This window comes from Larimichthys crocea, chromosome III (assembly GCF_000972845.2).
Source record: "Larimichthys crocea isolate SSNF chromosome III, L_crocea_2.0, whole genome shotgun sequence".
NCBI classification, from domain to species: Eukaryota; Metazoa; Chordata; class Actinopteri; family Sciaenidae; genus Larimichthys; species Larimichthys crocea.
The window spans coordinates 40,329,597-40,401,353 of NC_040013.1; the positions used below are offsets into that span (position 1 = coordinate 40,329,597).

At 39.1% G+C, this 71,757-nt stretch overlaps 4 protein-coding genes across 6 annotated transcripts; 3 read left to right on the forward strand and 1 right to left on the reverse strand.

Moving 5' to 3' along the window:
• Window positions 1-463: 463 nt before the first annotated feature.
• On the reverse strand, window positions 464-15,414 carry cul5b (cullin 5b). Of its 3 annotated transcripts, none has more exons than XM_019274773.2 (19): window positions 15,316-15,414; window positions 12,821-12,930; window positions 12,640-12,739; window positions 11,149-11,325; window positions 10,882-11,023; window positions 10,098-10,243; window positions 8,389-8,469; window positions 7,778-7,916; window positions 6,281-6,411; window positions 4,954-5,061; window positions 4,793-4,857; window positions 4,564-4,696; window positions 4,133-4,264; window positions 3,654-3,777; window positions 2,783-2,958; window positions 2,447-2,608; window positions 2,165-2,283; window positions 1,824-1,947; window positions 464-1,607 (listed from the first exon to the last, which is right to left on the reverse strand). In XM_019274773.2, exons 1-19 carry the CDS (start codon window positions 15,337-15,339, stop codon window positions 1,413-1,415), a joined length of 2,388 nt encoding a protein of 795 aa, XP_019130318.1. In that variant the 5' UTR covers window positions 15,340-15,414; the 3' UTR covers window positions 464-1,412. The 3 variants fall into 3 exon arrangements, with proteins under 3 accessions (XP_019130318.1, XP_027133991.1, XP_019130319.1); XM_027278190.1 differs by lacking the exon at window positions 15,316-15,414 and adding an exon at window positions 15,008-15,297; XM_019274774.2 differs by having other exon boundaries at window positions 1,413-1,607; window positions 7,823-7,916.
• A 2,855-nt stretch (window positions 15,415-18,269) lies between these two features.
• Window positions 18,270-24,704, forward strand: LOC104919179 (solute carrier family 35 member F2). The gene is made up of 9 exons (XM_010731116.3): window positions 18,270-18,468; window positions 19,086-19,191; window positions 20,276-20,448; window positions 21,414-21,541; window positions 22,129-22,288; window positions 22,674-22,830; window positions 23,072-23,124; window positions 23,255-23,409; window positions 23,940-24,704. Exons 2-9 carry the CDS (start codon window positions 19,103-19,105, stop codon window positions 24,159-24,161), a joined length of 1,137 nt encoding a protein of 378 aa, XP_010729418.2. The 5' UTR covers window positions 18,270-18,468; window positions 19,086-19,102; the 3' UTR covers window positions 24,162-24,704.
• Window positions 24,705-25,904: 1,200 nt separating this feature from the next.
• Window positions 25,905-38,411, forward strand: elmod1 (ELMO/CED-12 domain containing 1). Its single transcript, XM_010731114.3, has 11 exons — window positions 25,905-26,088; window positions 26,498-26,569; window positions 30,897-31,042; window positions 31,264-31,292; window positions 31,447-31,544; window positions 31,833-31,962; window positions 32,223-32,356; window positions 32,641-32,709; window positions 34,523-34,573; window positions 35,187-35,320; window positions 35,531-38,411. Exons 2-11 carry the CDS (start codon window positions 26,553-26,555, stop codon window positions 35,704-35,706), a joined length of 984 nt encoding a protein of 327 aa, XP_010729416.1. The 5' UTR covers window positions 25,905-26,088; window positions 26,498-26,552; the 3' UTR covers window positions 35,707-38,411.
• Window positions 38,412-69,679: 31,268 nt separating this feature from the next.
• Window positions 69,680-71,394, forward strand: LOC104919177 (uncharacterized). Its single transcript, XM_010731112.3, has 2 exons — window positions 69,680-69,810; window positions 70,593-71,394. The coding sequence occupies exons 1-2, from the start codon at window positions 69,780-69,782 to the stop codon at window positions 71,348-71,350; spliced, it is 789 nt and encodes a 262-aa protein (XP_010729414.2). The 5' UTR covers window positions 69,680-69,779; the 3' UTR covers window positions 71,351-71,394.
• The last annotated feature ends 363 nt before the right edge of the window (window positions 71,395-71,757 follow it).

The window sequence follows — 71,757 nt, forward strand, 5'->3', positions numbered from 1 at the left end:
AATATATTCAATTTCTGCCATATTCTGTAAATAGAGCCCTCTTAATCTGACACACAAGGCCCTTAAATTTAAATGATCTCCAGAGGGCTCTGAAATTGGATGAGTAAATTTCTGCAGAAACAGATGAGTGCAACCCTTCCGAGACATGTTTTAAGATTGGTCGTGATGAATAATGAATTAGAAGTTCTTTCCTGCCCCAGTTTAATTTCCTGCGAACGGTTTTTCACCGTTTCCAGTTTTTATGCTAAGCTAACCTAAGCAGCTGCTAGCTGTAACTTAATATTTACCCTCATCTTCTCACCCAATTCCAAGTTGGAGGTAAATTTCCCAAAATGTTCCCAAAACTTAACTAATTAGTCAATGTCCTCTTTAAAAATAGACTTTCATTTATATGCAGACCAAAAAAGAAAAAAGATTATGGGGAAATGTTTTCCTGAGTTAAGATTAATGACAAACCTGCATGGCGTTTTATAATAAGGTGCTGTTTATTTAATCATTTCATTATTCACATCTCATGGTACACTCTCCCATACCTTTGAATTGTAGTATTTACCACGTGTAATACTGACCTCAGCCTCTTCTCCCAGGCTTCCTGCAGAAAAGAGAGCCGTTGCAAATGAGCTAAGCTCTCGGTTTGACTCCAACACTACCTCTGTCCCTGGGTACATTTGATAGAGGGAAATGGATTCTGGATTATAGTCAATATGCTAATTCTTTCCCCACATATACTCCTTTTTATCCATGGACAGAGGATCGACAGGGTTTGGAGTCGGCTCTACGCTGCTGTCTGGTTCAGTCCTGCAAACTGTTGAAGTGCTTATCTGGCTCTTTATACACACTGAATGTCCGGATTAAGTGTTTGATCACTTTAAATACGACTGCAGAGAGAGTCACGACACCATCAGGGCCCCCTGCCGTCGAGTGAAGAGGGCAGCGTTTTGTTCAGGGTTTGACATGGATTAAAACTGGATGTGAAAATATCTGCAGTCCGAAGTTCCTCGGATTTCCCTGTCAGCATGCCTTTTAGACTTGCACAAGCATTGAGCAGGACTGTTGTAGTAGCTGCCCAGAGGACACACCATGGCATCAAAAACAGACCATTAACAATCAACAGCCTCATCTGGACAGCAAAGAAACTCCCTCCAACTACAACAGTTATAACCACTTGGCGAAGACTCCCACTGCAACTTTTGCATTTTTTTTTCTCCTTTGTACAACTTTAAGGCAGGAAGTTCCACTTTTTTTTTTAAATAGGTAGGTCTCAGTCTTAAATTCATGCCTCCCTGCACAAGATTGTATTTTTTTTTTTTTTTTTTTTTTTTTTTAAATAGAGGATGGGGGAGCCTGGAAGTATCCTAGAGTCCATCAGGCCTGATCCACTGAATGCAAAGTCAACATCCTGGTGTGCTGTGCTATGCCATGTAGATGAAGGTGTTTATATCGGTCTCATCCCGCTTTATGTACTTGTGATCTATCAGCCACTCAATCTGCTCCTTGATCATCTTCTTCTGTGGTAAAAACATGTTCTTTAGGATCTCCACCAGCTCCGTCTGCAGCTGGGCATTGTTGATACGCTTCCTCATCTTCATGATCTGGATTATGGCCTCCTGGACAGGGGAAACAGACAAAACGGTGTGAAAAACAAGTAAGACAGATGGGTAGCCTGTAGCCTGTGAGTTTATACAAACAGAACCACGGGTGTCTGATGAAACTCCATGATGGGAAATGTAAGGTGAGACTGTTTATCCACAGTAGGTGGTGTTACGTAAGAGAGAAGATACCAGCAGTATCTTCACCTGCATGCTGTGAGCTCATCTCCATACCTGCGTTCTTAGTATCCTGAGCTGGACGATGCCCTCGTTCTCCTCCTCTCTCATTCGCTCTGTGGTGAGCTGCAGCCGACCAATCAAATTAATCTTCCCCCTTTTCTGGACCTTGGAGTTTTTTCTGTTAAACGCAAATATTCAGAGTCAATGTACGATTCTGTAGCTCAAAATGTTAAAGCAACAATTTGTGAGCCAAGCTAGCTGTTTCCCCTTGTTTCCAGTCTTTATGCTAAGCTAAGCTAAGCAGCAGTTGGCTGTAGCATATTTACTGAACAGATATGAGAGTAATAATCATCTCAACTAACAGAATTAGGAAGAAGAGAGACGCATTTCCTTACATGAGAGAAAACTCCTGGTTGACGTAGAATAGTGTTCCTTCTGCAAAGTCTTTGGGTGAAGACACCACTGGGTCGTACGACAACACCTGTCGCTTGAGTTTGGGAAACGCCACCAGGGACTGGGAGAGTAAGGAAATAATAATAATCAGATGAATAAAAAAACAACGAGCTACTTCAAATATAAAACTCAGAACTGTGAACTTAAACCAGATGGAGACATATTACCAGTTTCATCTTCATCATTTGTCTTACAACATCTATCTGCCTATTGTCTCCATTTACCCAAAGAGTGCGCCGTAGCTCGGCGTCCGGCAGCTCAGTGGCCAGCTTGAGGTTTTCAAAGCTGATCCTCTCTCTGGGTCTCTGGTTCCAGGCAAACAGTACTGCCAGCTGGAAGGTGGTCACCTCCAGATCATACTGGCCCACCTCGTTCTTGAAGGTTATCTGGAGAAAGAAACAAACATTTTAAAACAACATAACCGTAAAAAATAATACACTGTAAATCTCAAAAAAAAAATGCTCACAGTAATCAAGCAAACTGAGTTTCAGGGTGGAAACAGATTATGTTATGTGCAGTATGTCTGTGTGTGCTTCTCCGTGCAGATCGGTTACACTCACAATGCCGTTGGACATGAGGTGATGCCAGTGAAGCTTCCTGCCACTGTGGTTCTTCTTATAGAAATCTTCTACCTCTGGTATCAAATCTTCCAGCTCTGTAGGCAGAGAGACAAAAACCTTTTCGCTGCTCCTCGACCATGCTCCAGCATTCAGGATCTTTATGTTGACAGAGTCGGCTGCAGGGGAACATACGAAGACATCTTAGTCACTGAATGATGACTGCTACAGTTAACAGGATTTAACACCAATATTAAAGTTTGGTCATTATTTTGCCTGTGTGGAACTATGAGCAGTGCTGAATTAAAACAGGTGGTTTGATATTTTGGAAATATGCATTTTTGCTTTCTCAGATTTTAAACAATCAATTAATGAGCTTGACAGGTGTCAGCAGCTGAATTTTAAACTTTGGGCTGAGTCAGGCTAACTGTTTCCCCCTACTTCCAGTCTTTATGCTAAGCTAGGCTAATTGCCTCCAGGCTCTAGCTTCACATTTAGCATGCATATGATATTGGAATCGATCAGTAATAACAGTAAGGCAAAATTCCCAAAATAAAAACCTGTGCCATGTATATTAAAGCTGCAGTAGGCAAAACCTGTGCAAATATACGCAACACCTACTCTTCTGCCTCATATCACACAGGCTAAGCCCCTCCCACTGAACCTGCAAGCTTAAATAGCAGCACAATGACGCGACCAGCCAGCCTATAGGAACTTGCTCTCTCTCTGAAATGACCTGTGATCGCCTTAAAGCCTGAAACCAGAGCTCAGACGAGAGGTCTAGTTTTCCCTCATACAACTTGGATTACAATATGCTGAAAGGTTTGTGTGTGTGTGTGTGTGTGTGTGAGTGAGATGCACTTCTACCTCTTACCTGGTAAAGCGAGCTTGTTATGTTTGTGCATTTCTTTGAAAGACTGGTTGAGGTCTTCTGACACCTTGATGTCTTGAAACATCCTGGCCAACTTGTTCACATAGTCAGCTGGCATCCCTACTTCCTGTTTGGATACATGACATCATAGACATGAAAGACTACCTCTAAGTCAGGGGTGTCAAACTGGTCCACAAAGGGGCCGTGTGGCTGCAGGTTTTAGTTCCAACCAACCAAGAGCACACAGTTTGACCAATCAACTCTCTGAAGACTGAGATCAGTTGATTAAATGAGTCAAGTCTGGCGTGCTGCTGTTTGGTTGGAAGGAAAACCTGCAGCCACACCGGCCCTTTGTGGACCAGTTTGACACCCCTGCTCTAAGTGATTCCATTTTGATTTTTTTGGTCACACGCAAAGTAAAGTGAACGGTAATTTTTACTTCCTCTCATACACACACACACAGCCATCCAAGCAGATCTTACCCTGAGCCACTCCACCATGTTCTCCTCGATCTCGCTGTCTGCAGAGATGTCCAGGATGAGTCGGCGGGTCAGATGGGCTTTGTGGTAGCGCATAAACACGTCTTTGTTCTGGACATACTTCAGCACTAACAGCTACAAAGAAGACACAGACGTTAAGTGCCGTCCAATATTAAACGTAGCTTTGTTTGTATTAGCAGTGGCTCTTGAAGACTGGATTCACCACTTTACACTGGTTGTTGTGAGATTCAAAGAAGGCCTAAATAATGTTTTCTGACTGGTGGTTTCAAGCTCAAACCAAACACGATCAAGTGTGATTAAAAAAACCTTTGGATCATTCTGAAAAAAACTAAAAACCTGCAGCAGATGTTGAATATTGCCAGTTCCAACACTAACCACAGAACTAATAAACACAAAGCGTCTCTGAAACGTACCACTTCCTTGAGCTTGGCCTCTATCTCCTCAGAGGTGAGCTTCTTGCTCAGTGGGGTCTTCCTCAAGAGCATGTCACAGTAGTTGGCCAGCAGCTCTGGACACTTGGACTCTGGTTGAGTTTTTAAACCTACCCTGTAAATATGAGTGAAGAAAACTAGCGCCGTCAAACATCACTGCCTTCATCATTCAAAAGCAAAAACTGAATTTCAGATAGGGAGTGTCTCTTACCCTTTCTGTTTCAAGGGAAGTTCTAATTTAAATATAGTAGCATCATTCACAACAGCTTTATATGCCTGCAAAGAAGGTTGAAAAACAGGACTGCAGTCAGTTTAAGAACATCTTCTGACAGCGTGTTGTTGAGGCACACGTCGATGAAAAGTTGAGCTCACTTTGTCTCTAGCCGTCAGGAAGCGTGGGTCGTCCTGAAAGGCCTCTTTCACCAGTCGACTGAAGCGGTTAAACAAGGTGAGCAACTGCTCCACATATTTCTCTGAGTCCTGCAATAAAGAACAGATGAGTGTGAAAGTTTATTCTAGACCCTTGAAGTCTTCAGTTCAATAACTGTGTGGAGCTTTCAACCACGTCTTCATTAGCCAGTCCATGAAGTACGGTTGCGAGCTCCACAAAAAGCTAATTTTATTGATTATTTTGTAAAATAAACGTGACTTCTGTTTTACATACTATGCATCTTTAGGTCTCAAAATATCAGTTTAATCAATTTGATGCATCAATAACTGTAGAATGTTAGGAAGTTATTTCTAGGCCACAGCAAATTGCCCCTGTCCCTCCAAATATTAAAGACACTGTAATACTAAGTTATCCAAACAAGCCAAGACACCTGTTGTTAGGATTTTGGATAAATAACAATTGCAGTTGCCAGCTTGTCTGCTGTGTTAAAAAAAGCATTATGTAAGTACATAAGTATGAGTATAAGAGTATAATTTTAAGGGGTGCAAAAACATTAAATGTATAAATTATGCAATTCATTTGTTTCTGTGAAAAAAGTCAGAAAGGAAAAAGGTACTTTTTGAAGTTTAGATTATTGTTAAAGATATACACTGAAAGGAATCTCACAGGACAAGGGCACAGTAAAGCTGTGAACAAAAACTATATTCACACTTTTTGCAGCTTCATTCCATATAAAAGTATGCTGTTAAAACAAGCAAAGAACTAATAGAAGAATGGCCAATGGTCAGGGAGAAAGAAATACTGAATTTGTAAAAAAAAAAAAAGAAAAAGAGACACCTATTAAGTGTGCATGGTTGTTAAAAAATAAAAAATACATAATACATAACACCGACAGACTAAAAATATCAGGAAAACTAATCTCTGATGCAATATTTACAGGATTTTTAAGACAAGAATAAGCTCAGAATTCATATAAAGCATTTCCTTTCCATAGTTTGGGTTAACTGTACACTATACACCATAAATATATCAGTTGGTCAGTAGAAAAGGTGTCACTTAAGGAAAAAAGGTTGGGAACCACTGATCTAAAGTATAGTTTTTTAAAAATATAAAGGTTAACTAAATGTAAATTAAATGCTGTGCATCTGACATGTTATGATATCGTGTTCCCAGACCTCAGCAAATACTTTGGTAAGTTCAATGTTATCACAACAGACTGTAATAATGACCAAAACCCTGAAAATAAGTTTTAAAAACAAGACTCATTCATCATTACTTCCAGTCAGTATATGTGTATGTGACACTCACAGAGGTGATCGTCTCTGCTGAGGCCACCATATCAGCCAGGCCGGCGCTCATGATGTGCTCCTCCAGGTCCTTCAGCATGGGCTCGATGCCGCTGGGCACTTTGTCCATAAGAGAGAACATCAGATGTAACTCTGCGGTGGAGAGAAAAGAAACATTTATCATTTTTAGAGATGAATGAGGATTTAGAGTATAGAACTAAACCTATTGTGAAACGAAAGGTGCTAAAACAAAACTGAAAGAAACTCACATGAAAATAATGTTTATTATTTTGACATTAAATAGATTCAATTCATTCAATTAAATAATGCAGATAATCATTAGCTGAAGCACTACGTGGAAACAAGTAGCAGGGGTGTCTCAAAGTGTAGCAATAATAATGTAAAGCACGACTTTATCTGACGTATAGAATACTAAGTTTTTATTTGGCAGCTGCATTATGAAACAAGCAGAAGATGGGCTTCTTTAAAATCCATTACTGTTGACACCCTTTGTCCATTTCTTCAATAAAACTGCATAAGCACAGACCTGAACACACACACTCACACACACAGATGTATTAAAGAATAATGGTGGGTGGTTTATGCAGCCCAGACATCGAGCAGACGTCTCAATTATAAAATTGTTTTTCAATATATGCTCAAACCAGATCTTTAAGATCATTTATCATACTAATTTATATGTGATTCATACATAAGGTCATTTTAAGAAGTCTGTGTGGCTTTTAGGCTGTCGCCTGCTGTCAAACTCAATATTATTCAGTTCTTATACTTTGGAACTTTGGAAAACTTTAGCTTCTTTTGTTAAATTGAAAAAAGGTTTTGCAGAAAGACTTTATATTTCTTTAAGTGTAAAGTTGGTATCTGTACTGAAATGTATCGTGACTATTAACAAAAATGTTTAAATGGACCTAATGTATCTCTGGTTAACTGTGAATTCAGTGAACAGTGAGTTTATACCCTTGAAACTTGACTAAGAATGAAGAGGACTAAACTCTAATCTTTATCAACTTTTTCAAAAACTACATTTTACAAATGAAATAATGTGGAGAGAGTTTATAAGGTGCACCTAACCCTCATAGACATGTTTCCAAACCTGCAGGTAATATAGTTATGTTCACTTATGCATGTCTACATATTTGATTTTGGGTTCACACTGAAGCAATTAGTTCAGACGAAGTTTGATTTAAAAACTATTACAGCACACAGAAGATTTTGGGTACATAAAATCTATTATTATCTAATATTTAATAGCATGTTATGTGTCTTCTTTGGAGGACTTAAGGAGACAAAACCTAAATTATTACATTAAATTGTTGTTGTTGTTTTATCTATGATTGCTGAGAAGATTCAGCCCAATTTCTGAGAGATTAGCAAAGTATCCTTAATGTATCATCCTCACACATTGATCCAAGAGGAGAGATGGTAACACACATGGATGTTCTACAGGGTTCAGATGCTGGACATGAAGGTTTGGTCAGGGCTATTTCCTGGTGCAAACCTGAGCTGGCTGAGCCTTTGGTGGGAGCAGTCCGGCCGTACTCACTCTCTGTCTCATTTCGTTTGATCATGCCTGGACACTCGGCTAAGATGGTCTCCTTGAATGATGTTACCAGCGCGTTGACGCAACACTCCATTAGCTGGAAAGATAAAGAGAAGCAAAACAACACATAAAACATACTCCGATATGTACAGTACATCAATACAAATCATTTTGGGGAATACGCTTCATTGTTTTGTTTTAATCTTGAGTCCGATTTGTTGGAAACAAACAGAAATGTGAAAATAACCGGATGCAGCCCAGTGGGGTTTTGGTATAGGTCTTTCTGTACAGACATGGTCAATACCAAACAAACAAAGTCCTTAATGAAGAGACGTCAGACTGATATCTGTTCTCTAATCACAGTCAGAAAGAGTACGCATATTTCCAGAAATGTTAAACTGTTCCTCTATTGGAAAAATAAATAGACATATATATGAATTTCACTTCCTTTTTCAACATTTCCCTTTTCTTTCTCTGTGTAACTGATTAACACCTGCAGATTTTTTTTAACTACATGCAGAACTTTCAGCAAAACAACATACTGCAACATACTGCTGTGTAATACTCACTGCTTGTACAGAGTTACAGTCGCGCCTTGTTTCCAGGTATCGCAGCGCACGTTTCTCCTCTTCCCTCAGCTTTGAGTCAGCCTGATGAAAATACACACACCAATGCATGTATTATTATTTATTCATTTAGTATTTATATATTATTTAGTATTTATTTCTGTTGTGAAGCATGAAATTCTCCCCAGAGGAGAGGCAGGTACTCAGAGTGAGCAGTTCGGGAGATTTGAAACCTATCAGTGACTTGCAGTGTCAGCAGAAAGAGAATCCAAAAAGGATGTCAAAACATTGTGATTGCAGCGCCAACGGTGTTTGGACCCATGGGGATTAATCCAGTCCTGTGCCAACAATCACTCCAGTATCCCTTTCCTCAAAAGGACAACTTCCAATTTTTCTGAAAAATGTTTTAAAGGTCATTTGAAAGGTTTTACTGCAGAAAAGTCTTCCAGGAAAAGATCTCTGGAGGAGCTGAGCCCACTTTGAAGTTACACAGCCTGATCTACACTGACTTACATAAAGTAATAAAGCTTGACCGAACTGTGACTGAGACTGAACATTTCTGGCCCATGCTGTGCTTTACCACGCACGACGCTTCAGTTAGATTTCAGTAAGAGAGGCCGTGGATCACGCTGTTTTTTCTTTCGATTCATTGCCAAGATCATCAAAACAGGGAATAGGAGCCTCGACAGAAGTCTCGAGTTTCTGCTTTGTGTTACAAAAATGCAACTGCAGGACGGATAAGCAGCTATTATCTTTGTTATGACGAGAACTTATTTTCTTTGAGCAGAGAGCATTCTGGGAGCAGCAAATAGAAAGTCCAGAGGGGAGTAATTACAAGGAGCAGAAACTGTTGGCATCTCAGCACTTTCACATTATCAGCTGACTAGTAATAAATAATGTTAAAATACATATATTCTACACTTCATGGCTTCATTCTTTGCTACCTTTGCAAAAGAGACTGAATTATTAACAAATAACATACATGAAGTAAATAATCCATCATTTTCATGGTATTAACGCTTTTAATTTAAGTTTAAAGTCCATAAGTCACAGGTTTAGCATCAGTCATTTGCTCCATCATGGCTATGATATGGCCTCCAGTACAAGCTGTGGGCTGTGAGGTGTGGTGGCCACGCTCAGCAGTGCAGCATCAAATAGCACACACTGTGCCAAAAAGCATATTTCCTGTACATAATCATTAGAAACAGAGCGGCTGTAAAATGGTGAATACATTTTTCTGAGCGTCATAAACACCCTGAAATAACTCTTTGTGTGGTCATAATTTCATCCATTTGGTCTGATTTTTTTTTTTTTAAAGAAGTCTTCTTGAAGACGTGCACAGTTCAATTATTTTAACCCTTTCGTGTATACAGGAAGCCTGCCAACTCCAGATGAAGTCCAAAGGCACACATGCTGTGACGCTTTGCCAACTGCAAAAGAGGAAGTCTGTGGACATTTTTTCAGCATATGTGCTGACTTCAGACTTCAAATCATGACTGAATAAGCAAAAATCAGTGTTAAAACATGATTTATTAGGAGTTAAATACTCAAAATTCAATAGGGTCTGGTTTACCGAGGAAACTACACAAACATCTCTGATGTCTCTATTCTAACGGTGGCAGATAAACAGTGTTTTCATCTGAGATCCTGTGATTCACCTAAGAAGCAGACTGAATACACCCTTTAATACACCCACCATGAGTCATACTCACATATTTCATGTAGTTTTGGACTCCATTTTGCTGAAGGTAGGTGGGTGCTTGTGTTCTGTAGAACCTCTCAGTAGAATCCATGTACGCCTTCTCAAAGTTGTCCCTGTAGATCTGCAGCTTGTCATCGGGGTTGGAGCACAGGTTCACTGCTCAGACAGAAGAACACAGTGCCATCACAAAAACATATTCACATTTACATTTAGTCATTTAGCTGGTGCTTTTAACCCAAAGTGACATCCAAAAAAAGGGAAACAACGCCTATACATGTGGCCGGTGTTCCAGGAATACACATTCCTGCTTGTGTTGTCTCTTGTTTCTTGTTAAATGTGTGCTGTTCGTGGTTACTAAGCCACCAGGATTTCCATCTGGTAAAACTGTATCTGAAAAAATGTAACTAAATCTACAGAGTGTGCAACAAATATGACAGAGCAGAGATCAATGATAGGAGAAGCACGTTGTGCAATCTTGACCCAAAAATCCCTCAGCGCCATTAGCTCCATCTACGAGCCAGAAATCCAGATTTAAAAGGCCGTTTTGTGCATCAGACAGGATGTTGCTGGAAATCAGGGTTTGTATTAGAAAAGAAAGAAAGAGTTCAGTTTGAGCATGCAGTCTGTTGTGACTGAGGATTATGAATTGTGTCTCTCTCCTGCAACCAAAAAGATTTTGGTTCAGACAAAAATAAATCTAAACTGTGTTCACAGAATACACTTGTGGTGCTATAAGCCTTTGCATAGTGCAGGTATCTGGGCAATGAGGTGAGCTGTGTTACTGCATTTCTCACCGTAGGACTCTCGCACTCCGATGACCAGCTGGGAGTCGAAGGCCTCTCCCAGCCTCTCAGCGTGGACCAGCTTCATGGCACTGTCCTGTAGCCTGTTTTTAATGTTAGAGAAGATGGACTCGTTCCATGTGTCCAGCATCAGCTGAAATGGGGTCAGAGACAGAGAAACATCTGAATGTAGTCTTAGTCACAATATGATCACAGCGTACATGAATAGGGACTACAAATTTTGCCATTGATTAAACAGAACAAACTGCCCCTCCTCACCTTGCGGACGATGCTGTCTTCCACGTTGGACTTCTTGTTGCTCCCTTGCTTTCCCATCAGAGTGATCTCCAGCTGACAGAAAGGCTTGGGTAAGATGTCACACTGTGTGAAGAACTTCCTCCACTCCACTATGTAGGCCTTCAGTAAGGCCGTGTCATCCTGGTGACTCAACACCCGCTTAGAAAGAGTGAGAAACATGAGACTTATTAACACCCGCAGAATCTAACTGACACGCTGACATTAATCAAGAATCATAATTTATTACTGTTATTAATAGAAATCCACTGTGGTAAACTAGCAAACCTAGCAAAGGGTGAGATTCATCATTAAACACCGGCACTGTTATTGATGTTAGAAAGTTGAAAACATTTTTCTTATTCCTGTACATAATTACACCACGTGAGAACTCGCATCAACAAAGTGTGAGAGCAGATTTTGTCTAATTAAATCAATAAATGGTGAGTACAATTTTACAAGATTTCATTGTTTTCCTCAGCCCCTGCAGTGATGTCCACGAGTGACGTCTGCTTCTAATGCAGTGTCGTCTGAGAGCCTGAAGATCATGGCCATTCAATTGTTCGTTTTCGGCCATGTCATTTCTGTACAGATTTCTTCTGATTCTCTGAATCTTTTAATGATATTATGAACTGTAGACGATGAAATCCACAGATTTCACATTTAGAAACTATTATTATTAATGTAATTATTAGAAATGATTTCACTATTTGCCCGTCTTTCACAGAATGGTGAAAGTAAATATGGGGAGGGACCGTAATTTTACTTTGGGAAGCCTCTCTGAGCATCACGATTATGTTACTAACCTGTTGTCAGTTGACCTTATTAATTATGCTCATACTGAGTGTATCGTTTTCCAAAAACAATGAAATTTTGCAGTTTCAACATTTAATACATCTTCTTTGTGGCCATCTGGGGTTTCAATGTTGTGCATATCATCATTTCGTTTCTATTCGTATTTTACACAGCGCACCAATTTTTTGGGAAATGGGCTTGTAGGAAAGGACGTATAAATAGTATTATGTTACAGGACACCATTTAGTGGATATAAATAACCAATTACATGACCTTTACACTATCTTACCAAATCTCCTCTTAGTGGTTCTGAAGGTCTGAGGTTCATTTTGATCGTTTCCATGGAGACAACCTGACTGATCACTCCTACAAATATTTCTTTCCTTCTGCAGTTTATTCATTTGTGTGTCTGGGTAATTAACTCTGTTTATTAACCCATTCGTACATATTTCCACTTCAATAATATCTTTAGCTCAGGAGCTCTGCAGAAATTCAACCTCAATAGACCGGAATGCAAAGCAGCTACCAGACATTAATCTTTCTCAATAAAGCTTATGTTACAGCCACACTCATAGTTTACAAACCAGCTCTCTATATTTACATATATGTACAGCAGTTCATCAGTTTAGACATTAAACGGTTTCATTTCAAAAGTGAGGCCCATCATGCTCTTTGACTTACTGCTTGTGCTTGTTTGATGAAATCTAGGATGTCCTCTTTGAGGGCCTGGTGGATCTTAGCTGGACCTTTGTCATCCCACAGGCACACAGCGTGGACGTCTCTGTGGAAGCAAAGAGGGAGAAATTATCTTTCATAAGAGATATTCTTCCTGTTTGCCTCCAACATCCATGTGGAAACTTACGAGAACAGGTCAAACCACTGTTGTTTGGTGACGGACTCCTGCCGCAACAGCTTCAGCACTATGGGACGCATCAGGTCCCATTTATCCTCAAATTGAAGGGAGCCTTTGTTCTGGAAGCAGATAGGAGTGAAGTAAAGTACATCATCCAAACTGTTCATGGGATGCACGAATTGCAGAGGTAAGGCTTAAAGCAGCGTTAGTGACAGACCTTTTTGGCTAAATTTGTGTTTTCTATTGAGAATGACAAAATAAGATTCTGTCATGGAGTAGTCCAGTGTTTTTTCCAGAGACATAACTGTGATTGATTCAAATTAAACAATATGCAAAACATAGAGCAGCTATCTCTTTCACTGTGATAGTACTGCTATATTATAAAATAAGCATCTTCTGCATCTGACTGAATTACATGTCTCTCTTTCTTTTTTGATTTTATTATACTGTCGATTTCTCTATTAATCAATGAATCATTCTCAGTCAGTCATTTTTAGCACTGATACAAAATAGCCGGCAAGTTATTGCAGCTCTAGTTTGGTTACTTTTTGTGATTTCTTTGTGTATTTGCTTTAGGTAGAAATAAATGGGTGGTCAGACATGATTGGCTGGATTGTTTCTGATGAATCTGCCGTGCACAGATGGGAAGGAAAAAATCTGAATCAGTGAGTGAGGAATCCTAAGAAATGCAGATCTGTCTACACACTGCACAGCTGGTCTCTGAATGATTTGATGTGTACAAAAATAATATGAATCATAGACTACAGCCTTCACAGTCACCGCATCTTAACCATATTGAGCACCTATGAGAGATTTTGGAGCGACGTGTTAGACAGCGGGTATCTTCTATCTGTTCATTAGAGACATGTAGATCTTTCTCAAGTCAAGCTGACAAATATGACGCAGGTCCAGCTTCACAATCGTTAGGATTTGTGTGCTTCTCTTTATCTTGTGTGATGTTAAATGGAATCTTCGGGGTTATGGACTGATGATCTACTTGCTTAAAGGGTTACTCCTGTGTGTTAGCGCTGTACTTCCAGAAAATCGGAGCCCCAGGACAGAGAGAATAAGTTTAAACTGATAGCGGTATCATTTTTCAAGGAGCTTATCAATATTTTGGTACAAGTCAGGAACAAGTGTAGTAGTAGTAGTACTAGTAGTAACCACTTCTTGATACTCATGCCTACACATAAAGATTAATAAAGATAAATAACTGTGATTTCTTCAAACGAACTCAACAACATACAAAGCATCGAGCGAGCGGCTATCAGTGTTTTACTATGACAGCACAGTGTGTAGATATAAGAGAAGTAGAGTACATGCTAAATATGTTATACAGACTATAGTGTGGCATTGGGGCAGAGGTCGATATGAGCAGTTTGTGATGCAGCACATCCTCATGTGTTCAGACTTGCATAATAATAATAATACTAATAATAATAAGTAGAGGAGAAGGGGTGGGGAAATATAAGTATATATTTCTTCCTGCTCCTCTCATTTGCACTGGTTAAGAGAACTCAACAAGTTGAGTTTGTGTGCGTACAGGGTTTGTTTTGGTTTTTTGGATTTGACATGTTTGAAACAGAAATATTCCCTATAATAGATATAATAGAGTTCCCTTTGTTATAGTCACACCTGTCCTCCACACAGGCAGTGATGCCTTTAAGACGATGGATGTCAGCTGAATAAGTGAGTGCTGCAGGTATGAACTGTGGTGTAAAGTAAAAACATATCAAACTGGCATATTAAAATCATGTAGTGTAGTGTAGGTACAAAGCAAGGGTGGATTAGTGATAAATACACATACTAATATTGCAGATTATATCACATGCCTGTCTCTTTAACTGTACGCGGTTACTATTATTTCTCGCACAAATCTTATTAATTTGCATTTTCTATGAGCAGCAGCAGCTCTTCTTCTTCTTCTTCTGGCTGCCTGTGTCTCCTCCTCTCTCCTCCTCTGCCCTGACGATATGAATTATGACGGTGCTATAGGTCACTGTCAGGCTAAGCTTAGTTAGCCGGATAGCAGCTGTGTGTGGGGGATTAGGCGATGCACAGAAACTACAACAACAGTTGCTTCTGGCAGCGTTTAGCTTGTGTGTTTTTAAAGGGCTGCTCAGCTGCAGCCTGCTGCTCCACTGACTGACAGATGATGTGAGATTTGTAGCTCGCCTAAACACAGATAATAGTTACATCTGAGCGAGGATCGAGCTCACGACACGTCGTTATACATCTCAACCCGTTTCTCCGTTATCCGCCTCTTCCCTTCACGTCTCGCTGTCTCTATTTTAGCCAGCTAAATCACTGATACGTAGCTAATGTTAGCCAGATGTAACTTCACTGCCCTCCCTGCTAAAGTCAACGCCGACGGCACGGCCGCGTACAGGGCGGCTGCCCGCTGTCTGTCGAAGCCGGGGCTAAGCGTCGAGCTCACACCGTGCAGGTGACAGACAGTTTATCTGGCGTGAAACAGAAATAATTCAATTGAAGTGGGGTCCTACCTTCAGCAAATTAGACGTCGCCATGTTCCCTCAACTTATTCTCTCGTAAAATCTCGCGAGAACTACTACGCAGGATGATTAACCTTATCCACATCACCGAGTGTGTCCAAACTGTTTCTGTTGAGTTCATTGCAAACATGAAGTTGTAATAAATATTAGAAGAATGAAATAGATATAAAGACGAAAACATAATAGTGTCCCTTTTCTCAATGAGGCTGTAATAAATATTAGAAGAATGCAATAGATACAAAAACAAAAACATAATAGTGTCCTTTTTCTCAATGAGGCTGTAGCAGTCTGCTGAACATATCATCACCTATTTAATAACTGTATACAAATTTGAATATTTTGATATCAGCCTGCAGTTTTGCTTTTTTTCCCTTCTTGTCTTTATTTCTAAATATCCCTCTATGTCATTCAAACCATCATTCATTAAGACATCTTTATTTCACTGGGAATATTGTATTTTCTTTTCATATTTTCTTTTATATTATATATATATTCTTTATACAGGTGGCACTGTCGGGGCCTTTTGTGTGGAGTTTGCATGTTCTCCCCATGCATGCGTGGGTTCTCTCCAGGTACTGCGGCTTCCTCTCACAGTCCAAAGACCTTGACAGCTTAATTGGTGACTCTAAATTACAAGTAGGTGTGGATGCGAGTGTGGGTGGTTGTTTGACTCTATGTGCCCTGCTGGGTGTACCCAGCCTCTCTCCCAAACTTAGCTGGGATAAGCTCCAGCCGCCCGTAACCCTGATGAGGATAAGTGGTTCCAAGAAATGGATTTTCTTTATACATCTGATGCAGTAATATGCTATTAAATTACACAGTACACTCCTAAAAATAATGGTTTGAGTTAGAACCTAAAGTGGTACATACCTTTTTCAGTTCTGCAAGGAATTTTTTACGTATAGGTTCTTCAAAGAACAAAGATGCTGCAAATGGTCAATTTAAGAACTGGTAATCAGTATTAATAAAAATAAATAAATAAATAAACATAAAAAGGTTCTTTAAAGCACCAAAAGTGCTGCAATTGTGACAAAGAACTGTTTTTTGCATTCAGTCCCCCCAAAGAACCTTAAACAGCAAAAAAATAATATAATATAATATAATATAATATAATATAATATAATATAATACCCATTCTGCATGATGAGTACTATTACTTTTGTAAACTAGTTTGTCTCAGCTCCAGCTTAAAATGTCTACTCTCCTCACTTAGCTTTTCATTTATCTCCATACATTTTTTACTTCTACATTTAACTAAACAACCCAGAATTATTTTGTCTGCCATGAAACCACAGCTGCCACCTTGTGAACTGCCATTGTTATCCTGATATGGGTTCAAATCCTTCTTGCATGTGTGAAAAAGCATTTGACCAACATATCCACACAAGAGAAAGAATGATAACAAACATCACATTGATGGTAAGAAACAATAACTGTCCTTGAAGCTGTGCAAATACAGTTTTCTTGCCTCAAGTTTTACTCCCCATGCCTGTTACCAGATAGTGCTGAGAGTGGACTAAAGGTCAAAAATACTATGAAGTGAAGAGTACAAGATAAAGGATGTGGTAATATCACAATTTTTACAGGAAACTCAAAAAGCTTGCATTTGGGCCAAATATTGATTTTTTTTTTTTTTTTTAGCTCAGTATTGTACCATTTTAAAAAGTAACATACTCTTTGTGTTTTATATGCTGATTCCAGTATATTTAGACTTTTTGTATTTGAAGTTGCAGAGGCTTCAAGTCATTTTTTAAAAGATATTTTTTGGACTTTTTCAAGCTCTATTAAATAGAGACAGCTGAAGAGTGACAGGAATGTGGGGAGAGAGATATAGGTAATGACATGCAGCAAAGGGCCGCAGGTCGGATTCAAACCCTGGTCAAGTCAAGTCATTTTGACAAAAAATAGAAACTGTAGAGCCTCAAAGAGTAATCAGTTAATTGATGGACATTTATTTAATTTTTCAAATGTGTTATGTGCTGATAGCTTTTGCTGAATGAATTTCAACAAATTGGGAACTACCTAAGTAAGTAAATGCAAGCGCACAGAGCACAGCAGTATGTGGTGGCTCAAATTCACACGCTGACATCTATGAACTTATCAAGCATTCAGTTCAACAAAACCTTGACTTTTTTGTAGCCTCCCAGACATATTAGAGAGAAAGCTAGGGTATTTTGGCTGACACTGATATAAATGTTCTAAACAACAGTCATTTTGTCTTTAAATCTATTTCAAAAGTTAAAAAATGAAATAAATGTGCATTTTTCTACAGGCTTTTAGATGTAAAATCTATACTGAGACAAAATACAGAAACATAACAGATGAATGTTATGCTTTTTATTTAATAGAAGCTTGTCAATGTGGAAACAATTTTAGATACTAGTAATATATAACCAGGGCCGGCCACTGATATACGTGGGCTATGCGGTTGCTTAGGGCCACAACTACACTTGAAGAAAAAATAGTTTTTGTACAGTACAAGTACATTTCAGGGTCAAGGGTCAAGGGGTTTTATTGTCATTTCAACCAGTTACACAGTACACGGACCAAGGACTATGGTGCTACATGAAACATAAAACATAGTGCAGAAAGGACAGTTAAAGACAGTTAAAGTGCACACACAACACAAAATACAAAAAGTGCTACAGGAAGTAAGATGTGTATGTACATGCTACATATGGATATATACAGTATGGCTATATTAGGTATAAATAGCAGAGATGTAGATGTTAAATAAAAATTCAGTAGCAGCAGATAAAAGGTGCAACTGTGCATGGAGATAGGTGTAAATTTACATTTTTGCCTGTAGGAAGAAACTCTTCTCCGTCCTGGCTGGTGGTGTTTAACAGTGTGGCATTAGTACTTTTAAAGTAAAGGAGTAAAGTGATTCATACATCCATACAAACTCTGCTGGTAATGTGATTTTCATCCGCACCAGATCAAGTTTGTCTGCACGGTGCTGACGCCATTCAATCAACCAGAGCGCAGGAGGCGGTCCTACCATAGCACGAGGTTAGGTTGACTTACTCAGGATGTGAGTTTGCCCCGCGTGGATGGATGGTTGAAATGTGGCACATCTCTGACAAACATAATTCATCGTAGCTGGATAATTTTCCCACTCCTGCCATGACTTACGAAGGAAACGTATGTACGCATATCTTATTTTGTAATTCATTACAATAGAGCTTGGACTTCCGCTTTTATTTATTCAGCTGTTTGTTGTTAAAGGATGAATGACGCTGTCAGTGGCACGAGACACCAGACTGCATTGAAAACAGTGAAAGTTTAATATTTTGGGGGCTATTTCCAGTCGTTAATACCAGCCTAAATATTAATAAACACATATAGGGAATAATTAGGAGTTGCACAAAAATTCGGCATATGCTAAAAAATAAAATATGGCTTGTTATAGTTAAACACGTGCCTTCCTGCTCACCTTGAAGGTGCCAACGCCTCTGATGTAAACCAGACAGACAGAGATAACTTTAAAGACTGTTGAAGTTGAGCTCTCACTTCCTATACCTAGATATGCTTAGATTGTAGAAACAATGCAAATTATTTTTTTAAACTAGAAGAGTATTTATTGTGCACCATCATCTTAATGAGAATCATCAGTCACATGAGACACATCACATTCCTGTAGAGGTTTAGTGTCATTTTCTGCTTGGGTAGTCTGATTAAGACAGTAAGCATGAAAGACACTAATTCTTTAAATTGAGGTTTTCATTTCATGTATTTTTTTTTTTAATCTTTCTTTGTAGGTTTAGCTCTCAAAGACATGGAGGGACATGAAGAGGAGAGACTATGTGGGAAATGGAGAGTAGCCTGTGGTCTGTACAGTTACAACTTAAGGGATGTCTTCACATGGTGAGCATGGGACACTGCTTTTTTTTTTTTACTAAAATACACATTGATAAAGACATTTTGACACACGACAACAGGAAAAGCACAGGTGTAAACGATAAAAAGCCAACATGTCACATGCTGTGAAAATAGCCTACAGCACAGCCAGGGTCAAGTGAACACCATGTATTTGTTATGTTGACACAGTCGCTTGTACACCAAACTGCTTTGAAAAAAGTGCCAGGTTAATGTTGCTGTGGTTATTGCCAGTCGTTCTTACATACTTAAACCTAATTAAACCCATAATTTGAATCATTGGCAGTCACAGTCAAATTCAGCAAATATCAAATGACTTAAGTATGGACTTATCAGACTTGTCCAGAATATGAATTATTGTCGTCTGTTACGTTAACTGTGTTTAAGCTCTATATTGCTCTACGCATCATGTTCTATTTATCTTAAAATAGAAAACAATGTGACTAATGTAAACAATAATGTTCAGATGTGTGTGTATAGTTTGTTTTTAAGTCTTGACATTTGAGATTGTCTCTAGCAAATGTCAAATATGGTTAAAGCGTGACTTAACATCGTCTGATATTGAAGTGTACTCTAAGGTTGTGTTTGTACACCGTGACGTCACTGATGGGTGTGGTTACAAGTGCAACAAAACAAACATGTGACGACATCTATATTTTATTCTGGTTATTGTCGGAAAGAGGGATACTGCCACCCAGAGGGGCCAATGAAACACTGTTTTGTAGTCCTGGTCAGACCAGACTCTTAAGACCTCCACAGGGATACAGGCCATAATCAGACAGGCAAACCTGGGTCTACTCAAAGCTTCTCCATGTGTCTACAGCTTAATGAAGAAAACTAATTTATCCTCTACACACAGTATTCATGATCACAGGTGGATCTACACACCGGAATGTGGATTAAGTTGTAAATGAGAGCTTTGCCTTCGGGCTTAACTCTCTCCTCCCTTATCTCAACAGTCAACGAGTGGGGGCGCTGTTGTGTGTTGGATTGCTTTATGATTCATAGATGTTTCTTTTGTGGGGTCCAGCCCATTAGTAGTTGAGACATTGTGGTCTCGCTTACTTTCCAGGCGCCTGCTGAAGACCATAGTCATGGGGCAGATCCTGTCCCTGCTGATCTGTGGGACAGCAGTGAGCTGTCAGTACCTGGCCGAGTACAAGGTGGAGACACCCATGCTGCAGAGCTTCCTCAACTACACCCTGCTGCTGCTCGTCTATACGACCATCCTCTGCACCCGAAAAGGTCAGGATATCTGAACTTCTCCATGTTCTCAATGAGTCCAAACCTGGTAGTAAATAAAGGTTTTGTTCACATTTATGGCTTCAGGAATTCAATATCTTGCTGTCAGAAGAGCTTCAAATATAAATCAAACTTACCTGTTCTGTGGAGAGGACTTTTACCTCTCTAGGCAGATTTAGTTTTTGCATTCAAGCAATTTAAAGGAACTAAAACTGAACCATCCTTAATCTGATACGTTGAATAACTGAGTTAGTCAGTTAACGAAGCTATGTTACCACGTAGACTTGATTCAGATGGAATTATTCTGCACAGGCTCACAGATTATGATACAAATGATGTAAAGCTTTCCTGAGATCCTGAGCGGCTCAGCTCAACCTTTCATCTTTCTTCCGTTTCTTACAGCCCAGTTGCAACTTTTAAATCTGCATGAACTGATTTTATCTTTTATCAATGCACATCCAGCAGATACAGAAAAATGTTAACATTCAAAGGGAAGTTTATCTTTGAACGAACTCCTGAGAAAAAACATCTGGCTTTTTTATTTTTGGCCAGAAAAACAGCTGACCACTGCATCTAGAAAATATGCTGATGAACAGTCAGAGTGAACCAAATTAGTACAGTACAAAACAAAAACAGTGTGTTAAAAGAAGCTATAAATCTCTTTAAAATTGAGGGCGATAATTCTTAGTGGGTTCATCACCAAGAGCGACCCCTTACACATACATAATATATATAGTATAAAAATATGAATTATGTGAGCCTTAAATTTGTCATCAAAATGTTTTGATTTTCAAAGTTTTAGTTCAGATAAGAGAAGCCTCCAATCATACAGGTGTCCAAGAGTGATTACTGTAGTGGATTATTGGAAATATTCAAAGTACATGAACGTGTAAAAAAAAAAAAAAAGCATTTTTTTTTTTTTTTTTTTTCCATTCCTACTCTGAAGTAAACCGTGTCTGTTTCCACAGGTGACAGGAACATCCTGCAGATTTTAAAAAACAAGTGGTGGAAGTATTTGGTGATGGGTCTGGCAGATGTGGAGGCAAACTATGCAGTTGTGAAGGCCTACCAGTTTACCACCCTGACAAGTATACAGGTGAGAGAAAACGGTCCTGATCCATTTACTGAACTGTTGCTCAAACATAAACAGGACAGTGAGCTGCTCAACCCAGTGTTACATACTGTCCATATCAGTTTAAAATTAATATCATTATCTTGACTAAAAAAAACTCTCATACAATAACATAACATAATCAACTCCCACAATAAAAAAACTACAAATTTTGTCATATTAAATGTGTTGAGTAATTGATTAATATATTGACAGAAAATTGATCTGCGAGTATTTTAATATTTGTTGTAGTTGTTTCTTGAATCAAAATGTGATTTACTGAGTTCTATCGTTGTAAACTGAATATATTTGAGTTTTAGAGTGTTGGTTGAACAAAACAAGACATTTAAAGACCACAGTATAGTCAAATAGTTGCTCATAGATTTGTTTGCCAGGATCTGAGCGGGAAGCAGGATGTTTATTTGACGACAACCCGATAGAATTGGTGGCAATATATCAAATTTCTCAGTAGTAAGATGTTTGGCTTTGCTGTACTCGTGTTTCACACTGAATGAATCAGTCTGTCAATATACGAAATGCTGGTTTGTCATTGTTTTGTCATTGTGTTTCAGCTGCTGGACTGCTTTGTGATCCCAGTGCTGATGGTGCTTTCCTGGTTCTTCCTGAAGACCCGCTACAAGCTGGTCCACTTTGTAGCCGTGATGGTGTGTTTGTTGGGAGTAGGGGCCATGGTAGGAGCTGACATTCTGGCTGGGAGAAACCAGGGATCCAGTAAGGACACTCTGAAACTTAATCACAGTTTATAGCACTGACTTCTGGATGGAAGTCTAATTAATACAAATGTGTGTCGTATAAACTTTATAGCACAAAATGACAATTATGTCTGTGTTAATCTTCCAAATAAATGTCCGGATGACAGTGTCAGTGCTCAAATAGAGTTCATAATTATAAGGAATTTATTATCTTCTACTTAAAAGATTAAAACAACTTATTGGGCATTTCTAGTCAACATAAAGAGGCTGACTGTGGGTTTTTTTTCATCACAGTGTGTCTGAGGACTGTTTAAGATGCCGTATCATCCTGTTTTAATGGAAACATTAACTGATATCAACTTATATCCTATCCAGTGTATGACTCCCACTCTTTCTCTGTGCAGCCAGCGATGTCATGTTGGGAGATGGGCTGGTCCTGCTCAGTGCTGTCCTCTATGCTGTATCCAATGTGTGCCAGGAGCACACGGTGAAGAACTTGAGCCGAATCGAGTTCCTGGGCATGATGGGACTTTTTGGAACCCTCATCAGTGGCATTCAGCTGTGGGTTATTTTTGAAATCCCTCATATATTCTGATACATGACAAAAATCAGCCACATGTGTTGTGGTTGATACTGAGATAAGTTAATTAATTTTAGATATATTTGACAGGGCATATTTTATTTTATGTTTGAATCTGTGTTACTTTGTAAAAATATATTAATAAATGCTTTTTCTATTAACTCAAGTGTTAAAAAAATATGTCTTCATCACCATGTTAACTTTGTGTTGCTTGGCTTGCAGAGCTGTTCTGGAAACGCGAGCAGTAGCTGCAATAGAGTGGAAATTTCACATTTGTAAGTTAATCTCTCTTCCTGTTTAATCAGTATGTGATGACAGTTGTGGATCAGTTGCTTTCGAAGCATCTTTTCTTGAAATATCACTCCACTGTCATCATTACTAAAGTCCATTCATTGTGTCCCGCAGGCATGCTGTTTGCAATGTACGTCCTGTGTATGTATGCACTGTACAGCTTCATGCCTGTAGTGGTGAGGATGACCAGTGCTACTGCAGTCAACCTCTCTCTGCTCACTGCCGACCTCTTCAGCCTCTTCTGCGGCCTTTTCCTCTTCCGCTACACAGTGAGTGTCTTAAAAAAGCATGCTGTTTACAGCTGGTTGCTCGTTGAGAATGATTTACTTTAGTTGTTTTAAAATCCTGTTTCAATGCTGCATAACTTGCCTTTCATTTCAGCAGGGAGTAACAGTGTTGGGTCACTTTACTTTGAAATGTAGTCCACTAGTGATGCATTGAAAACATTGCACATTATTCCAAAGAAATGGATGCAGCCACAAAACTTTGAGTGCCAATAATTTGTCTTTTTGTTTCTACAATTGCCCAGAAGGGACAAACTAAAGGCTGGCTCTAGAGAGGGCCTTTTGCATTTTTCAAAGTCTAAAACTGTGGGCCCGCCATCAGACAAAGCCTGGAAAAAAACACCCCCTTATTTACCCCTAGTTTACTTGCTTAGTTTTTTCCTGGATGCCTGTGAGATTGTGATTACGATATATGATCCCACAGACACTCAACAATCGAGCCAAGACAGTCAAATACTGCTGTTTGACTTACTGTAATGTTACTAACATCGATCTTGTGGCTCTCTCCTCCTAAGTTCTCAACCCTGTACATCATCTCGTTTGTCGTCATCACTTTGGGCTTTGTCATGTTCAACGCCGTTCCCACATACTCTGCTTTACCGGAGTCCGGCTCCAGCGATGGCGACCCCGCTGAAGCGTCTGCTGATCCAACAGCTGAGAGCTCGTCAGATCACCTCCTGTCAGCAGACAGAGAAACTCAGAGAACTGAGACGCTCACTGCCGTTGCTGCACTTTGAAACTGACTAAAGGTCTTTCTGTTTTGAGAAAGGCTCTCTGTTTTATGCTGTTACACTGGTATGCATTTTGTTGTACGGTACCAGGTAGTTAACTTGTTTTTTTAAATGCAGTTTTATGACTTGAGGTATTGTTCATTCCCGTTTTATGTTGCGTAATTTTTTAAACAATGGTCAAATATCTTGTTACTCCATCTGCACTAACACAAACAATTCCTAAATGACTGCTATTTATTGTCCCAAAACTGATCAGTTACTTGTCAATCCTTTCTCCTTTTTTTTTTATTTTTTTTTTTAGATTAATATATTGTGTAATGTGTTTTTAACCACTGTATTATGTCATTGTTTTGAATTTGAACTCAAACCAATCAAAACGTTGTATTCTACTTTTGTTGCCTATGGTGCTGTTACAAATTTCATTTGGTAAATTTACCAAATATACTGTAAATCACGTGGCTTTCTTTGCCTTATATTGCCAAAAGTACAGCATGTTAACATGCAGCAGGAGTGTTTACTTTTTTACTATTAAATTAATTTTATATTCTCTCGGCTCTGTGCTCGGTGCCTAATACTTTTAATGTGTCTGTTACATAATGTAAGTGGCAGCTACATGTCAGTCTGTCTTAACCAGTGTCTATATGTACATACCTGATGAGTTGAAAATATGAGTATAAGTATAGAGAGAAGAAAATTTCTACTTGGATAGAGCTGCAGTCCAGTTAGTTTGCCCGTTTGACACAGATGGATGTGTCACTAGAAAAATTGCCTAGCAACAAGTTAGTAAAAACTAGGACCCCCAACCAGAGCCTGTTTTTTTTTTGTTTGTTTGTTTGTTTCCCTGAAGTATAAAGTAATGTAAAATAAAAAATACTTAAAGTACCTCTAAATTGCAAGTGCAAATGCAGTACTTAAGGTCTAATAAGTTCATTTTCTCCACAGATGTCTGCCGGTTGTGTAGTACTTTGTGGCTTCCAGTGATGCAGTTTGTATTTGCAAACCAGGCACATTATCTCTTCTCCCTGGCATGAAGGGGAATCTATAGTGCGTTACTGTAGAAACATGGTGGATCACGATGGCGGACTCCGTGGAAGAAGACCTTTGTTGCCTGTAGATATAGAAGGCACATCGTAAGGCAACAATAACACAACAGTTCATATTTTCAGGTGATTATACACTAATGGAAACAAAGTTATTAATATATTCCATCACTGCCATATTCTGTAAATAGAGAAAAAAGGTAAACAACAGCTATGTGGCATATTTACCCGTGGTAGAAGCACATAAATTGAGGAAAAATGACCAAATCTGATCAACTTAACATAAGGTCTGGTGGGCTGAAACGCTCCTGGTGGTGATCGGACCAAAACAGCATCGTGGCCACAGCGTCATAGAGACTATACAGACTTATGTATTGTCCTTTATGTTTACAGTTTATTATACTATCCCCAAGTGGCCAAAAATGTTCATACAGTTTTAAAAAAACAGTAAGGACTTTATTATTTTATTTTTTTAGGAGGCCCAGAAACTCCTAGAATCGCCCCTGCTCACTGCTTACAGCAACAGAGCTCGCAGGTACAATTTCCAGCCACATCTAATCCCCTGTTTGCTTAGTCATTTTAGGTGCCAAAAATCCCTCCCCCAAAATGCATGAAATAATTCACTTTTATCTATAAAAAAATATATTGTTATAGGGAAAAATCTAACCATACACCATCTGAAGAGAGTTGAAAACAAGTGGTCTATGAACTGATCACAGTGCTGTGTTGGAACAGCCTTTGCATTCTGCACTGCACTGCTGTGCTGTAGCTTTTAGACTGAACCCTCTCAGCCTCAGTCAGTCATCATGGAGGAAAAGTAGACGACTGTAGCCGACTAAAGAGGACAAGACGCTGCATCCCATCCTCGTTTCCCCTGTTATCATTTGAAATCGGTAAGAGAAAACGTCGCATGTGATTGCTGTCTATTTGATCGCTCGCATTGCCCTCACAGCCCGACGATACATGCGTTGTCTGATATGGATTATGCAGTGTTTGTGCTAATCAGATCGGGGACGATCGAGCTTTAATAACCTGGTTTTTACTGGATTATGACCGTCTGAAGGGTGAAATAAACGTCCATAAGGCATGAGAATATGTTCCCGTGTGTGTATCTGTGTCATGACACCGAGTAGAAGCGCTGAATGACCGCGCTGAGACCCCGCGGTACAAACCCCGCACATTACATGCGGGTTGATTGTTTCAGCACCGCGGAGAGCTCCGGTGCTGCGGGGCCTGATCCGAGCGCCTCTATCGGCCTCATCCATCCGCATTAAAACAGCCCATCGTCTCATCTGTTTTCAGGTGATCACTGCACAGAAACAGCACCGAAGACACCTGAGAGGTGACAGAAGACAAGATGAAGCATTTCCTGAGGTAAACAGACTCCATTAATAAAAGCGATGTGTGCATATATTTACATTTGTTTTGTCAAAACGTGAAGGAATGCAGTGAACGCCTCTTCCCAAACGTGTCTTCTCGTGTTTGTCGTACTGTGATGACTTGTTTATACCAAATACTGTTGACTGTGTATTCCCAGTTCTCCCATTTAAGCTCTTTCCAATCGATTACGATATTGTGTGGCCAGTAAGTGCTTGTTGTGGTTTGAGTGGGTCGCTTAGAAAAGAGGCCTCTTAATTATGGAGCACATGTAAACCAGGTGGTCTCCCTTGGTGTCTCTATTAATAGTCCTGTATTTTCTGTATTTATTTATATATTCTGTGCTAAATACTCTATGTTGATAAGGCACAAACTGTTTTTTGCAGTCTAGATTAAATTAGTGGAGTGTAATGTTTAACATCTAGGTGGTATATATATATATTTACATAGAAGTGTATAAATAAGACATAAAAAGGCACTGATACAAGGCATGGATACGTGGAAGAAGACAAAACAAGTCAATATATATCTACACATACAAGTAGGCTTTAGATAAACAACTAAAACTAAAATGGAATAAAACAGATAATCAGTCATGACGAAAAGGCCAAATGACAAAGACTGAAGCAGATTGTTATTATTATTATTTATTACTATTTATTTATTTATTTATTTTTGTGATGCTGAAGAGACACTAGATCGTCCATTTTAAAATGATCATTTCAAACAAAATTTGTGCATATATGATATATGTACCAAGCTATTTTATACTGTCTCTGTAAGATAAAAAAAAATAAATTATGGTTCTCCTTCTCCTGGACTGGCAGTGAAACATATAACAGATGTAACAGACATCTGTTAAATAATATACACTCATCAGCGACTTCATTAGGTGGAATCTGATGTGATCCAATGCAACAACTCTACTAGTAATTTAACTAGACTACAAGTTTACTATTGAAGTTGTAATTTGCAGTGCTGTACTGAGAGGTGTTTGTAATATTGTTTAAAATATTTTAGAAAGAAGAAGACGTCTCAATATGAAGCAGTCCCTTATAACACCACCACCCACTATGACCTCAATAATAAACACAAAGTAGAATGAATAACTTCTGACAGTGTTAACAAACTGAAACATTATAAGCTTCATAATAATTCATGACAAAGCTGTTGTTTTGGATCACATTACGTTCTGCCTAAGGAATTGGCTAGTGAATGTAGATGTCATTGTTCTGAAAGAGGAAGTTATTTAAGTCCAAGACAAACGTGAGAAAATGAAGAAAAACTCTCAAGACATCTGTAAACAGAAAGGTGTTAATAAATGTTGATTGAAACAAACACAGAGTCTGAAGCTAACAATCAGTGCACACACTATTCATTTCTACTTGTATATTACTTTTATCGTACAGTCAGCACTGCCAAATGAAAACGAGATACACAATACCACATTTCCCATAAATCCATTTGTTTCCCACTCCCTCCACATAAGAGAATAAATCTGTTAGAAACACGGTTTCACTCCATTTGTTTTCGACTTTAGGTCCATTAACTTTTAATGAAGTCCAGCACAAGCTGCCAATTTCTTTCCACTGATGGCTGTTTGTTTACATTAATTATGCAAATGTGCTAAACTGAACGTGGGAATAGTTTACTCATGTGAAAACAATTCATATTGCACCTTTAATAGTTTTGGCTGATTAGAGTATTCAGATTAATTCAAAGGCAGCACCAGTAAGTGAGTGATGGGAAAGACAGATTAGATAAACAGAACGGGCAAAATATAAGCAACGGAGGTAAAGATATCCTGACTTTTAGTTCATAGTTTGATTAAAACTACAAAAATGATGAATCGTACACCCCCCAAACAGCATCTTTTTGGAATTTCACACTTCCTTTGTTTGTAACGTAAGCTTTGTGTTATGAAGTTGTAGTTTTTTATCATTAAATTCAGATAACATTATAAAACGTACATTCAGAAGCTGATAGGAGTAATACATTTTGAAATACAAAGGTCATAATGTGATTATTAATACAGTCATTATAGTGAATATTTAGTATTTATGTTGACAGTGTCATAGATGTGATATTAACAGCCTCATCAAGACGTTTGATGCACACTTATCCTGATATTCAGAGTGGAGAGTATCCCCCAATTCACCACAGTCTAATGACAGACGGACAATAATCAGCAGACACGAAGACTGGATTCAATTAGAATATTATCTTTCTAGTCCAAGCATTAGATGGTATTATAGAAATCCCTTCCTCTCAGTGAGACTGATAAGAACGATATCACATAGACTGACAATGATAAATGCGCTTTATCAGAAGACGTTAAAAACAACATCACTTTATGTCTATTTTATATACAGTAGACGTTTTACTGTCGATAACTTGATTTAATTGCTTTATTTATTACACCGCTCCTCCCAGCTCCTGAATGTGCATTCGGTTTCTAACAATAGCTCTGATAAAGCTCAACACACTTAGAGTTTGAACTGGGACTGAACACCGTGGAAGCCACACAAGTCAGACTTGCAAATACTGCAGTTGTGAGGCTGAGTAGCACGACCATGACGGTCAAACTGACCTTTGATTTATGTTTTTAACAGCAACCATTTTGACATGAACTAGTAGGGTCAAGTGTTTCCAATGATACTATTTAAGGTCCTGTTCCATTTAGTGCAGCAGTAACTTTCCAGTGACCTAACATGTACCATAACAGCACCCTGACTCTGTTGGTAACACCTGTGTTTACCTCCTAGTTCAAGTCAAAATGGCTGCTGTGAAAAAGGTCTGTTGTTGGGGTGTCTCTTTAAAATGTGATCGCATGTTTGGTCGCAGTCTAACCTCTAAATCCTCCATTTCTTCATGCTCGCATCCTTGAAGGTGAAGAAAATGACAGAGTGTCTATTAGAGCTGTTTAACATGCCAGTCTCATTCCCAGAGCTATAGAAGCAGGACTTAATCATTCAGGACTGCCTGTACACTTTCTTTTTTTTTTTTTTTGTTGACAGTGGAGATGATATGCTGTGATCGCTCAGCATCAGGAGGATTTATTTCTGCTTACAAATGCACAAAAACAAACAGAGATCCTGCTTGTGTGGCTCACAGAGGGAGGTTTGTAGGTTATTCAACGTGCAGGTCGTGCTGATGTATTTTCTTAGCCTTCATGATAAACGACAAAAGATTTCTCGCATGTTGCACACCATATTGGTTAGCAATAAACAGTCATGACATGAGACGATAGAAGGTTTAAATTAAAATAACATTGGACATTTCCTTCCTTCATTCCTACCTAGTGTAATGTTCAGTGCAAAGTAAAGCAGGTGAAGTCCGGAAATCATTTAGTCTCCACAGTGTTTTAATGGGTCACTCTGCATTTCCCAAGACACACATCTCCATTTTCATTCTCAGTGTCACCTGTAAAAATAGCACACTTTGATCTGCTCCAGCCTAGTAGACAAGGAGTGCTACACAGCTTTATGATTTTATTATCGTCATGTCTGTCCCTCATCCTCTCTTTTCCTCAGTCATTCCCTAGGTCATGTCTTAATGTTGTTTCCCTCTCCCCTTCTCTGTTCATTCATCTGTGCATTCATACTGTTGTATCTCCACAGTAATTATTTGGCCCATTTGATTCATTTTTATTTTACAAAATCATGTAGCATAAAAATAAGTCAAAGTACAAACCTCCCAATATTCTGAGCACCTGACCTCTGAACAAATTTGATAAGAAATATATCAGAAATGTATGTTTGAATTTTTTTTTACCAATGCACATTTTATTTTGGACGGAGGGCAAAAACAGAGAAAAATATGTGTGTCTAAAGGTCTGTGTACTACATAAATCAACAGTAGCAAAAAACAAAACAGGAACTGTGTAGAACCATGTTGTTAGAAATATGTATTCATGTTTTATTAAACTGTTGGAACTATTGCATCGGCTCTGCAGAAAACATGTGTGCCCTAGATAGGGATGCAAAGTGCTCAATGTATGTTTTAAAACCATGGGCGGGGCCAACTGTAAACCATACCATGTTTAGATATGTTTTGATATCACACCTATGTTCATCTGGGTGTAACCAATTGCTTAAAAAAACTTAATGCTGAGAGAACTCGGCAGTCAATTCTGTACTGAGACAAGTCCATGCATTGACTCCTTGCTGCAAGTAAAGCTTATAAGACTCCAGTAACTCTGACATCCTTTGGTAAAGATTCTTTCAACACATGTGCTACACAGCTTCTTTGTGAAGTACGGATTAGTATCTTATAGACATATGCAACCCCCCCCCCCCCCCCCCCCCCGTCTTCTTCTCTCCAGAGTGGTGACCCAGTTCTTCGTGTTCCTCTACTGTAAATGTCTGTGGCGGGGCCTGAAGTTTGTCATCAGAAAGTTTACAGGGCGCTGTGAGCTGCAGCGAATCTGTTACAACAACAAGCATGGAGCCCGCAGGACCCTCAAGATAGGTAGAACCACACTGGCTGTATACTGCCTCAAGCTGAAATTTATATTTATTTTATTTTATGTATGAACAGGTATCATTTTAAAGCAGCTTTACTCTGATATACTGTAAATGTTCATATCTTCTTTGTACCATATTCAATATTTATAGATTTTTGAAGGTATAGTGCCATCTTGAACATTAATGTAGGCAGTTGTCTCACATTTTGCAACCATTTTCTTCCAGAGTCATCTCTGAGGTACTCCAAGAATGAGGTACAGCTCTCTACATCTACGAATATACTCATTATATATTCCCAATATAATATAGGTGTATTGGCCAATTTTCCTGCTTCAGTCTGTTGACATCTTTTCCTACTTTCTCCTTCTCTGTCTATCCCGTTTTGTTTATGCTGTCTGTCTTCTCTAGCTGCTGCAGTCTGCTCTCAGCGTCCATCCTGATAAAGTGGAGAAAACCATTGACGACATCATGGCCTTGAAGAAGATTAACCCTGACACCAACCCACAGTGAGACATTACATTTCATATCACATTTATGTTACTTCATCACCTATGTTGGGGTGTTGTGGTACATTAGGGGTCATCACTGAAGTGTCAACACTTCTGGAGTCTAGGTGTAAAGTGTGGCTGTGAAAGTGAAGACATAACACATCCTTCCTCCTCAGCAATGGCTACTGGGCAAGACACTGAATTCCCACCTACTCAAACTGGTTCAGAACAAAAGCCTGTGTTTGTACATGGCATTAATAGATTTAAATACCCTCATGCAGAGAGTCCTTTCTCATGTGTTCCCAGGCTGGGCATCTCTCTTCAGGCCAGCCTGCTGCAGATTGTAGGTTACAGGAGCCTGGTGGCAGAGGTGGAGAAGCTGCGCAGGGAGCCTTACGACTCTGAAAATCCTGAACACGAGGACATGCTGATGAAGGTACACAGTTCCCTGTGGCTACGTGAAGTGCAAAAATAATCATTACGACAGGAATAATCATCTTTTTTTGTATTGAACGTCTTGTGATTTTACTGACGGCCTGTCCTGCCTCTCATTTAGTGCATGCTATATGACAAGATAAGCCAACAATGCTAATGTCAATGTGTAATATTATTATAGTTAGATTTACAAATGTCATCTCTTGTCAAAGGAGGAAATAATTGAACTACACTGAGTTGTGGTATGTGTGTGTGTTGCAGCTGTGGAAGGAGCTTCGTCCTGACACACCACTCACTGGCCGCATCTCTAAACAGTGGTGTGAGATTGGTTTCCAAGGCAGCGATCCTAAGACTGATTTTAGAGGCATGGGCCTACTGGGCCTGCACAACCTGCTGTAAGCTCTGAGGGACTTCCCTTTCTGTAAAACATTGATCATTATCCAAAAAAGAGTCAAACTCACACTTTAAAGGGATATAAGACACGTTTATGTCTGTATTAACACATGTCCTTTGGAAGAACTGGAAATCAATGATATAAAAAGTCTGCAGTGAGACAATAGCTATCTAAGATTGGATTTAATAATAGATAATGCATAATCTACATATGCACAGGTGTACAGCTGGTGTATGGTGTAAGTGCGATCCGAAGTGTCTTGAAGCTTCTCTTGTCTCTCTGCAGGTATTTTGCAGAACACGACAAGGCCACTGCTCTGCAGATGCTCCACGACTCTCTGCAACCAAAGCACAAGTACGGCAGCCACATTTTCCTAAACTTTCACCAAAGCATGATACAAATAAAAGGAATACACCATGTGTTCTGGTAGAGAGACTCTTTGGTTGATTGGTGTCCTCTCATGAGATCACGGACTGTAGGGTAGCATTGGAAACTATGAAAATTAGTGAATTTTTTGTAGATGTAAAGCTACTTGGTGAGAAGTAGTAATGTGCATGTATGTATGGCTATCTGCAGTTAAAACTTACAATAGATGAGTATAGCTTAAATAACTCATTTTCATAATATGCAAAGAAGCCATTGCTAACTTAGTTTCTAACTTTGTCTACCGTTTGTTGTTGAGCAAGTAGTGTACACTGGGTTTTAGAGCTTTTTTGTGCTAAAAACAGCTGCCTGCTGCGACCAAAAACAATGCTATGAAAGCAGTGAGGCTCTGTAAAGCTAAGGGGAACTGCAAAGTTGTTTTAGCAAAGTGAGCAACCAGCTAGCAGCAGGAGGAGACCAAAACTGAGCTAAAAAAACAGCAAATGTTGGACTTTGGACATTGGGTGGCCAGAAATATGACTCCAAATGAATGCTAATGTTGCTCTGTGTCTGCTGGATGTGTAACTAGGCAACAGCTCATCCCACTGCCCCTTGTCTCCAAAACAGCAATGCAGCTTTAAAATTGTATCCAACAGTATCTACCAGACACAATGTGTATCCCTTCAACTTTTAACTGCGCTCAAATCATTCATAACTCTGCATTTATCACATTCTGCTTGATTATATACATTCCGACAGCTTGATGTCATTCACTGCCTTATCTTTTGTTGACTGCTGCTGCTTGTCTCGTGTGTCATCGGCATCTCAGTGAGCTGCCCCATTTCACAAATGAAGATTCTTCTTCTTTTTCTCCTCCACCTTGCACCTCCACCTTTCTGCCCATGCCCTCCTCTCTGACTCTCACATGCACTGTAGGAGCACACACAGAAAGCCAAGGTACCTGATTTCACTTTCATTCTTTTCACTGCATTCATAGCTCGCTCTTTTGGGTTTTTAGTGCGCAGTTGTTGTTTCATGCATTTAACGTGCACTGAGCATGTTTTACTCCAAGCTGTCTTATAGGATGAAGCTGAATATTCCGGTCACATTAAAGAAAATATTGAATAACGCAAGCCTTATCCTTGAACGGAAAATAGCAAAAAATAGAAATATTACATTTATTGAATTAGTTCAATCTTACATTATTAGTGGTGATTAAAGGACCAGTGTGTAAGATCCTCTATTGGTGTAGTTGTTGATTGCAACCCCATCGACTCATGCTCTTTCCTAGCATGAAGGAAAAATACTGTGACTTTGAAATGTGTGAAAACTGCATCTAGAGCACTGGCAGTAAAAAGAATGGACGGCTACGTTCACTTTTAAAATGTACACTTTTTTATTTATAGATAATTGAGATGATGTGCATATTATTTTGAAAAAGATGAAATAAGTAAAACCTTTCACACACTTTATTTTTCACTCATTTCGAGGCCTCCGTAGGTTCTAGATTCTACATGCTAGGAAGGAGAGGGTGAGGCAAGGTGGTGCCTGCTAGATGCCACTAAATCCTACACCCTGATCCTTTAACTGTAGCTGTATAATGTTATATAGACAAACAAAAATCAAAAGAACATCACGTGTCCGTATAAAGGAACTACTTATCTCAGAACAATCTTGTTTTACAGTCTTACTGTTCCCACAAAAGAAAAACACAGTTTATGAAACATGCACTTAAAATGTTATTTCAGTGCGACTTTAAGATTTCTTTCTGTTGTTTGACTGAAGTGTGTCTCGTTTCTCACAGTGAGATAAACAAGCCTGAATGGGAACAGAAGAACATCGACAAAGCTATTGGGTAAGTGTGTGCACATGTGCTGCGTACACGTGTGTGTGGAAGAGGCAAAACTGGGCTACCGCTGCTGGAGCTGTGTGAGGTTTGGCCTCAATACAGAGCGGTTTTAGCAGTGGAGGGGTTTTGTGATGTGGCCCTCGAGTTGGTGTGTGTGTGTGTGGATATGTGTGTGTGTGTGTTTTCCTGCTGTGTGTGTGTGTCCTCCTGCCCTGCCTTCAGCCTCCAGTCTGCATCAGCACTGATAAGCACCAAGGACTCACACTAAAAAGTCACACAAAATCCTCTTATACCAGGACACTCCAGCAAGAGCAGCAAGCTGTAAAGTGCAAAATATACTGTACTGCTAAATCTAAAAAAACTATACCGTGTCTATACTAAAGGGATAGCTCATGACTGGTATACAGCGTTCTCCTCTCACTGTATGTCCAAAAAGTAGACCACATCCTGTACATTTGGACCACCTGGACTTTGCCACAAGGTCTAAGTGGGAAGGTTTTAAACATTAAATGATGGCAGAGCTTTTACAGAAAGGATACTATACTATATTTTCACTTTTGATGCAAAACTATACAAACATTTTTGTCTATTTTTATTTATTTTCATTACCTCCCTCCAGCTATTCGTTTGCCATTGTGGGCATCAACATCACAGACCTGGCCTACTCTCTGCTGGTGAGTGGAGCTCTGAAGACCCACCTGTACAACGTGGCCCCAGAGATGCCCAGCCTGCTGCACTTCCAGCAGACCTTCTGTGAGTTCAGTCAAATGGAATATATACAAAATAATCTTTCTGCAATATGATATATTAATGAGGTGAACTCTATTTGTTGCAAATATCGGACTGTTTTAGAGCTAAGGCGGAGGATAATTCTTGGTGGATTTGTCACTTTGACATAGAAGTTATCAAGTGATTTAAAAATATTAATAAAGAATATAAAGAATTTCCTTTTCTGGATGGCAGGTTACCTGATGCAGGAGTTTCACCGTTTCTGGATCGAGGAGGATCCCAGTGACATCATGGAGTTCAACCGGGTCCGCTGCAAGTTCCACCGGAGGATCCTGCGACAGCTGAAGAACCCGGACATGGCTCTGTGCCCCCACTTCTCCGCCTCCGATCTCCACCTGGTCAACCTCTAAACACACACACACACACACACACACACACACACACACACACCCTTAACCTGTGACCCTCCTCACTGTCCTCACTGAACCCCTCATATCCCCACAGAGGTCTCCCCTGGATGACTGGTAGCCCAACTAAAAATCAGAAATCAGAAAAACCTTTACCCTCACATAGGTGATTCCTCAAACTACTGGACACATCTGGGGAGTCTCTCCTCCTTCTCCACTCAGCCCACCTCGTCCCAGCTAACGTCATGTCGCGTCACTGCCAAAAGCTCACTCAACTACTGCACACCCACACACACACACATACACATATATATATATACACACACACTGCCTCTACGCCCTCACTGCAGCGTTAGACCACCAGCATCAGAGATGACCATAGCGATTGTAGCTGTGCATGAGGAGGCTGCACCACACCATCACCGACTCATCATTATCTGTTGCTTTAATGATTCATGACGATTGTATCGAAGCCGTTACACCTCAGTTATGGATCCTGTGCTTATTCTCATAACAAAACAAATACTTTCTTAGCCAAAAAATCCCTTATAGATTGTAACGTAATGCTCATCAGTTGTTAATATTTTGGCAATTAGCTGGTCGGGCTTTCAGATATGAGCTCAAATATGTCAAAAACAATATTTTGTATTGAAAATGAAGAGCTATAGATGTATAATGTAACTTTAAATTATTTGTGGAAGCATAAAAGAAATGTTACTGGCGCAGATTCAATCAAAAACTATCAGACAATTTAGGGCGAGTTCATCTCTTAACTCTGTCTGTATTACAGTAGGTAAATGATATAGATTGTACTGTACTTTTTATGTCAACATGACTTTAACACCTAAGACTTCTCCTTGCCAAAATATTGAATGTGGAGAACTTACAATCACAGCAGCGGTTTGTTTCTTGTGAGCTCAAATGTAAGTTTTGTAAACCTGCCAAATGATGTTCGTATTGAATGTCTACCATTAGGCAGCACTGGTCTCAAGAGATCCGTGTCTTGCGGTTGATATTTTGCCAACTTTTTTATTTCATCGTCCAGAAAAATAATACAAATAAAAATAATTTCATGAGCATTCTTTTACAGGTTTGCAAAACTTTTTTTTTTCTTTGATTTGATCCCATGCAGAGATTCTGTTATGAATGTTCCTCACACGCTCACATTCATGATTGTTTGATTCTATTTTAATTCATTGAATGTGACACTGTGTCCACTGTTTTATCAGCCAAAGCAATAATTTACATTTATTTCACTGCACATTTATTTAAACATATTGATTTGCACCATGCGTGCCTACAGTAAGTATTTGTTTTGCTTTCCTAACTCAGAGCTGGAATGCTAATCAATTCAAAGCTGCTAAACATGGTGTTTATTAGAGGTACAGTAATTATTGCCACTTTTATTTAAAGACATTAGTGTAATTACTGTCAACAAATGGGAGGTGCTGTGCTGCATTTTACAACGTCCAAATTTGGTGGGAAATCTGCAGTAAAAACACGTTTGTCCTTTTCAGTAAAGCCAAAGACAGAGAGCGCTGGGTAATAAGACAGAAAGCAGTTATGGAGAATGTAGTCTCTACCTAAAAAAATGCTACACATAGCAGCTTTAAAAAGTATCTGTCATATTGAGCGACAACTAGAGAAATAAGACAATAAATGTAGAGTTGCTCCATAGAAAATTAATTAGATGATGAATATTAATACAGTCTCGAGCTGAGAGTGAAAATGTACAATGGTAAAGATGGAGGCGTTGACCAGCCAGTCAACGCTCCAACTGGAGAGCTATTCCTGTCACACTCAACAATCACACGAGTAAAAATGATCTTTAAGAAATTACTTTTTATTAACACAGTACTCCTAGATATCACTGTCAGCTCCTTACTGTGGACTGAATGCATATTTAATCATTTGATTTCTTTATTTTACTCACTGAGATTGGAAATCTGTTTCCCAGGGGTGTCCTGACCAAGACAAACACCAACATCCATAAGTTACAGGCCAACAACACCAAATATCACTGAATACAGTATATCACAAAATTAGAATGAATTTTATTTCAACAACCCCCAAATTGTCTGAAACCATAAAATTCTACAAGTGAAATATTATCAAACAATGATTTAATAAAACCTTCTATCTTGATAAAGAAATACTCCAGAGAAACAAAAATACAGTTTATTGAGTAAAGCAGAGCTTAAAATCAGCCATAATCTTGTGGCTGCATCCAAAACTAGAAGCTTTTTCAAACTCCATGTTTAAATTAAAATCTAAACCATTTTTGCCATGGCCATTAAATGTATTTTCATTCATTAGTTACCTCTATATATCGTAGTGGTAGGATAGTTCAAATTGTCAGTGGCAGAGTCTGCCATTTCAGTGCTGGATTTAAATGGTGTGCAGTCGCAGAAGGTCCCAGGAAAGAACACGTTTGTAGAGTATAGAAACATAACTAGAAGCAATGTCTTGTAACCCATCATCAGCTGCCATGAGTGATTTTTGTCCCCCTTTGTTTCATTTGAATCATTTTAAGAAGTAAACACATTTCACAAGAAAAAATCTGAAAAAATAAAGTTTGGTGCAGAATACGTTTTTTTCTGCTTTCTGATCTTGTTAATTGTCTTGCAAGTCCCTCTTGGTTCCCATTTCCCAGCTGGGAACCATTGTAGTACGACTCTATTCAAAAACATGCCAACCGAAAAAAAAAAGAATAAATAATAACCAATAAATAACCGTCTGATTCATTGTCTTTGGAGCACCATTTTGATTGTCGTCTCAGCTCTGAGTCACTGTTTTTCGTTCTCTCTGAAAGAAAAATCAACAAAAGCCCGAATCGTCTTCACAGCAGCATTGCTTCACTTGAACATGTGACCACTGTATTTAACATTCATGAGCGCTCACATCACGCGTGATGCTGACAGCTCTGACAAATGTTCTCATCACAAAACTGAAAATGTACATTTATTTTTTATTTTATTTTATAGCCATGCTTGCACTGTTGATTGTGTTTTTAATAGTATTAAATATCTTTGTCCCATTGAAGTGATGCTTTTCGTCAGTATTACGCAGCTGTTTACTTCAGTGAATGTCAGTGCTGGTTTCATCTCCTGCTTGCATTTTGTTTTGCTTTGCTATGGTCAGCTTTGCACTATTGTAAAAATAAAAATGCTGTTTCTTTTATGATAATAAATCAGTAATTTGTGGTATTAGAAGTTTAAGGGCCAATGTGTCCCACCATACTGTAGATGAAGTTAAGTACATGCTGCTGTATATTATGCTTTGAAACTGCATATAAGACCACACAATCTGCATGATATTTTCATTATCACTGATACGGCATTCTGTATTCTTCAGTAAGGCCTAAAGTACTTCTAGATATTGTAACTGTGCTTCATTTGTCTGTGCTGTACTTTTTGAGACCACAATAAAAATTAAATGTCAGTTGAAATTAGAGTTGACTATTTATTTATAATTTGGATACATGTGAGCTCATTGCTGTGGTGTCTCTGCGTTGCCTGGATACCAACATTATGGGTGGTGTTGTAATACAGTGATGTGAGAATTATTCAGTTAGGGCTAATTTCAAAGCGTTACTCAAGTAAAAGTACATAATTATTATCAGTGAAATATACTTAAAGTGTGAAAAGTGTTCATTGTGAAGCTCAAAGCATTATTTTATTACAGTATATTGTATTGTTATACTATATACTACTAGTATTATTCTGTTTTTATCACAAACAACTACACGTTAGAGCATTTTAATCTTTGTCAGTGTTCATCTAAAATCTGAAATCGATTAGCAACTTGTGGAGTTGAAGTAACAGAAAAAGTCCCCTCTACTTGCCCTCCTGCTCCTAGCATGAAAGAGGAAATATTGTGGTCACAAAACTCTGGCGGATACCATTGAAGACCAGCGGTGTCTGTAGATATGAAAGGCTCATTTTAAAGGTACAACTGCATAACAATTCTTATTTTCAGGTGATTATACATATAATCACTAAATAGCTTATTATATTCCGTAAATAGAGCCTCCTAAACCCAACAGACCGGACCTTTAAATACAAATATACTTAGTTATATTGAAAAGTCTTTTTGCTTTTAGTTATTGAAGATACAGTAACTGGACCAAACTGGAATAATCCACCATTCAGATATTCATTTGTTGGGTAGGTATTTGGTTTTCAGTTTGGAGATTTAGATATCTTGCTAAACATGGCCTATCAATAAAGACAAACTGCCAACTACATTTAAACATGGCCTATCAATAAAGACAAACTGCCAACTACATTTTCTTGTACTATATTTTCTGAGGCCATAGCTAGATCAGTGTTTGGTTTGTCTGTTCTGGGCTACTGTAGAAAAATGTCAGTTGAACATGGCGGACTCTTGGAAGAGGACCCACTCTCACTGCAGATATAAAGGGCTCATTTTGAGACAAAGGAAACGTAACAGTTGTTATTTTCAGGTGATTATACACTAATAGAAACATGCTAATCAATATTGTATTGTAATCTTGCACACCGGAGCTTTAAAATGGGCAAATATATACCATGTCATCTTCGGTGCCTTACATTACTCTCGCTCACAGCAGAGAATGTCGTGTTCATTTTGAGTAGTATGGTGTTGCAATCTCAATGAACAGCAGGTGGCAGTAAGCATCCACATCATAACAGACAGACTCACTGACAGGGCTGACGTGAACTGAGAGAGATGAGTGGAGGGAGAGAATAAATGATGTACAGTAAAAATGTTGATATTTGACGGGGGAAATGTTGTGAATGTCAAATGAGATCACGGGTGGCTGATTATCGTCTTTTTCCTTGCTGGATGAGTAATGGAGGTTGTTTGTTTTACACACCAGCACAAGATAAATGAAGAACACCTGAATGATGATGAACAGTATTAGTGATCCCTGTTGAGACACTTGACGCATTGCAGCAGCAAAAATTGTACAATAGATAAGAACAACGTACAAGAAGAGAAACAACAGTCCAGTTTTAAAGAAAGTTCTGGAGGTCTGAACAATGTTTGGCTGCACTCTAGTATCAGGAGGTTTGAGTTGTTTTTCTTGCTTCTAAATGTATTGAACTTTTTGGGGTTTTTTCAAACCTCAGGTGCAGGGTTTTTATAAACGATGTGCTGCTGTTGAGTGGAAGAAGTTTTGCTTCATCATCCTGTCAAAATATCATCTTCAGCTACAGTATCTATCTATCTCAGCAAGAATGCTGGGGGCTTCATGTGTAGAGTTTGCATGTCCTCTTCGTGTCTGCGTAGGTTCTCTCCTGATACTCCGACTTCCTCCCACAATCCAAAGACATGCAATTAACAGGTTAAGTGGAGGCTCTACATTGCCATAGGTGTCAATGTGACTGTGAATATTTGTTTGTCTCTATGTGCCCTGTGATGAACTGCCGGCCAGGTGTCCAGGTGTACCCCACTCTCGCCAAATGTCAGCTGGGATAGGCTCAAGCACGCTTACAGGAAATGGATTGATAACCTACAGTATAGTATACAATGATAATTTTATTTCTACTTATAATACAGCAGCTTCCTCCATTTTGTCCTCTCCAGTTCTTATTATATCAAAGGTCGGGAGCACAAATAACTTTAAGTTCAATTCAGAGATGACTCCGTGGTTAGTTTTTAGCAAAGCCATCACATCACAATTTAAATCTTAAGCCACAGCCAAAAAAAGCCACTGATTCACTCACTTTTTAAATTTTTTTTATGTGTAATAAAAACCTCTTTTGGTGACCAGGCCACGGCACATGAATCACATCAGTTTCATCCATCAGTGAACCCTCATGCCCTCATGTATGGAAACACCCTCATAGGTGAAGGTGTTACTAATGAAATCTATTTAAATGTGCTGTGTTGCTCCTTTGGCTTTGTGGATCTCAGCTCCAGTTCCTACTCCTTCTCTTGCTCTCAGGGGGGATCTGAAGACCTGCAGCCAATCACAGTCCATCTTGGGGGTATATAAAAGCTAACGTGCTGCCCTTCAAGGCGTTTTAACCACTTTTGCTGCAGTTCTTTTAGCCCATTTGTATGTTGTTGGCTCTTTTGTATGTTGTTTTCAGGTTAACGTCAGAACATAAACATAACACAATATGTGCATATGAATGCAAAGTCTGCGGGTATCTGTAGAAAGTGTTTCTGTTTGCAGTCTTGCGTTGATGGAGAGTTAGTATAACTTTTCTTTGTGGGTAGTGTATTTAATGCTGTGATTTTATTTCTACTCTGGGCTGGTCGGCTTGTTATTTTGGCCAAAAGGGGCTCCCTGATGTTACATTTAAGCTCCTATATTTGGCAATAAAATACTGAAAATACTAAACAAATTGACTCTTCATATTCCTCACCTCTCCTTGAGGTTATAACATCCACTTATTTATTCAGGTTTTTCTTCTAATTGTCAAACCCATAAGTTAAACCCTTGATGCTACAAATTGAGCCTATAGTATCTTTATTATCATATTAATGATGACATTAAACATGTGTTTGTCACTTCCAAACACCTCTGCTGCTTTCTGTTTGCAAGAAGATTAATGTAGACTTTATGATACGCAGTGTGAGTCACATTATCTCCAGTCAGAGAGATTTTCTTTTGCTGCCTAAAACAAACAAACATGGTGCGAAGGGGGGGATTATTGAAGCTGTCTTGTATTCTAGTTGGTGATTTATTAAGGTGGGGGTGGCCCTACCCCTAACCAAATAGTTAAACCTATATCTGTAGTCATGTCTCCCCTAAAATGTTGTGTTATAGTCTGGGGATTTATTTTCAGCAGCACGCTACTGAATGATGATAGGAATATTATAGAAATACGACAGGCAGCAGTGTGTCTCTAAGATCCTCTCGCTCTTAAAGAACTAGGCACTCAAAATCATGACAATACAATATCGTATAGAACTGGGTATTCCTTATATTATTTTTATTATTATAGATTAGAGATAATTATAGAATAATACTACAGCCTGTATTGGTATCTGAAGGATGTTGTTTTAGTTAAGCTGCCATTTTGGTGGAGATCTGCCCCTCATGCTAATGTTGTCAGAGCTTTTAGAAGTTTAAATAGAACAGTATTAGTTTTTGCAAAGGGTTTCCACACTGTAACTCCAGTTTTATTAGAAAACCAATGTAGTCTTTAGCATTTAAGCATGTGCTGCTTACACTACCTCCTTCAAACTATATGTGTTTAGTCTGACACCACCACCAGACAACAGCCACAACTTTTCCATTTATGCAAATGAATCCCAAATGCTTCCACACATTACCTCTCAGATGGTTTGAAGTCATGATTATCCGTTTAACAGGGCTTGCTTCCCTCCATTTTGCGTCGCTTAGTTTACTGTCCAACGGGGCATGAAATAGATCTGTGAGTGATGGTGCATTTTATGAACGTCCCTCACTGGAGTTCAAGGCACAACCTGTTTCACTCATAGACTAAGAGTTTGTCATTTGCAAAGATTATTACAGATAAAAAAGACCAACCAGGGAGCCTTTTAGAGGGCTGCAGGGCGTTTCCAGCAAAAGGACGAATAGATTAATTTCTCTTTTATTAGACTAACCTCCAGGGAATTAGACAAAATCCTCTCAAACATGGGGTTGTGGTCTGTTTTGCATCTATTTTGGAGGTCCTTGACAAAAAATTGTTTGAAATTGTCTGGTTTTACTGAAGAATGCTGAATCATTTATGTCCATTGCTCACTGTTTGCTCTTTCTTCTTTATACTTTTAAAAGTGTTAATAAACTGAATGAATAAAAGTAAATTCTGATAATAATATACATATTTTTTAGATGTTTTCACTGTAGTAGTAAGGTATAGGCATTAAATATATGACAATAGAATGGAAAGAGCACTTTGTCTGCGGGAAGTTTCACTGCCGTCATTAAGTTCTTGCCTACTGTAGTCGCCTTCAGTCCAAAATGGTGGGGCGTAACTTTGCTGCGGTGCTCTGATGTTGCAACGGAAGACAAATTAGCTTTCACTTCTTGTCAGTGTAAATTCTTTGATGTATCTCTCTGAATAGGAAAATCCTCCGTATGTATGTACGTATGTATGTAATGTATTCAACACTTTCATACTGTCAGTGTAATGAACATTTCCAGCCTTGTCAATAAGACTTTTAGTCTTAAAAACTCAAACGGTTCTCACAAGCATAGATATACACTAGTGCAAACACGCTTGTCTGAGAATTTGTCAAGACGGATGTGTTGCAATATTCAGGACTGTCTCCAGTTTGTTTCCTAAAATCAGAGAGAGGGAGGAGAGGGGAGGCTACAGTGTCTAATGATAATACAAGTAGAGATACACGCACATCACATCAAAGCATTGGATTAGTGCGGATCAGCCTTAGACAAACTCTGTGGTAATGAGAGCTAAGTCAAAACTGCAGGGCAGTGTTAGAGCTTGACACATTAACGTCAGTGTTGGCAATCCTCACTTTAGTCAGCACTTCTTAAGTTTTCTGCCTGCAGAAACTACATTTTACTGATTCAGACAACGGGGAAAACACAGAGCAACGTTGTAGTGAAAAACATTATTTATATTCCCCTCAAAATATAGAGCTGCAAAGTGCTGCTCTTAAAAGCACAGGACTCTGTGTACATACATTTCTAGCTTTTTTTTCTCCACATGTTTGGGCAAGAAATTAAACCTTTATCATCCTTAATCATCCTCATTAACACAAAGAGACCCCCAGCTTTGGTTCTGCTTACCTTCGACCTGATACCGCTGCAACTTTTAAAATGGAGCTCTTGTGACGGCTGCTTAGTTACACAATCTTTAATAATAAAGGAGCTATTATGTCGAGTGAGAGGCAGCAGAAGTGTTTCATCACTACTAGTGAATCAAAAACAAACTGGGGGGTTGTTATGGCTTATATGGAAAACCGCCTTGAACAAAGCCAGATCATTGTGACCTTATCCAGAGCCTGGTATTCTTTGGTATTTTCCAAATGCCAAAGCCAAGAGATGTCGGAAAACAAGTCTGGCGGTGAAGCCGAGCCAATTACGAAAGTAACTGACCAGAAATAACTTAGCTAGTTGGTATGAATCAGATTGTTGGAGGTTGCCTAACACTGTTTTCTGTTGAGTATAAATGTGACGATGTTTCTGCATAACTGCAAACCTTTTTGTGGTTTTCTTGGTGTATTGTTCTACAAGAATAAATGATGTGTTGCCCTTTCTCCACATTGTATCTTGACTCTTCATTTTCACCACCACAAGAGCTGCTATACTCAACATTTTTATATTAACGACTAAACGATGATGTAATGTTAAAGCAGTAGCTTATAGTGATGTATTTGTAGTTTCATCCGGCTCTACATAGCATAACTCCTTGTTTTGATTTTACAACCCTTTACTGTTTTTTTTAACTTTCCCTGCTCTCACCAATGTTGTTTCCGTCACCAGGCAGTGGTTTTCAGCTCTCTGAACACTGCCTGCCCAGCATGGAGATGGAGACCAAAACAGAGCTCAGACAAGCATGAATGATGAACTTCAGATTCATTAAGTGGACACAAACAACATACTGATGTTCTGCAACTGCTTGATTAGTTAACCACAACAACTTTGCAAGGTGATAATACGTCAGTTTAGTTAAATAAAAATTTAGTCAGACCCTAAACTTAATAGGCTTGTGGTTTACCAGTAGCAAGAAGTGTGAACTCAGTAGGAGTTTCAGCAATCAGCAGTAGCAAAATAATGTAAATTAATTAAAATAAATTATATTATATATAACATATAAAGTCAATAAGAAAATTAAAGATAGAGGTATAACTAAAAGAACCAAATCCTCATTACCCTTATGGTATCTTACTGTTTGTTTGATTTTCTGGTAAGAACACACAGCAGCTACCGCTAATATTTCAGAACCACGGATACACTGACTGTGATGGATTTCCTATCTCGTGCGGGTTTCAAGTTTCTGCGAGCTGAATTTTGGAATTGACAGAAACCAAAGGCTGCCTGGAAGACTGGAGATCAATCTACACACTTCACACTGTGAAGTTAATGAGCAAAAACATAAAAAGCATAAGCAGCGTATGACATTTAAGAGTCCTGCAATCGTCTGAAATGTTTCTGTGGGGTTAAAACATGAGCTTTAGAATAATTTAAAGAGTGTCAAAAGTGAGGGGCGAAGGGAGATCCAGCATGGGCGGAGCTTCAATAACATGCATCAGATGTCACTTCAATATGGAGCGAGTAAAGACATTTCATTTCAGAGAGCACAGCCAGCTCGCTTACTCTCTATAGATTCTCCACATATCTGCTGTGACCTTTCAAAGGAGAGATGTGCAGTCTATCAGAGGAAATCCATGCTGGGTATACTTGGTAAAAAAAAAAAAAAACTACATACAGGTAATGTAAGGGTGTATGCTTTATAGCTAAGCTTGATGGGGGAGGGTATCTTCTAGCAGCTATCACTGATACTAAGACTGCTGCAGCTGAGAGAGGATAAAGACAAACTGCATTTGGAGGTTAAAGTGACACCAAATTAGATTTTTTGGTCACTTGGGGGCAACAGAAACAATACATGAACACAACATTGATACGTCATCATATTTTAAGTTGTTAAACAGTTGCTTATTTACACATCCAGATAGTTACAGGGTAACGTTATCATGCAATTAAAACCAAGTCCAATATTCACTGTCTTTTAGATCATTTTGGTGTCCACCAACTCCTTAGGGAAGTATCTGGCTCTTTGGCTCGCTAAATGCTCCATATGCACACCAGCCAGACTGCTGTTGGTCAGTCTAATGTGGCAGCACACAACAATGCCATGAGAGCAGTGAGACTGAAACAAAACATTTAAGTTGCAAACCTGAAATCCAAAACAATGTGCTGAAAGACGCTATAAAGCAGAGCTGTGTTAGTGCCTTTAAGCACATTGTTTTGGTTTTATGACCTGCACCAAACAGCAGACATATTAAGTTAGCAACTAACTGGTGAACATAGTAGAGAATTTACCAGATAAAAAAAACAGACTTAACATGTCAACAGAACACAAAATGAATGCCAATGTTGAAATATTATACACATTAATACAAGTATAAAATGTACGTGTCTGTGAGCAAGAGAGACTGATGTCAGTTAAAGACCTATATTTTTCATTCATCACAGCCAATGAAAGCTTAAGATAAAAGCTGCATTCCCCTCTCAAAGATCCATTTATGGAGTCACTGCTTTGCCAGGGTTTTCACTGCAAGGAATTTCACCATGGGGAGATTATCTTGCTGTTACTGCGGTTATTGTTCCAGGCTGTTAAACAGTACCTTAAAACATCCATGTGAAGGTGCTAGTGGGCAACATAATTTCATCCTTTCACCTTCAGCTGACTGCAGCAGCCGGCTTGTACCTGCAGCACATCCTCCAAATGCAAATTGTACTGTCAGAAATAGAGTCTGCAGTCAGTTTACACACAGTTTGTCTTGCCACAGCTATTTTCTATCAGTTCTCGAGCTGACATATATAGACACACATTTGTAAAAAATGGTAATCTGATTGTCTGATTGTATGCAGAGAAGTGTCTCGTTTTCCATGAAGTGTCTTGTTTTCCAAGAAAATCGATTTTCATGTTTTCCAAGGCAATCAATTTCATGCCAAGAAGCAGCAAAATTGCCGCCACAGATTTCATATTTGCAGCTCTAATTATGTTAAACTCATCAACACTACCTTATTGATTAAGCACAGAGGAGGTTGCGGACGTTCCAAACGCTCCAGGGCTCTCATGCAGATAAAATGTTACACAGCAGTGTGAGCAGGCAAATTCATGAATCAAACCGTGTGTATATCAAAGAGTCACCAGCACAGTGGGCTGTTTATATATCAATATATGAGTCCAAATGGGTTGCTCTGAGTCAAGGGCCATGCCATGATTTGACAAATAAAGCAGATACATATGAGCTGTTCATTCTCGGAGGCATGTCCATGTTCTCTAATTTGTCTCTCCCTCTCAGTTGGTTTGGACGTATTCCCAGATAAAATTAAGTATAGTTTAAGACTGGACAATAATCTTAATTGATTTAATTACCAACATTACAACGTTTGTCAATTTAATCATCATTTTAAATTAATTTCCAATAAATAAATGGTCTGAATCAAACAGCCCCTACAGTCAATGACTTCACCACAGAAATTCAGGTGTTGAAACAATTAATTTATTATTCAATTAGTCAATTGACAGAAAAATAAACAGCAACAATTTTGATAAATGAGCAACCGCTTATTTAATTATAAAGGAAAAATACAGCTGATTCAACCTGCTCAGATGTGAGCTTCCTGTTCATCTTTATACATTTAATACAACTTGACCTCATTGTTGTCATGCTATTTTCTGACATTTAATAGACTAAACTACTGAATGATTCATTGAAATAATAATTAAAAACATATAATAATAACTGAGCAGGAAAAAGACACAAATAATAAACTTTATATTTATACTTATTCTGGTAAATATTTTTGGTCATATCATCCAGCCCGAGTATAACATCGCCATAAAATAAAAATCACAATATATTTTGAATTGAGTACATACGAAGTGGCATTGGAAAAAAACTTCATTCAAAGAGTCTCTGTGACCTTTACAGGATAAAATATAATATTATGAACAAGTATGAGAACTCACATACGCACATACACTAACAAATGTTAATATAACAACCACTGACTGTATAAAGAATGGACGGCATATGCATGACATCACCCGTAAGTTTATGAAGCGCTGTTTTTAAGGCTCAAAACCCCTGGCTCTGACCGCCACCATGTTTGTAGTCCTGCCCCTTTAATATGTGGATTTATGGAAATTGACTTGTTCGGTAGCCATCTTCAAGTGTTTCAAGTGTTTTCAGGAACTGCAGTTTTTGGCACTTCCACATAGGCTTCACTTCACAGCCACGGAGGATGCTGCTTGATAACAACAAGATGAGGCTAAAGAATTTAAAATGTTCATATAATAACAATAGCAGACCTGAGGAAACTACTACTAGTAGTAGAAATCAGGTAAATGTTTGTCTACTGGCTGAGTTACTCAGTTACTCCATGAAGATGCTTCATGGCAGACTCCATGTCAGACAACAGTCACAGTGACAGCATCATCATATTTACAATTTTCTACATCTTTTGTTTAATTACCTTCTTGTCATTTCAGACCTGTCATTCTTCTCCTGCCCACCAGTTGTGCTTTCCCACCTTTTGCCAGTTTACCAGCTCTCCACCTGCCTGCACACCTCCTTGCCCTGTTAGCTCTGGTGTGTGCCTGCCCTTTAGGCTTCAGCCAGATTGTCTAATTAGCTCTCTTGCCTTAATGCTCCACAGCCTTCTGTTCCTGTTCTGCTTTTGTTGGTGACCTGTTACTAAATGTTATCCTGCCTATTGACCAAGTACAACTTATTTCAGTTCTACTGTATCTTTCTGCTTCTGGATCTACTTCATGACTATCAAAATTGTTACAGATCATGACACTGCAAATGTGACGTTCATAGCAACAAGTGCAAGTTAGTGGATTGTCCAAAATAAAACTGAAACAATTGACAAAAATGAATCTATTTTGATAGATTCAGTGTTTGAGTCATTTCTCAAGCAAAAATGTCAAACATTCCCTGATTCTAGCTTCTCAAATGTCAGGATTGGATGTAATTCTATGTCATTTATGATAGTAAACAGAATATTTTTGGGTAATAGAGTGTTGAATAAAACTATCCATTTAAATACATTATCTTGAGCTGTGAGTACAAAGAGGTCTTTCACAGTATTTCTCACATTATATAGACAGTATATAGTATAGATTAATTGAGAATAACCAGCAAATTTATGGAATCACCAAATCATCAAGGTGCATCCTCTCAGGATCATGAATATCCAACAAATTGCATGATAATCTAACCAGTGGGTGTCAGGTGCATAAAAAATGTATCTGATTGATCAACTGATCAACTGACGCTGAGATCCTTAGGAAAGACAGCGAGCAATTGTATCTTGAAAATACAGTTTCTCTTGATTCAAGAGTTTCCATCCGAGGAACTCAAATATAACAGAAATTAGCTGCTGTATCGTTATCCATGCTATAGTTTCTGTAGTTGCCATGGTCATTAAGCAGGCCGTGATGGGAAATTGAAAAAGTTCAACCACTGTCAAATTGGACAACAGCAGCTGCCCTCCCTCTCCGTGCTACCGCTGTCTACCTGACTGTGCTGCTGTGTTTGCACTGAAATCAATGGAGACGGCATCTGAAAGCACCTTTAGGCTCTGCCCCTAGCGATGCAGCAAAAGAAAATGCAAAGCAGGTATCAGTAGCAGTAATTTACAGTTCATCATTTGGTCTGTAAAGGTCACAACCACATGAATTTCATACATCCCAATTCAACAAGGACTAATAAATTCCAACGGTATCTCGTTTTCATGGAGATGCTGGATAATTATCTCTAATGATCATGCTGTATGATTCACCATGGAGCTGGATGGAAGATCCAGCGCTATTTTGCCTTGTGTGCATGCGTGCATTGAGGATAGCTTCCTAACATCAGGGCGTACATACAGGCATCTGCAATGTTTGTATTGATCTGCCCTCAGGATTCTGCTGTCGTCCTGATGTTTTGCTTTAGCTGTTGGAGTGAATATCAGGCGTGGTGGTTTGGCTGGAGAAGGATTTGTGTTTGGGGCGACTGTGGGAAATCACAGTGTTCCTGGTCTGCCATAAAAATTCTCTTTGATCCTCGTTGTGTTGCACTTATTCTCCTCCCCATTCACAAACACAGTCTGCTCTCTCCTCCATTCTGTATCTCTTCTTCTTATTCTCATCGGCCTCCCACTCATCCTCACCTCCATTTCTTCTCCTCTTTTTTCATTTTTTTCTTTAACCCACTGCTCCTTCCTCTTCCGTTTCTGTCTCTGATTAAACTTGCTGGTGCATTAATAAAGTGCAGCTCCCCCTCCCGCCCTCCTCCAGTGGGATTAGGCAGAGCACTAATTCCATCTCCAGTCCTGGAAGCTTTGAAGTTGACTGCCAGGGAAACCGCTAGCTTCTTCAATTTTTCCATTTGCATAATCCCACCACTGCACTCATACATGCTCATCAGAGTGGAGGATGAGCTAATATGCCAGATAGAGCTGCATATTGGCATTATAATAATCCAGTCAATTTCAGTAGCATTGCCCCCTTTATCATTGTTACCATCGGGGATCAATGAATCGTTCTCGCTGTCACAATGTCATCATTGTTACAATCCACTTCCTCATCACTTTTGGTTAATTTTCCTGTCCTTATCATAATTAGTAATTAGCATGTGCAAATGCTAATTTTTGCTCATTGGCAGTGGCTGATTATATTTGTGTTGCATTATCTGCCCGAGCAGTGCCGTGTGGGTAATTCTCACGTCTGTGGCGAGGCGCTGCGGTGATCCAAGAGGATTGTCTGTGCACTCTCAAACAACACAGCAGAACTAATGTGTGGAAACAGAGCAGCTGTAAATGTGTGAATAATCATCACAGGAACCTTTGCTGTGAAGAAGAAGAAGAAGAAGAAGAAGAAGAAGAAGAAGAAGAAGAAAATTAAAATATTCAAGGTTCCATAAAAAAGGATTGCCTCTATGTTTTCCTAATCCATGAGTCAGCAACCTATGGCCAGCAACCATGACAGTATTTTTGGGACAGTAAGCATATCCTATTAGTTTTGCAAACAGCATTTGATTACTAGAGCCCTACTTGCACATGACTGGTGTTAGTTGTGGACCTGATGTGATTTGTAATCACCACAGCAGAGGTCATCTGTGAAAAAACACCTGCCAGTCCCCTATGAATTAGCATCTCATGCTTTCATCGGCAGAAAGAACTCTGCATTGTTCACTTCTGTCTGCGGTATCTGTGCACGATAACTATGGTACGGTTGACGTTATGGAAACTGCTGGATTGTGATGAGTTGTGAACTGCCAGCTTTTGCACGAAGTCAGATGCATAATGTGTCCACACCAATGACGGTATAAAGGATGAACAGAGACAGAGTGACGCATAGGTAGGTTTCTGAAGATGTACTGCTTCTTCTGTTTCCCGGCTAATCTAAATATCGACAAAGACATGGGTCATCGGTGGCCCTAAGGCAGGCTGAATGACGCCTGGGTGCTCGAATAAGCTGTAAATTTAAGCCTTAATATAGTTTGAACAGTTGCAGGCTGTAAACACGTTTATTTCTGCTGTGAAGTTGGACATTTTAAAACAGCTCGCTTCTGCCGCCTGTATCAAGTGGACGCTCGAGGAATTACAGTTTTTAGCATTTCCGCATTGGCCTTATTTCACAGCACCGGAGGTTGCGCTTCTTTGGTAGACATATTTTGAGAAATGCTATATGTTATATTATTTAGGCTGTTTGTGATGATGCTAAGTACTATATATTGGTATATAGTGGTAGTACAATATATCCATCTTGTTTTTTCATAGTGCTTAGTGGGTGAAGTCTGCTGCTGAACTATAAATCAATTCCTATGCTGGAGGTACACCAAGAGACACAAGCATATATCTACCTTAATGAGGTGGCAATGGAAATTATTAATGAGAGCTCTCATAGCATTTTGGGTACCTATTCTGCAGTCTGATGTAGCCGCTCAGCATAGATAGGCATTATGTCTCAATCGTACCCACAGATAACCCTTGGTCAGTACATTTGAGTAAAAAAAGCCTTGTCTTTTGGGACACAGTGGAGAAGCCTTCATGCCTGTATAAAACACATTAACTGTAGCCTGAAAGCTGCAAGACAAGACCACTATCAGCCGAGCCACAACCAGGTACAGAAGGCTTTAGTGCTGAGGCATCACATAAAATACTGTAATCCCACCACCTAGCAAGCACTGCTTTCATCAAAGCAGGAGAGAAGCAACAGCTGAGTCAGCTGAGCTAACAATGTCATGACTTCAGTCACCGCTGAGGCTTCTACAAACCTTCACCTGCCACACATTATATTGTTGAACCCGTCAACACAGGTGGCCAGGCAGCACCTGGGTGCAAAGGGAGGACATCAAGGTTAAAGAGTAATGAATAAGTGTTTTGGGAAGGGGTGGTCTAACCAGCCAAATAGTTTTTAGCCATGGTAGCATGACTCTAGGGCTGATAATGTTGGTCTGTTGGTCCACCACTTAGTTGAGAATGAAGCATCTCAAAAAATATTGGATAACCATGGAATTTCCACAGTCTTACTGACTTATGATCCCCTTTAACATTTGTGGTTTTGGGTGAAATGTTGCTAAAACTGTTGGATCAATTGGCATGCAATTATGTACATTCTTGTCTCCTTAAATTGAATTGTAATAGTTTTCCCTTGACTTTTAATCTAGCATTAGCATTCGGTCAAAATTGCATCATCTTCAACTGTACTTTCTATTTATTACAGAGAGTAGGCAATCATAACTTTGCGTCCAATGAAACATCTTTCAATCTTTCTTATGATGCCACTGGAGCAGAGTGATTCTGAGGCCAGTATTGTTCCTAACCAAAGATGGTGTTAGTCTCACTGTTTACTGTACAAAAATATAACTTTATTCACTGCTTTGGGTGAAACTAGATCATATTTTATGGAGAAATGATCTTTCCTCCTGTTGTCCCCCAGCTGCTCCGCATCAACTCTCTATGATTTAGTCTACATTCCTGATGGACAGATAGCTTTAAGATTACTTGCAATCGGACCAAGACCCAAAGAAAATGTCATTAACCAAGCACATCTGGTATGTACACCATTAGCTTGTTTAGCTGTGCAACTAGGTTAGGTTAGCTGACCAAACCCTGCAAGAAAGCTAATTCAGTATTGTATTCGTCAAACTGGCCCAAGAAGAGTCAGCTAGAGACCTTTGTTGCTGCTTTAATACTTATGACAAGTTCCACCTGTTTTTACAGGAAACACATAAATGTACCGGAGCATAAGCACCACACTAGCTGTGTCATCCTCATCATGAAGCAGTTTCGCTCAAAGCATATCTGTGTTTAAGTACAGTTTGATAGCTCAGCTGTAGACTCATACAGTATATAATGCCTGAAAATGAAGCACATCACACAATAATGAGACATGGGGCAAAGGGATGATGAGGTCTAAAACTAACTTTGAAATTTCAAAATCAGAATCTTTTTAGACCCTCCTGAGGCAACCACACCAGACACTTTTACCACAATGGAAAATGTAATTCATGAACTAGGTTTTAATTTGGACCTTGACAAAAGGGCTTTAAATAAAACAGGGAGCAGCTGGCTGGTCGGGACACATTAGCATTCAGGAGAAAGAGAATGAGCTTTAATCGAGCACAGAGCCAAGGATAGACAGTTAAAGGTAGAACTGCTATAAGTGAAATGAAAACAGTCGCTGATGGTGTGCTCGTATGTGTGAGATACAATACAAAGCTATGATGCTGTCAAAAAGCTAATTAGTATATCTGTTTAAAACGTGGTTTCCTAAAATTAAGATGAACAAAAATGTCTAATAATTACTGCTGTAAGCAATAATATTAAAGCAACGATATATAACCCCATCCAAATCAGATTAATTTAAGCTATGCAGTTCAACATTTTGTAAAATATCATTAATGGGTTTTTTTTTCCCCCAGGGTGAGACAGAAAAGATATAGGAATTAAGGATAAGTCAAGAGGTGGTCACCCTACTTTAGCATAATGACTATAAGTATGGAGAAAGTAGCAGAAGTGAAGGCCAGTGTCATATATCCTGAGCTTCAAAGCAGCTTTTCATGAACCTACGGGTGACGTCACTCATACATTTCTTTATACTGTCAGTGCGTTGTCACAAGCAACTCTTAGCTTGTTAGCTTGGCGTGCGACAAATGTTAGCAGGCTTGTTAGTTTGGATGGAATAGGACAAAATCACAGAAGCTAGCACAGTGGTTCCTAACCTGGGTTCGATCGAACCCTAGGGGTTCGGTGAGTCGGTCTCAGGGGTTCGGTGGAGCCTCCGCCCTGGAATTTTTTATACCATTTGTTACAACATATCTTTGTGAGCAATCGTTTTCGAGGATGCTGGACATAAAAATTAAGAAAAGGAACATACTTTGCTGTGAAAATGACATGAGACTGGCACTTGCCAAGGTGAAGCCACACATATCTGAACTGGTCTCTCAAAGGCAACAGCAGAAGTCACACTGAGGTAAGTTGTTGTGAGTTCATGCACTGTGTTGGTTTTGTTATTTGAACAAGGTGATGTTAATGCACGGTTCATTTTGTGCACCAGTAAAAAAAAATCATATTTTATTTTTTACTAAAGAAGGGTTCGGTGAATGAGCATATGAAACTGGTGGGGTTCGGTACCTCCAACAAGGTTAAGAACCACTGATCTAGCACATTAGCTCGACTGTCATTGGACAGGTTCAGTTTACACAGACAAGTCACAGTTTTACATAAAAGACATATTCATACCATAGACACAGCAAATGTATTAAATTTCTGCAAAGTTAACTCATCTCCAGATCACATTGAATTGTGCTACACCATTTTTCACTTTTAAATGCTGGTATTTCTATTTATGTACAGTCGTCCGTCGCTATATCGCGGTTCACTTTTCGCGGACTCGCTGTTTCGCGGATTTTTTTCAGTGTAATTTTGCATGCTTTTTTTTTACAGCGTACTGTACAGTATGAACGCGCATTGTGTTCTGCGTCCTAGATTGGCTAAGGGAGTACTGTACAAAATGCGTGTAAAAAGGTTTTACGGCCTTAAAACATGTATAATAATTGTAAAACTTACTTCGCGGATTTCGTTTATTGCGGGTTATTTTTAGAACGTATCCCCCGCGATAAACGAGGGACCACTGTACACACGGAATAAACAGGATATCATGTGTTAAGTGACTAATAGCTTTTTCTCCCTGGCCTTGAGCATTTATGCTAATAAGCTAACCAAAAGGTTCTTATTGGTATTGACTGCTTCAGTGCACAGGACCTACCCGCTGTGAGCCATTAAATGTCAAGAAAACTACAAATTCAAATTAAAAACCCCTGAGTGGTAAGGTGAAAAATAACATGCAGGAGTTTTGTCCTGGGCCTTTGTGGTGATAACAAAGAGCTCATGTAAACAGAGGCAGAAGCATCTGTTAATTTGCTGCAGTGTTCTTTGCTGCTGTCAAGTCTTTTTGTTCTCTCAGCTGTTACTGAAGAAGATGGGCTAACTATGTCTAATCACTCACAAAACGGGTGTGAAATAAATATCCGCAGGACAAAATTTCAGATAACAAAATTACTAGTCCGTCACTCAACTTGTCACAACATCTAACAGATCTACCAAAATACATTTGACACTGACAAATGGTTACTCCTCTACATGGTATTTTGATCATGCTCATTTCTATAGCTCAGTGTTTAGTCCAAAAAGGCTGTACCTGCGCTCAAGCGCTCAAAGCAATAACTCAGCTACACAGAGGAGCTGTCAGCTTCCTGACATCACATCCAGGACATGCAAAAGCTCCCCTCCCCTTTGACTGATGAAACTGCAAAAACACTCTGCCCTTCTTAACCGGGCAACAAATTTCAATTTACTTGTAACACAGGGAAAGAGGTAAGTGTTTAGTGTGTAAAGTTCGAAGGGAGTCGAGTCAGAAGAAATTAGCTTTTTATTGTCTCCAGGCTGCATTTTAACTCCTAGTAATGCCAAGCGTGTTCAGTGAGGACAGTCAGAACAAATGTGATTCCTGTTTCAGTAGCTAAACATGATGGAGCTGCCTGTGCTTTCTGCTGTGAAGAACCTATTTGGTGTTAATATCAGGAAACAACATAAGAAGAAAGCTTTCCAAACTTGAGGCGGTAACATGTCTTTAGTGGAAGCTTGAGTCTAAAGGTCCACAAATATAAGCAGATGATGTGAGCACTAAGTTCAGGAAGGAAAATTCTATTGTGTGCCCCACTGACGATAAAATTTATGGTTTTATGAAAACTGAAAACTAAATTTAAAGGGATCGATTGGATATTTTAAAGTAAGGCTGGATAAGGTACTTATGCATAGTCAGTGTATTACCTACAGTAGTCATTGAGAACCCAGTTTGGACATGCAGAGCTGTGGACAGGGTCAGCAAATTTTTTTATTTTGGCCACTGATCTGTTTTTAACTTTCTAACCCAAACAACTGATCTGCGGCGTAATACAATGCACAATGTGGTTAGAAGGTCTACAGTTCATGCCAAAGGAAAAGGCTGTCTGCAAAGCAAAGCTGTGAAAATATTCTTAATATACTGTAGCATATACTTCAACAGATATTTACGTTTTTTATGTGGCTAAAATACATTTTTCTGCTGATCCTGTCCACAGCGGTGCATAGCTCTGTCTCTGTGCCAGGATCCCTGTCTTCTTCTCCAAACTAGGATGTGCTGGTTGCCGTTTATCTTAAGTAATACACAGATTTTGCATCAGTACCTAATACAAACCCACTTCAAAACACCCAAATTATGCCTTTAAATGAATTCAGTTTCTGGGTCAGATTTTGGATGATTTCAGCAACTACTGTGCTGCATTTGTCTGTACAGATTACGGAAAAATATAACACGAAAATGAATAGGCTTTTGATTTGCTGCTACATGCTTACTCCAGCTCTGTACTAACGCAGTGATATCACAAAAAGAAAGTGTGTATTTCCCAAAATGTACCAAAATTATTCCTTTAAATCTCTGCACCCCGTCTTCCAACATAATCAAGACAACTACCCCCACCACCCATCCACTTGCACTGGGAAGTGCTGCCAGTGCTGCCCTTTTCTTCCAAATATCGCTTGCTGTCAACATCTACCTGGGTCCTATATAGAGCTTTACAGCAGGAGAGAATAAAAGTGCCAGCTGGTCTTAAAGTTGGAGTACATGTGTTGTTTTCATTTTCTTTTAACCTTTCCACACGGGTTTCTTTGTGTTGATGTTTTGTCATGCAGTCAGGGTCACACGGGTGAGTTTACTTGTCCTTCCAGCACAGCCGCTTTTCAATGGCAAAAGAACACCCACCTATAAAAAATGAGCAGTTGCCTCCTTTTGAGTTGAGTTTCCTTTGATTTCCTGATGAAAAAAAATGTGCCAGCGCTGCTTTTGTATGTGCAGCCTCTGTCGATGATGTTTTCTCTGTTCCTGCACCCTGTTAGGACTTCAATGTTTCTTAAGAGAAATAATAAATTGTATTCTGTGCTGTGCAAATTATTGGCTGTGCAAAGCAGAGGAGGAAAAAAGAATAACTTATTTTCTATGTTTCAGCGGAAATGCAACCTCTGCTCCAGAGGGAAACATTCTCGCATACTAATACTGAAAAAAAAAAAGATGTTCATCTTTTTGATACGTGACTGCGCATAATTTCATATGAATATAAATTAGCCCTGAGCACAATATTTCTGTTTCCTTAACTGCATGTCTTTGAGGGTTTGATATCACCATGCATACTCTATCCCCCACCCCATGTCTAACATTTTCAAAAAGATGCTGACAGTGATTAATACGTTTGCAGAAGAGACAGGAGTGTATGGCATCTCTCCCCCAGTTACAACACATTCCTGGCATCAGTTTCACACTTTTCATCTGATTAAGCGCCCAGCTTTCCCTTCTGGTATTGGATGTCTTGTTGACAAGCTCTGTTGGAGGGCACAACAGACAGAAACAGCAGCAGTGCAGATATTTCTAGAGATGCCGGCAGCCAATAACAGATGCTTTTCATTCAATATCATTAAATATATGGGACACTAACAGCCATCTTTCAGGTGTGGTCTTGTGTTTGTCTCACCCATCCATCCACCCTGACTGTGTTACCTGACTTCAAGGCACATTACACCAGATGGGTGCCTCCTATCAGCAGTATAAAGAATGGACATCTTATGTGTGACATCACCCATAGGTTTCTTCGTTTTGAAGCTTTGAAGGATCATCGATGGACCTGAGGCAGGCTGAATGATGCCTCGGTGCTCAAACAAGCTATCGTCAACGCCCCCCACCTGTCAAAGTGGCCATGTTGTTAATTATGCATAACTTTAAGCTTTAATATAATTTGAATGGATGAGTTGAGAAAGACCAAAACTACTTTTTGTACCAGGCTGTAAACATGTTTATTTCTGCTGTGAAGTTGGACATTTTAACATAGGTGCTTATGAAGATTGACTCATTCTGGAGCCAGCCTCAAGTGGCCGTTTGAGGAACTGCAGCTTTTAGCACTTCCTTGTAGGCTTCAATTCACAGCCACAGAGGTTTTCGCTTAGTTTGAAATTGACAAAGCTGTTGTATTTGATGACTTAGAGTGACAACAGGCTCTAAAAAGATGACATCACCATTCTTAATCTGTCCCACAAAGCTCTGATTGGTTGATTATTATGTCCAGACACCAGAGACACACACCAGGTGAGATGTGGGTGATGATTCAGAGACCTGAGCGTAACATGGAAAACCACTGTAGTCCTGATCACTTCTATAATAAACAGTCACATGCAAGAGACAATAACTAATAAATAAATCAATAATTCAGAATTGGTGAGTCAGTGTATCTGTGTAAGCCTAATTCATTTCCTTTCTGAAAATAATTTCCCATGGGTGATCATTATGAAGAAGATACAGAGGGAAAAGGAGAGCACACGTGTTAATAGGCTTGTGAAATAATGATTGGGTGGGAGCTGGAGAGAGAAGAGAAGAGCAGAGAGGGCTGCTCATAGATGATATATGCCTCAGTAAGCAGTGAAGCCCTGACAGCTCTGAGAAAACATTATCCAGGACAGCATGCAAGAAGAGATGTGCCAGGACCCTGCAGCCTGTCCACATATAACACTGCTGTCAGCAGGAGCTGGGCTGGGCTGACGTACTGAGATACACACAACGCACAGGACCACACGTGCAAGAAAACATTTAACCCGCGAGGCAGAAGAAGTAGTACAAGCAACATGGCGGAAGCCAGTGCTGCATATTTTTGGCTTCAAATCAGGTCTTTGGAAATCTATGGTTTCAACTCATGCACCAGGAGGGGGCATGGCAAAATAAAAGTGGTTGGTGCAATTGAGCTAATAAGCTACGATAACAAGATCAAGACAATTTGCTATTTGTCAACAGCACTATTTTGCGTGTCACCAAAGTTAAACTTTATGCAAAAGAAGTTTCTTCACCCAGTGAATCCACTTATAGTGGTTTCAGTATGATACAGGCTTTTCTCACTCAAAGAATACAATTCTGGAGGAACCACTGAATCTTGCCTGTCAACCTACAGAGAATACTGAAGCAGGTATTTGACATACACTGTAACAGGTGACATGAAGTGTGTGTATTTCTTAAACTCTTCAAAAAAACTTGTTCCCATGCACACTGCAGGTATAACGTACTTTATTTGATACAGCACCAAAGACTTTGTCAGCCATCATAACCTAGGATTTGCTGCCAATAACTGTCTAGTTAGCCCTTGCTCTGAACTCTGTCTGTTAACGTGTCATGAGATGTCACAGAGGTTGCCTTTGGATTCTCCTTTTCATGCAGAATCAGAGGCTTTTCAAAGGCCCACTGAAAAGATAAGCGCACCCTGCCATCCTGACTCTGGAATACAAATGCCCTTTTTAGCATAAGGAGGTGAAAAGGGAAAGATATCACATGGGAAATGTGTCAGAAAGGAGAATGTACATGAATGTAGGCCTTATGGCAAGGCAAGGTAAGGAAGGAAGGACTGACAGAGATGAGATGTGAATGCAAAAGAGGCAATGGAAGGTTGGTATGATAAATGTGTTTGCTGAAATATGATACTGATTTTGGCATTTTGTTAAATGGAAAAGTTCAGACAGTTTTATCTGCAAAGTGTAGTAATGTAAGGGATGATACCGTGGGGAACCGGTATTCAATCAAAACCTGTTTTTTTACAGGGCATCCAAACTTTACACTGGTGAAATGACCTACTTCTTAAAGTACTGAGTATGAGACGGATCCTGGATATGTAGTACAGAAGCATATCGGTTGGTACTGTAAAGAATACTTTACTGGAAGGTGTTTCTGTTACGTACTAACAATGTATTTCTTATATTTTTTGCATTCTCATCGTATGTCTGTCACTAAAAAGTAAATACAATTTGCATTGCATTTGCATCGTGTTCATTCTGGTAATCTTGTGAAACATCAATCATGGCGTACAAGAGGAGCACACTAACTCAAATTCAGACTAAACGAGGCAGTCCAAATGATTTAATAGTGTAAAAAGAAAGGTGGTGAGGCAGACAGAGGTCAAGAAAAGGTAAGCAAAGATCCGAAAAACACCAAGACTAAGCAGTAAGATGGGACTGAACACTTGACACACGGTACTGCGATTACCTAACGTTGAAATGGGTGGCTGTGGTTCAGGAAATAGAGCGGGTTGTCCACTAATCAGATGATCGATGGTTCGATCTCCGACTCCTCCAGTCTGCATGTCGAAGTGTCCTTGAGCAAGATACTGAACCCCAAATTGCTCCCTGTAAGTCGCTTTGGATAAAAGTGTCTGCTAAATGACTTAATGTGAATGTAAATGAAATAAAGGAGCACTGAGTGAGGGCAGGATAACAAGACACAGATGAAACTTAATAGAAAGAGGTGAAACTAATCAGGCCAGGGCAAACAATCAAATCGGGAGGAAACACAACAATGGTAAGAAGTTGCAGACATGAGGAGATGAAAGAATTACAAAATAAAACACAAAACATGAATGAATGTTTTTCTCTTAGAAAAATAATCATTATTTTTCATAATTTAATCATTTGCATCGATGTCTCTGCAATGTTTTAAACATAATAAAGTTTCTTTTGGAAGATAAATTTGGGTATTTAAGACAAATTTTGTTGTAGGTTACTCAAGTTGGTTTGGCTACAAGTAAAAGTAAAGTTAGAGGCGTAGTTTATCAGGGCAGAGTTTTCTGTCAGAAAAATAGATGACAGAAGATCTTTTCCACTCATATCTGTCTGTTAAATATCAGGCTACACCTAGCAGCATCTTAGCTTAGCTTAGCACAAAGACTGGAAACAGGAAAAGGCCACCTGGCTCTATGCTCTGTGTAGCAGTAACAAAATCAGCCATTTTCCAATTTGTAGGTTTAATCTGTGTAAAAATGACATTTAGTCGATTTATGGGCGGTTTTGTGCTTGATTACTTGGGACCAGTAACTTCCTAGAGTCTCTGCTGGTTGCCTGGCAACTGCTCAAAGCCAGGAATTAGTCTGGCACAGCAACTTTTGTGTGAAGAGTTTTGGACAACATAAGATTTTGCAACATAAGGACAACATGAATGAGACTTTTGCATTTTATAAAAATACATTCCACGTGTGAAATGTGAAGCTCATGTTGCAGCCACAGGAAAAGTCATCAGGATAAATTGTTTTTGGAGCCATGAATGTCTGTGCAAAAAATACATTTCATGGCAATCCATCAAACATGTAAGATATTTTAGACTGGCCCAGGGTGGTAGACATTGTCATTCATAGAGCTACACCGTTTGCATGGCTAAAAAAAAAAATGAAAGAGGAGAAGAAAGTGAGAGCAACAGCATAAGGGGCAGAAATGACAAAAGAGGAGTACAGAGTCATCTGCCTCGGGGCAAGACTATCAGTCAGCTCTTTAGAAGTTTAACTACATACAGTGCAGCGATCCTGAGAGCAGGTTTCTTAGATTTCCTCTCTCATATGTTCACACAGCAATCCTATAATGCATATTAAATCGCGGGGTGAATAATGAAGCCTATCTCACATAAATTAGAGAGACACGGTGAATTCCCCTCAGGTTCAATCACCATGAATATTAAAGCAAACTCACAAGGTTACAGAGAGAAATTGAGACAGGGAGAACAAGCAGAGGATAAGATGAAAAAATATGAAGAATGAAGGGCAAAGAAAGAGTTGATAAAGAGGAGAGCTCCTAGCAAGAGGAGAAGCAGTCGTTATAAATTAATATCAGAGATGACCATGTAATCATTTTGCTCACAACGGAAAACAGGGTTAGAGAATGGGGTAATTAAATTGCCAGTGCTGCCATGGCATGTCACTGTTGAATCTGCGGGGTCATTTTTTTAAAGCTGCATGTCCGGAAATAAGAAACAATAACAAACCATTAATTGTTATAGTAAGCTGCTTAAAGGAAAAGTTCTCTGACATATTTTTGATATTCTGACATTGGTTATGTAGTGCAATTAGAAATAACTGTAACTACGTGTACCACAATGTTCTTTGGAACCCACAAGCCAAGTGCCATCTAGTTCCATTATATTTCAGAGAACGCCAATATCTCTACAACAAATATCTCCAAAACTCGACAACTCTCATAAAAACAAACTAGATGGATGAACGTCACTACTGTTAAGAGGAAAAATATGTATTTTTGGTTTTTGGGTAAACCTTTAAGGTAAAGCTGATTTTAACTACTTTATACACAATGGGAAAGTTTAATCTACAGCAATGCATTATCTTTCATAAGATCATCAAATGTTGAAAAGCCTGAAAAAAGACAGATTTATTTGGATTATTGCCACATAGTTGCTCTCGGGTGCTGTTCAATGCTGTTCAAAGGGCAGGTTGGATGTGTTGTAATGTTTATGGACAGGGAAAATGGAAAGTTGGTATTTCAGTGGTTACCTTTAATTAAAACATAGCCTAATTAGATTTTAGGATTCCAAGATTGCATCTGCTGCACTTTCATGAGGTAGCTGCCACATTACTGCTTTATAAATCAGCAAAGTAGGAAAATAGGCCATTTCATTTCTGTGGAGAAAATTACAGCTTCCTTTTAGGAATCAAATGTGGGGTCAAACCCCCCGGTGCCAGCAAAAAGCTAGAGTCAAATCCTTGCATTTTATCTGATTGCAGGCATTCTTGTTACTGACTGTGAGAATTGCGCTTCTCTTTTCCAGAATTCACAGAGGGAGAAGTGAACAAGTGGAAGTGGACTGGCACTAAATTACTGAAAGATCAAAATGATTCTGGAAGCGCATAGCAGATTACTGATCAGAATGAGACATTCATGTTTTCAAATTGATATTTCTCCTTGCTTGAGTGAAGTTTCCAATTTTAGCCGTCGGTTCAGTTCAGAGGATGTTATCTGAAGTGTGTAAATAAGATTTGAAGGAATGAAAGTGGAGCTTTGTTAGTGTGTGTGGTGGTCTTTGACCTGAGCAGAAGTCCACAATCTTAACTCTGCATTCAGAAATACCCTTTGATGGATTATAGGGTCATATCCATGGCAACGGCTGAGGTCCAATTTTATTCAGTCATATGTCATTGCTACTATCAATATTACTTGCATTTTTCTCCCCTTGTAATCAGGTTTTCAGAGACTTATTCCTTCTGTCATTTCAGAGCCTGCAGTTTCTTTGTCCTGCAGGCATCACCTGACTCTCACCTGTTCCCAATCCCATAATCAGCTCCTCAGCAAATGTTGGCCACCTTTCTCAATCCTCCATCAGATAATCCACAGACATTATTCACATCAGGCATTTTAGTGAAAAGCACAGATGCACAACCCCACATACTAGTGCTGATAAATGGTGGTAGGGAAAGTTAGCGACTACAGTAGCTATTAAACAAAGTGAAGCGTTTAGCAGCTAGAGGAGCTGGTGGAGACCAAAACAGAGTTAAAAAGAGAAAGTATTGGACTATTGCATTCATCAGTTGGCCTGAAACAGAACTCCAAAGAATTATAATATTGCTCCATATCTGCTTGATGTGTAAATAAGCGCCACTGTCCCTGTAATATGTGATAAATTGTGAGTTACATGTTCCTACCTTGTTTCTGTTGCCCTCAAGTGACCAAACAAATCAAAACAGAGCTTAAAGGACCAGTGTGTAGGACTAAGTGGCATCTAGCAGTGTAGTTGCCATTTGCAACCCCCTTGCCTCACCCTAATGTTCCAAGCATGAAAAAGAAACTATAGTGGCTGTGAAACATTCAGAGAACATAATAGGACCCTTCTAAAGCCAGTGTTTGGTTTGTCCATTCTGCGCTACTGTAGAAACATGGTAGTGCAACATAGTGGGCTCTGTAGATATAAAAAGCAACAAAAAAGGTAACAAAAACAAAACGATTCATATTTTCAGGTAATAATACACTAATAGAAACATAGTTATGCATGTTATATTATATTTCTGACATATTTTGTAAACAGAGGTGTCTAAATCTTACATGCTGGACTTTTAAGTTAACTAGTTAAGCATAAAATTTATAATTGGATTTCTAAAGTGCTGGGTTCTGTACTGTATTGTTTGGCTCGACTTGAAGTGGGCTCATACATACAATTTGTTACACATTATCATCCAGATAACTACTTCAGAGAAATCATATCTGCACATCTCCTGCTTTATCTCCAAACACCTTGGCACCATCACTTCATTATGCAATTCTCAAAAGTTTGATATAGGGCTGAGATTTACACCAAATGAGCACAGCATAAGTTGCTGTGGTCTCCTTCAATGCCTGCTGTATTACAACAAAAACAGTGTGTGTGCCCTGTTAGAAAAGCATGATTTCATTTTATGATAAAATCAAATCAATCATTAAAATATAATAGGGTTGCACAATTTTGAGGCCATTGTTTTCCTAATTACAGGTTTTAATTTAATATAATGTGAAATCTCTAGCTGCGTGCCCCGCACTACAATGGAGTAATCCATCCACCCACCAGCTCATTCAAGGCTCTGACAGAAAGCAGTGGTTCCCAGCCCACCAGCCTGTGGAGAATCGATTGGCTCTGGCTGGGGCGAAAAAAAGAAGATCACGCTGACGGATTTGTGCAACATACACACACATGCACACACACACACACACACACACACACACACACACACACACACACACAGGAACACACTCATGCTATTATGGAATAGAGTCAGGAATCCAGACTCACAGGAATGCAAGTGAGATACATGCTTTTAGACACCCTGTGGCGCACTCAGCACCAAAACAGCACCTCTGATATTTGTAGCTTTGTCCACTTGAGCAAATAACTGACACTTAAAAACCCCCAATGATCTGCTACATGTTGTTCACTGACCTTCCATCTCAACACAATATTTTCTGCCAACAGTTTTGGTTATTTCACGTGAGAGATTTCTCCTTTTGTCTATAGGTTTTGCACTGGTTTGAAGAGGGGGATGCTCAGCGATTAAAAATTGCAAATTGTTTCTTGCACCAATTAGAATTCAGAAAATTTTAAGCAAAACTCAGCAAAAACTTTTTGTGGTGGTGTGTTTTGCTCATATTTTTAGGTCTCCCGTAAGTCAAATCTGATCAGACCACACCCTACAGGTGAATTTTATAACACAATAGCTGAGGATGTTCTTCTGCACAGACTTTAACTTCGCATGTTGCTTTCAAGTTGACAGGGGCTTTAACCGTTGCTTGATGCAGTGAGGGTGTTGACGTCAATGCAGGGTGGGTCAGCAAAATGTTAAACCAACTTGATCCTTTATGGATCTGCTATTGGACCTTCGGTATGGACTATGTACGTCAGTAAAAAAAACATGCTTGCCCCACAGACAGACTTGCACACAGACTAAGTTGCTTGTGCAAACATTTATTCCATGAATCTACAGTATTAGTGAACGAGATACATGTTTATATTCATATAAATGTTCTGTGTAGTAATGTGATTATGAAAGACAAGTACAAAATATTATTTGTACATTCAGCTTTCCATCACTATGAGAATATACCATACCATACCCATTAGTAACAACATTTTCAATTAGATAAAGGATGGAAATAAAGCACGTGGGAGGTCCCACCCCTGAGTGGGCTTCTAAATGCCTACATCTGTCCCTGAACACTGACGAACACCAAAGACAAAACACACAGAAATGCTGTCATACTGTACCGACATCTCAGCTGGACTAACCTGCAAGGATGCCTTGGGGCAAAACTAAGCTGCTGCACCTCTATTAAGCCCTTGTTCCCATCATTATCAGTGCATTATGTACACATTTTCCATGCTTGAATATTACCTGGCCCCAGGTTCACTCTGTGGTAACTTGATTAAACACAAATTAATTTGGAAATATGTGTGGCTGTCATTTTGTACTTTATTTTGTCATGTGCTTGTTGTTGCTGCTTTATTTTGTGTTCACAAAAACTCAACATAATTTATTCAAAATTCTTTTATCTATGATTATAAGAAATACGGTATATCATATCTGTCGGTGCAGAGCAGGTGCCCCACAATGAACTTGTACATCAGTGTGCTTATCAAATCCAACCGGGTTGTCCAATCTCATAATTCACTCTTTCCATCACACTTTTCGATTACCATCTCTTTTTAGTTTTGTAGTTTGTAAAGACAAGACCTGGTTTGTAAAACTGTCATTTTGAGATGCTCTGTGTACAATGTTGATGCTCAGTTGGTAATCCAGCTTTGACCAGTGTAGGAGCCCACAAGCCACACAAGTTTTTAAACTATACTCCCATAATTTGGGGCTATGGGAGATGTAAACAGAAAGTATAATGTTGTCATGTCGTTTTTTAGCATGTACTTGTTAACATTTTGGCAAATTGGTACCATTAAAATATCCTGAACCTGGAATCTAAAAATATGTATAATCGACTGAGTTATTACTCAGATAAGATGTATGAATTTTGAACCAAATTGCGGGTCAAAATGATGGTACTCTAAGAGTTTAAGGGTACTTTAAAGGTTTTACCACTCCTTATCTTGTTGTTTTCAGAGTACATGCACACATCCCTTTTCACCTCACATGGTATCTTTTGTCTCGCTTCTCCTGCAACTCTGGCCTCACATTTTGATGCTCTCACGTTGTTATTTTCTAACATATTGCACTTATACAATGGCAGTAATTTGTAAGGTTATTATTTACAAGTGTCATTAATCTTCAAGCACCAGAGTGAGGACAGCAGTGACGTTTGTCTGAACATCACAACTGAATTCTAAACTTTCTTTTTTAAGCATGTTAGCACTCTTCATTTATAATGTGGCATCGAGATGGAGGTGGATGGTGAATTTATACAGTGTTTAATTTATTGATCTGAGTCAGCTTGGCGTTTCTGATTCCATATTAATGGCCCAATTCTCTCAGACGGCATTTAATTTGGTGTTATCAGAATCACTAACAGGAACACAGCTGTGCTGTCTCATCAACTGTGCCGAGGGACAAGAAGGAAAGCGAGCTGGGACCTTAACAAATCAGCTGTAAATGACAAGACTGATTTGATTTTTCATTTTGGCAGGGGATAGGAGCATATTTTCAGGCTGAAAATGGGAAAGGGTACATTAATTCATTAGCATGAAATATAACTTTAGGTGGAATTTGGAGTTGTTATCATTGCTCTGGGGAGAGGCAACGCTGTGCGGGGCCTGTGGCTTAGATGAAATCCCCAGCCAAGGTTGTGCAAATTGAGTAAAAGCGCACCCTGACTGACACACAGGATAGATGGTTGTTGTAGCTGGCAGTTTCCCAAGAAAGTCATACCCTACAACCCTCTACGTCTACCGCTTTTAAATATAGAAGACCATATGTTATGTCCAGAGCAAATGGAAATAAAGGAGCAGAGTGCCGGTAACAGCAATGAGACGTGCAACAGACTGGCCTGAGGTCTGGACCTGACATTTTATTATCTTAATGCCCTACTTTTATTGCATTTTATTTCATCAAATTTATAACAATGCATAAAATGCATCCACTGTGTCAACCAAGATCCCGTGTCTTCTTAGTAGTTAATGAATCAGAACAGATAATGCAATTGTGACTCCAGTGCTCAGGTTTTTTTTCTACTACTGTACGTGTACTGAACTTCATTTTCTGTGCCAGTTTTTACTTCTTCTCCACTACATTTCAGATGTACATCTTTGTTTTGTTTGTACTCCTTATTTTATTTATTTAATTACTGAAGTCACCAGTTACTTTGCAGCCAATTGTTTTGCATGTAGCTTTTAGATATGCTGCAGAAGTGGGCCTCCGCTTGGCTCCTATGATTAGACGTCCTACTTTCAGATTCATGTCACATTCAGCTACTCAAGAGGGTGTCAATGAGTTTAGGAACTTGACAGGTAGTGTGTTCCTTGTGATTTCCTCCAGAATTGAGTCAGCTGAAAAGTAGACTCTTCTCCAGGGAACACAGCCAAACACGTGTCATTGATGACACAGATAACTTTGTTTAGAGGAATGTATACAGTTCCTTTGAGAAGATTGTCTTTGTCAGCAGCAGGTCTCAGAAATCAGAGGCTTGAGATCCTTTACCAACTACCATGGAGGAATCTGAGGCTTAACTTCACTCTCCTTCCACTCAAATTAAGGAGACTGGTCAGTCACATTCTCTGACAATTGTTCCGATGGTGCTCATCTGAAAAGTCAGATAGTTGTTTGAAATTACATGCACAAAGCACTTGATTATTTGTGTCTTAAATGATATTTTATGACTGGAGTTGAATTCATAGATGAGGGTTAATAGTAAAGCATACCTGTAGCCTCAGGCAACTTTGATATTTTCCATCTCATTTGCTGCAGACAGTCCTCATGGTGCTCAGCTGAAAAATAAATAGTTCCAGTGCAGTTTTTATGCACTTACCTAATGTGACGTTAGACCCACATAACTAAGGCCATGTGATAACAAAGCTGAAGAATTGAAACTGGTCTCTTTTCATGTCCCGTGTGTAACCAAAAGTCAACACTGACCATTTTGAAACCATGATCTTAACATCACCCCTAAATTCCACGGTTCCACGGACACGGTTCCGTGGCTTGCATGGCTGCAACACTGTTTTGGTCTGTTCTCTACGTGGCTTCATGTCTCACCAGGAGCATTTTGCCAGGCTTTGTTAACTTGCTCAGATTTTTCCACATTTCACGTGACACATGATATTTCTCTAACAACATTGTTACTTGTTTTTTCTCTTCTCGAATGGTTTATTTAGGTCTCTCTATGCATGCATGGGAGGCACACAGACAGACAAGACCAACATGACACAAAAAGGGGAGAATGAACACGGAGGAATTGTGACATCTATGTTGTATTCTAATGTCGAATTTTGTATTTTGTTGCTAGGACGACCATTTTGTTTACATTTGGTTCACAGACGGTTTCCTCAGTGGATTTTGGGTTTTGAAACTTTTTGCTGAAGCTTGTTTTTAGTTGTTTGCTGAAGATATCCACAGTCATGGATAAAAATTGTGACACAGCAGAAAATGGTAAGCTGAAAATTAACATTTAACACGGGTTTCTGTTCTCTACTGAGTACATGGCATCACTTTTCATTGTGAATGCAGATGAAACACAGCTCTGTAGAGATGAATAACAATTACACTGCTGCTTTTTTCAGGATGTAGAAATTGTCTTAATTAAATAGTGAGTCTAAAGTTATGGTTATGGATCTACAATTGCTTATTTTCTATCAAAGTTTCTTCTTTCCCCCTTTCACTTTGTAACAGTTTTGAGTTTTGCTTCTGTTTCCTGTCTTATTTTGTAGGTCCACCCTGTCCGTCTCTCTTCCTGTCTTGTTTCCCTCCTTTTTTGATTTTGCACCTGTCTCTGATTATTCCTGTCTGTTTAGTTTCTGGGTTTCCTTTGTTTCCTTGTCTGTCCGTTTTTGTGTGTTCTTAGTTTCTTGGATTTTGACCCTGATTTTGTTGCCTGTTTCTTTGAGCCTTTTTTTGTGTGTGATTCTTGCCACTTTTTGTTATTGAAGTTAGTCTTGTTAACCACACCTGCCTGCATTTGGGTCATTCTCTAGTTCCTCCCCACTCTGCCTGTAACATATTTTAGAGTATCTGCTTGCATTTTTATCTTTATTTTTATAATTTGTCTTATTTGCAGCCTAACCAATTTCAATTTAAATGTCAATTGTGTAAACTTTAGATTTTTTTTACTTTAAAGATACACAGAAACAAAGTTGTCTGTCTTATGATTAAATGAGGAATATTTTATTACTGAATCTGATGCATAATATTGTATTTGTACTATCATGTTGCAGTTGCTTCATCAAAGGCATATGTGCTCTGTGAGATGCCAGCAGAGTGGACTTCTCTGCCCGTGCATGCTGATCCTGAGTCTTCTCCATCTCCAAGCAAAATTGCAGTTTATAGAAAGCGAGGACGAAAACGAGCACTTGTTTATGAAGGTTACATTTGTCCACCTGCTCATAGAAACGTGCCTATGTCAAAACTGCAACCACCACCAAGACAGGAAAGCTTTGGGATGAAGTATCAAAGACTGATGGAGAAGATCAGGGCTGAGGCTGAAGCTCAGACTAAAATCACCTTAGAACAACAAATGAACAAAAATTCTTCAACAAATGTTGTTGTTGCAGAAGAAGAGCCAAGTATCATGCCAGGCCATGAAGACAGTGCTGATGAATCAAAACTTCAGAAAAAAGAAGAGGCTATAGCCACCAGTGAAACCAACACTGATTGTCCACTTCCTCTAGTAACCTTTGAAAGGAGAGAGAGTTTGCTCCCAGCACCATCTGTAAGTGGGACAGAAGAGGTTCTAGATTGTTTCGAACCTTTGGAGGATACAAGGGAGGACACAAGGGTGAAATACACTGGAGTATACAGTGAAAACAGCAATTATCCTCTTCCTCTAGAAACCCTTGAGAGAAAAGAGATGTTACTTCCAGTACCACCTGTGGAAGGGTTTGAGTTTCTAGATGGTTTTGAGCCTTTCTTTTTTGAGCCAGATCATATTGACACTCCAGAGGAATCCTTCCTTATGTTCTTGGAGACAATTTAGTGTGAAGCCTACGAAATTTAGTGAATAAATGTTTTGAGCAGTGATTCAGTTGTACACTTTTTCTTGAACTGGATCGTCCACACCTTTTCACTCTTTACCTACAGTATTAAGTTCAGTTAACTGACTATGAACAAGATACAGATATCACATTTACATTTATCTGTTAACTGCAATGAACTTGAGGAAAACCACAACAATCATAACTCAGCATGTCACACAAATTAGAGAATCATATCAAATTACATTAATGTGCTGGATATTTCACGTAAAACTGCAAAGTAGTGGACATATTACAAAAAATATTAGACACAGAGAGAGAAATAATATGTAAAATAAGAGAAATGAGAGTGAAGAAAAAACGTTTAGTGCTACAGATGCTGGTATTACTACTGTATAAAAATTAAAAA

What these genes read in the sequence shown, in the direction of transcription:
- cul5b (XM_019274773.2), bottom strand. Translation starts at nt 15,339, where the DNA reads ATGGCGACGTCTAATTTGCTGAAG. An exon ending in AGGCCAAGCTCAAGGAAGTG is followed by an intron (nt 4,265 to 4,563) that starts GTACGTTTCAGA and finishes TCTTCTTTGTAG; the next exon opens with CTGTTAGTGCTGAAGTATGT. An exon ending in AGCTACGGCGCACTCTTTGG is followed by an intron (nt 2,284 to 2,446) that starts GTAAATGGAGAC and finishes TTACTCTCCCAG; the next exon opens with TCCCTGGTGGCGTTTCCCAA.
- LOC104919177 (XM_010731112.3), top strand. Translation starts at nt 69,780, where the DNA reads ATGGATAAAAATTGTGACACAGCAGAAAATG. An exon ending in TTGTGACACAGCAGAAAATG is followed by an intron (nt 69,811 to 70,592) that starts GTAAGCTGAAAA and finishes ATCATGTTGCAG; the next exon opens with TTGCTTCATCAAAGGCATAT.
- elmod1 (XM_010731114.3), top strand. An exon ending in TGAGGTACTCCAAGAATGAG is followed by an intron (nt 31,293 to 31,446) that starts GTACAGCTCTCT and finishes TGTCTTCTCTAG; the next exon opens with CTGCTGCAGTCTGCTCTCAG. An exon ending in AACATCGACAAAGCTATTGG is followed by an intron (nt 34,574 to 35,186) that starts GTAAGTGTGTGC and finishes ACCTCCCTCCAG; the next exon opens with CTATTCGTTTGCCATTGTGG.
- LOC104919179 (XM_010731116.3), top strand. Translation starts at nt 19,103, where the DNA reads ATGGAGGGACATGAAGAGGAGAGACTATGTGGGAAATGGAGAGTAGCC. An exon ending in TTAAGGGATGTCTTCACATG is followed by an intron (nt 19,192 to 20,275) that starts GTGAGCATGGGA and finishes CTTACTTTCCAG; the next exon opens with GCGCCTGCTGAAGACCATAG. An exon ending in CTCATCAGTGGCATTCAGCT is followed by an intron (nt 22,831 to 23,071) that starts GTGGGTTATTTT and finishes CTTGGCTTGCAG; the next exon opens with AGCTGTTCTGGAAACGCGAG.